Consider the following 72,089-nt stretch of genomic DNA (forward strand, 5'->3'; position numbering starts at 1 on the left):
CCATATATGTGTTAGCATACGGTATTTGTTTCTCTTTTTGACTTACTTCACTCTGTATGACAGTCTCTAGGTCCATCCACCTCACTACAAATAACTCAATTTTGTTTCTTTTTATGGATGAGTAATATTCCATTGTATATATGTGCCACATCTTCTTTATCTATTCATCTGTTGATGGACACTTTGGTTGCTTCCATGTCCTGCCTATTGTAAATAGAGCTGCAATGAACATTGTGGTACATGACTCTTTTTGAATTATGGTTTTCTCAGGGTATATGCCCAGTAGTGGGATTGCTGGGTCGTATGGTAGTTCTATTTTTAGTTTTTTAAGGAATCTCCATACCGTTCTCCATAGTGGCCGTATCAATTAACATTCCCACCAACAGTGCAAGAGGGTTCCCTTTTCTCCACACCCTCTCCAGCATTTACTGTTTGTAGATTCTTTGATGATGGCCATTCTGACTGGTGTGAGGTGATACCTCATTGTAGTTTTGATTTGCATTTCTCTAATGATGAGCAACCTTTCGTGTGTTTGAGCATCCTCTCATGTGTTTGTTGGCAATCTGTATATCTTCTTTGGAGAAATGTCTATTTAGGTCTTCTGCCCATTTCTGGATTGGGTTGTTTGTTTTTTTGATATTGAGCTGCATGAGCTGCGTGTACATTCTGGAGATTAACCCTTTGTCAGCTGCTTCGTTTGCAAATATTTTCTCCCATTTTGAGGGTTGTCTTTTCGGCTTGTTTATGGTTTCCTTTGCTGTGCAAAAGCTTTTAAGTTTCATTAGGTCCCACTTGTTTATTTTTGTTTTTATTTCCATTTCTCTAGGAGGTGGGTCACAAAGGATCTTGCTGTGATTTATGTCATAGAGTGTTCTGCCTATGTTTTCCTCGAAGAGTTTTATAGTGTCTGGCCTTACATTTAGGTCTTTAATCCATTTTGAGTTTATTTTTGTGTATGGTGTTAGGAAGTGTTCTAATTTCAATCTTTTACATGTAGCTATCCAGTTTTCCCAGCACCACTTATTGAAGAGGCTGTCTTTTCTCCATTGTATATTCTTGCCTCCTTTATCAAAGATAAGGTGACCATAGGGACTTCCCTGGTGGTGCAGTGGTTAAGAATCCACCTGCCAATGCAGGGGACAGGGGTTCGAGCCCCGGTCCAGGAAGATCCCACATGCTGCAGAGCAGCTAAGCCCATGCGCCACAACTACTGAGCCTGCGCTATAAAGCTTGCGAGCCACAACTACTGAGCTTGCATGCCACAGCCACTGAAGCCTGCGTGCCTAGAACCCGTGCTCCACAACAGGAGAATCCACCGCAATGAGAAGCTCCTGCACTGCAATGAAGAATAGCCCCCGCTCACCACAAGTAGAGAAAGCCTGTGCGCAGCAACGAAGACCCAACGCAGCCAAAGATAAATAAATATATATATATAAAAAAAAAGATAAGGTGACCATATGTGCCTGGGTTTACCTCTGGGCTTTCTATCCTGTTCCATACATCTATATTTCTGTGTTTGTGCCAGTACCATACTGTCTTGATTACTGTAGCTTTGTAGTAGAGTTTGAGGTCCAGGAGCCTGATTCCTCCAGCTCTGTTTTTCTTTCTCAAGATTGCTTTGGCTATTCGGGGTCTTTTATGTTTCCATACAAATTGTGAACTTTTTTGTTCTAGTTCCATGAAAAATGCCATTGGTAGTTTGATAGGGATTGCATTGAATCTGTAGATTGCTTTGGGTACTATAGTCATTTTCACAATGTTGATTATTCCAATCCAAGAACGTGGTATATCTCTCCATCTGTTTGTATCATCTTTAATTTCTTTCAGTAGTGTCTTATAGTTTTATGCATACAGGTCTTTTGTAGGTAGGTTATTCCTAGGTATTTTATTCTTTTTGTTGCAATGGTAAATGGGAGTGTTTCCTTAATTTCTCTTTCAGATTTTTCATCATTAGTGTATAGGAATGCAAGAGATTCTGAGCATTAATTTTGTATCCTGCTACTTTAAAGCTGGCTTGGTGGTGAGGAATTCTCTTAGCTTTTGCTTGTCTGTAAAGTTTTCAATTTCTCCATCAAATCTGAATGATATCCTTGCTGGGTAGAGTAATCTTGGTTGTAGGTTTTTCCCTTTCATCACTTTAAATATGTTCTGTCACACCCTTCTGGCTTGCAGAATTTCTGCTGAAACATCAGCTGTTAACCTTATGGGGATCCGTTGTATGTTATTTGTTGTTTTTCCCTTGCTGCTTTTAATATTTTTTCTTTGTATTTAATTTTTGATAGTTTGATAAATATGTGTCTAGGCATGTTTCTCCTTGGATTTTCCTGTGTGGGACTCTCTGTGCTTCCTGGACTTGATTATTTCCTTTCCCATATTAGGGAAGTTTTCAACTATAATCTCTTTAAATATTTTCTCAGACCCTTTCTTTTTCTCTTCTTCTTCTGGGACCCCTATAAGTTGAATATTGGTGCATTTAATGTTGTCCCAGAGGTCTCTGAGACTGCCTCAGTTCCTTTTATTCTTTTTTCTTTATTCTGCTCTGTGGTAGTTATTTCCACTATTTTATCTTCCAGGTCACTTATCCGTTCTTCTGCCTCAGTTATTCTGCTATTGATTCCTTCTAGAGAATATTTAATTTCATTTATGGTGTTGTTCATCATTGTTTGTTTGCTCTTTAGTTCTTCTAGGTCCTTGTTAAACGTTTCTTGTATTTTCTCCATTCTATTTCCAAGATTTTGGATCACCTTTACTATCATTACTCTGAATTCTTTTTCAGGGAGACTGCCTATTTCCTCTTCATTTGTTTGGTCTGGTGGGTTTTTACCTTGCTCCTTCATCTGCTGTGTATTTCTCTGTCTTCTCATTTTGCTTAACTTACTGTGTTTGGGGTCTCCTTTTTGCATAGAAAAGTGTTTGGCGGGGATCCCTCGTTGTCCAGTGGTTAGGACTCGGCAGTTTCACTTCCAGGGCCCAGGTTCAAGCCCTGGTCGGGGACCTCTGCAAACTGTGATGCTCTGGCAAGGGTGCAGCAAGTGTTGTGGAATAATTAAATATTTATTTCATCACATTATATTTTAAATTTTTGGTTGTGTCATGTGGCATGCAGTATATTAGTTCCCCAACGAGGGATCAAACCTGGGCCCACTGCAGTGGAAGCGCAGAGTTTTAACCACTGGACTCCTGGGGAAGTCCCTATTTCATCACATTTTAAAGTAAACAGTTTTGAATAGGCAACTTACGGTCCAAAATTTTAAAAGGGTAAAAAGGAGATATGGTGTTTAAATGAACAGATTTATACACTATGCAGGAATTGGTTAATATTTTTATTACTTTTCATGTTTTCTCTGCCAATCAAAAATATGAATGATCTCAGAATGGTGTGTTGAACACATGGATGAGAGCCTTTTTTGCATTTCTTGTCACAGTTAACTTCAAACGCCAGTGAGGCCAATTTTTAGAAGGATGGATAAATACATTCAGTGTAATATACACCTATGTATACCTACATGGACCCTCCCTTGATGACAGAAACGGAGTTTTGCATAGAAGAGTCCCAATATTGATGAGGGAGCACATGATGTGTTGGAATGAGTGGACCTTCAGTAAGTCATGGGCACATTGCTTGCTGCACAGCATAACATTTCAAGATATTGCATCCAGGAATTAGATTTGTGTCACTGGGAAGGCTTCTGAGATTACAGAAGTGAAACGCTAAGCCAAATGAGTGTGTGAGTTTTTCACATCTGTCCCTTATTTTCCGTATTTTTGCTTCATTATCTGCATTGTTGGATTGCTGTATCTGTCATATGCCAACAGATGGCAATATTATAAGATCATTTTTTTAAGATGGTTAAAATGAACGATATCCTCTGCTGCTCCCAGATTAGTCAGATGGAAGAAACAAGATCTTTATTGGTTGTCTCTTTGGTATTTACAAAATCTTGTCTTTCTAAATTTTTCATAAAATATTAGCAATAGTATTTTCACTTCACTGCTGCCTCTTCTCGACTAGTTAACTTTTTTCTTTTGCTTAACTTTTAACTCCATATCTAAATCCACCTTTGTGGTATTCTATGTGCAAATCTTGATATATCTGCTAGTAATGAAAGCAAAGTGTACAACCACTGGTAGAACTATTATTAATTAAGTAGTACTAGGCATATAACATATTTAATTCAAATGAAATTTCTTTGTTTTTTTTTTTGAGAACAAGGTACATAAACAAACCACACTCATATTGTATGTCTTTTGTTTTGAAAACCAACTTTTAGACTGGAAGAAGTGTTGACAATTTATAAACACCTCAAAAGAGTAAATGTTGTGTTTTGAATACTAGGCTTCTCTTCTCACTAGGTTAAGAATCCTGTAAAATCTTGTCCCTTTGGAGAACCTTGAAAGACACTTAAGGAGCTCTGAGTTCTGGTTGTTGGGGAGAGTTTTGAGTAGCGCTTAAGAGAGGAGAGAAATGAGGTTGAAGGCACTGGACCTGTACCTTCAGGTACCGGGAGGAGCCGTATTCTCCTGCTGCATCAGTCTCATCCAGACGGAAGCCCTATGATCCCACAGCTCCTCCTTATTTGTCACTTTCCCGTCCCTCTTCCCTCTGCCCCACTGCCCCCTGGGTCCTGGGAGCATCTCACCTGATATCTCTTCTTGGGGGATGTAATCAATGTCTACCCACAGAGTTCCAGGCCTCAACCATGTATCAGAGTTCAAAATATATTCCTAGGCCTAAAGGCTCTTGGAGCACCGTTCCTGCATTTCAGCTGCCTCCTGGACTCTTGGTACCTGCAGGATTCACTGGCATCTCAAATGCAGTATGCCCGGGAGACCATTTCCCTCACGAACCCGTTCCAGTGTCACACAATCCACTTCCCACATAGACAGGTTAGAGGGCTGGTCCACAGTGAGTTCCTTAATATCTGAGTCCTGAGAGATACTCCACAAGAAGAGATTGGAGAAAGTCTGGCTATTTATCACCGCTTTGGAGATTCACAATACTTACTGTTGCAGTAAAAGCTCAGAGAAGATTTGCAGAAGAAAATGCTTTTAACTCGATTTCCCTGCCTATCTGAACAGGGAATCCCTTTTCTAAGGGGTTCTGGTGGAAATCTTGAGAAACGCTGCCTAGGTGTCATCTGTGCTTTTTCCTTTCTTCCTCCTCCCTTGCTTTAAAAATTGAGATATAACTTGTGAACGCTGCAGCACACAAATATTAAATGTACAGTGTGATTTTATGTACACGCACACCTGTGTAACTACCACCAGATCAAATTATAGAGCTTGCTCTGTGATTCCACTCATGTGAAATTTAAGAATAGGCAAAACTAACCTGTGATGATGCAAGTTAGAATAACGGTTACCTCTGGGGGTGGGCATGGGAGTGGGGATGCAACATTCAGACTGGGGAAAGGGCCTGTAAGAAAGTTGCGGGGTTCTGGAAATATTCCCCACTGGTGTGTGCACTAACGGAATCTTTATGCTCCTGTGGTTTGAATGGCCCTTACTGCCTTCTTGCTGTGTGTGTCCAGGGAGCATCATTTCTCGCCTCTGGGATAGCAGCCCTTTTGTTCCTGGGCTATGCTCTTCCCTTTTCCTAGACCACCCCCCTACACTGCTGATACTTCTCATATTTTTGCCATCACGATAGATGTCACTTGCAATTAAAGTTGAGCTCAGAATCCTTTTTACACGCCCACCACATTCTGGGTTTTCTCCATCTATTATACTCATTACCCTGAGCTGCAGTCGCTTGCTTATGCATTTGCCTTCCCACTGGACTGTCATTTCCCTGAGGGCAAATATCTTGATCACGGTTGTAGCTCAAGCACACAGATGACATGTTTTTAAAAACCAATCCAAAGCATTCTAATAAATTGTCCTCCTTCCTATCTCATTCTCAACTGCTCGTCCACATGGAAATACAAGTCCTTTCTAAAATTCAGGTTTCATGATGTTTATCTTTCTTCCTATCAGTAATCTCTGGAGGGTCCTCTGAATTTTCAGGATGGAGGCCAGCACTCTCCACCGGTCATTCAAGAATCAGGCGAGCTGGCTCCACTCTAACGTTTCCCATCATTTTCTTTCAATCATCCACTGTCCAGGGAGCAGAGCCCCACCCCATCCTCAAACACGTGAGGAACTCTTATGCCTCCAGGCCCGTGTCCATGGCTTTTCTTCTGCTTTACATGCCTCCGCTTATGTTCTTCAAGGCCCAGTTCAAACATTCATTCATCCTTCAAATATATCTTACTTTCTACCGGTTTCCAGGGACAGTTATATGTACCCAGAAACAGAAGTGCGCAGGACATGTAAGATCCCCACTCTCATGGAGCTGATATTTTAATAAATGGAAACAAGAGTAATAATTAAATAAGCAAGGTAATGATTTCTGAAAAATGTTCTGAAGCAAATTATTTTATATGTTAAAGACTAACTTTGCAGAATGTTCATTAAAATAGTGCGATCATTGGCAGTTGTTTTAACTAAAAGAATTTTACTGGCTTTACTGAGCTTTTAATTTAAATTCTGCCACCTCCCACATCAGTATCCCTGTGTCTTTTACATGTTGATTCTTTCAATGGTTTAAAGAATATCCCACACACTTGCTCTTAATAAGACGTTTACAAACTTTTAAACATAGGAGAGCACAAATAAACCAGACTTCGGGTAAGAAAGGTTAGCTATACTTAATATTGCTATACAGCATTTTAGGACTTTTAATCATCCACGTTGCAGTAGGAAATCGAAGAAGGAATGTGATGTAGCGGAAAGAGCAGTAGGTCGGGAATCTTTGCTCTCATTCTGATTCCTAAGTCCTCAATTAGTTAACTATGTGACCTTAATAATTCACTTAGCTCACCGTGCTCATCGATGCAAGAGACATTTGAAGTTGAAAGTCGCTAAATTCTTTTTCAGTGTTAGAATTTTATGATCAACTGCGGCAGCAGGAATAGATAGAGCTATATCTGACTTAAAGGAAACCCCATCTGTGAAATTTTGGCTATCTTTATAAAAGAAGTTAAGTTTTTAAATATGTTTTTTGCCCTATTCTTTTTATAGTATCACTGTATTTTCTCAGCATTCAACTCCAGCGACACATTCTCAGCCCTCATCTCACTTGACTCATCAATAGCATTTACTGGTTGATCACTTCCCCCTCTTCACTGACCCCTTTGTCTTCCCGCCTCTTCATTCCCCTTCTGCTTCCCTGAGTGTCCTCCAACCCCTTGCACCTTCCTGACTTCTGAACAGTGGTGAGCCCAGGGCCAAACCCCAGTTCTCTCTTATGTATACATTCATTCTAATGAGCTTATATTTGTTATTTATTGCTGCATAACAAATTATCCCCAAATCAGCAGCTTAAAACAATACACATGTATTATCTTACAGTTTCTGTGGGTCAGGAATATGGGCACAGCATAGCTGGGTCCTGTAATTTAGGATTTTTCATGAGGCTACAAGAAAGGTGTCAGCAGAGACTAGGGTCTCATCTGAAGGCTTGACTGGTGAAGGATGTGTGTCCTGCACAGGCTTGTTGGCAGGATTCAGTTCCTTTGAACTGTTGGAATCAGGGCCTCAGTTCCTAGCTGGCTGTTGGCTGGAGGTCACCCCCAGTTTCTTGCCATGTGAGCCTCACTCACATGGGAAATTACTTTATCATTCTTTACATAAGATATACTTGTACCTATTGCTGCTCGCTGCGAGTTAATCATAAAATTAATTATGTTTAAACATAATTAATTAGGCATCTCAAATTTAACATGAATTCCTAATTTGTGACCCACGTCCCCACCCCAAATACGCTCCTCCTGCAGTTTTTTACCTTTTAAGTAAATGGCAATCACATTTTTATGGTTTCACATGCCCAAAACCTTGCAGGCATCCATGACTTTTCTCTCTCTCTTTCACACCCACATCAATCCATCAGCAAATTCTACTGACTTTACCTTCAAAAGAATTTATATCCAGAGTTCAACTATTTTTTGCTCTCTCCCCTACGACCATCCTGGTCCAGGGCACCAACACCTCTTGCCTAGTTTATTGTAAAAAATCCCCAAGTTATTTCCCTGCTTTTGCCATTGCTACCATTTAGTCTATTATCAACATAGCAGCCAGAATGATCATGTTGAAATTTAAGTCAAATCATGTCATTCTTCTGTTTCAAATCACTCACTGGCTCTATTTCACCCGGCAGAAGAGCTAACATTCTTATAACTGTATCTAAGGCTCTACATAACTTACTCCTTTGTTTCCTTCTCCCATTTTCTCTCCTCATCCTAATCCCCTTACTTTCTTTGCTCCAGCCACACTGGCCTTCTTGCTGCTCCTTGAACACACTAGGCATGTGTTTTAAAAGTCCTTAGATTTGTTTTAATCTGGCATGGCAAGACATGCAGACATGGAGATGACTGTCAGACTGTCATGAAGGAAGAAGTTTTTACTCACAGTTCCCTAGAAGCATCACAGGCCATGCAGGGCCACACAAGGAAGCACCGGAGCCATCCAGGAGGCAGAGGAGTGAGGGCAAAGCAGGGGTAAAAGCGTTTACTGGGGCTTCTGCAGGGAAAAGCACGGCAAGGCAGGGTAAGCATGCTTAGGATCGGCCAGTTTGAGTAATTTTAGTGGTCTCTGGGGTACAGAGGCTGTCTTTAGTTGTCAGATACCTGCTCTTGGCATGACTAGGAAAGGGGAACGTTGGCCCTGAGTAAAAGCCCATTCAAGGAGGTGGCTGGGGTGTCAGCTTTGGATTGGTTGGTTTGCATATGAAATGCATGTTCCAGGAGTGAGTGGTTCGCTATCTCTAGGAATTAGCTAACCCCACAGGGCGGGGCTGGGTGGTGGTGGGGTGTCAGTCTTTCCAGGATCAGCAGGCTCTAGATGCCAGAGCTTCAAGAATACAGAAAATAAGAAAATACAGTTAATGCAGCATATGCTTCCCACATATGTACAGCAGCACTCACATGCTCCCTGTGTGTAGATGGTCATTTCCACAGGGGTTTGCATGGACTGCTCACCCATACAGTCTTTACTCAATATTACCCTATCGCTCAGGCCTTCCCTGACCTCCACCCCATGTAGTCTGGTTCCTTCGCCTCAGCCCCATCGTCACCCTTCTGGTATCCTGCTTTTCCCTTTTCTGTTCTCTTCAGCACTTACACTTTTGACATGTAGTTACTTATTTATTTTTCTGTCTTCCTAATTAGAATGTAAACTTCATGAGTATAGAGACTTTAGCTGCTATATATGTGCCAATGGGCAGCCTCCTCTACTCTGAAGGTGAGGAACCAGTCTGCAGAAGGACCAACCCCCATCAGAGCTGGAGACCTGGTTGGCCCAGGTTTTCTGTTGGGATAATGCCCCGAGGCTCCTGCTATGTTTTCTAGAGAGGCCCTTGGCAGAAATTTAGCTCAGTCAATAATGGTCAGAGAGGGACCAATAACATCATCTCTGCCATCGCACACATCTGTCTCCAGAGGATGACTGTGTGTGATCTGAGAGTATCCTGCCCCCTCCAACCAGGGACAGGATAATAGAGGAGGTGAAAGGTCATGCCTTTTCATTTTTGTTTACTGCACATGAAATAGCCCTCTTTTTTATTAATAAGAGGTATAGTTAAGAACATTCAGTTTGGTGAGTACAAGGAGTTGGGTGATAGGTGATTAAAGTGGTGTATTTTTAGTTACTCTGGCTCATCCAGATGTCACTGTATAATACAATGCGCGCAGCTTTAGGCCATAAATCTGTCCCTTAGAAACTGTGTGAAAGTGTCAGAGTCCAAATGCGCTAAAAATTAAATGAAGAAATACTTAACATTTTAATAGTGCTTTACATCCTAGAAATTTTCCAAGCATTCTTACATGCTTGACTTCATTCATTTATTCTACACAAATTTATTAAACACACACCATATGCTAGGCTCTGTGCTAGGCATCGCGAATAAAATGAAGAACAAGAAAGACAAATACGAGGCTTATGATCTAGGGAGGGAGATGATAAGAGATGACCACGAACAGAAAGGAGTCAGATGACCTAGGAATGCAGTGGAGGAGAAGAAGCGCATGGGAGAAGGCTGGAGAGAGAGCCCAGGGCAGAGTCTTGAAGGTCACAGTGGAGCCTGAATCTCAGTACAGATCTTCTCTGACTTACAATGAGGTTACATCCCCATTAATCCATCCTAAGTTGAAAATATCATAAGTTGAACAGTCATTTAATATACCTAATGTACCAAATATCATAGACTTAGCCTAGCCTACCTTAAACGTGCTCAGAACACTTACATGAGCCTACGGTTGGGCAAAATCCTCTAACACAAAGCTTATTTTATAATAAAGTGTTGAATCTCTCATGTAACTGACTGAATACTGTACTGAAAGTGAAAATCAGAATGGTTGTCTGGGTCCAGGATGGTTGGAGGTGTACCGGTTGTTTACCTTCATGATTGCGTGGCTCACTGCCACTGCCCAGCGTCATGAGAGAGGACCGTAGGTGGTTGCTAGCCCTGGAAAAGATCAAAATTCAAAACTTGAAGGCAGTTTTTACTGAATGCTTATTGCTTTTGCACCATCGTAAAGTCAAAAAATCATTAAGTCGAACCATTGCAAGTCAAGGACCATCACTGAAATGTGTTAAGTAAGAAAGTGACATGATCCAGCTTGTGACTCTTAATCCTCCTTCCAGGCAAACATTCTTTTTTTTTTTTTTTTCTTGCGGTACGCGGGCCTCTCACTGTTGTGGCCTCTCCCGTTGCAGAGCACGGGCTCCGGACACGCAGGCTCAGCGGCCATGGCTCACGGGCCCAGCCGCTCCGCGGCATGTGGGATCTTCCCGGACTGGGGCACGAATCCGTGTCCCCTGCGTCGGCAGGCGGACTCTCAACCACTGCGCCACCAGGGAAGCCCCAGGCAAACATTCTTTAAAACATCTCCTACATAATACGTTTGTTTTAAAATTTCTTTTCTTGTTATTTAGCTGGACCATGGCTACCACAGCCAAAAGCAGTTGTTAGATTTAAGGAAAGTACATATTCACTCATCTGTACTTTTTACTCTCAAGCATAATAGCAAAAGGATCATTGAGTAAGAGATAACTAGGAGTTTGAAGCTTAACTCTACCAACTAATTATTTGTGAAAATTTAAAAAATCATGTACCTTCTCTTTCTGTCTCCTTGTCTGTAAAATAAAGAGTTCTCTGTTTCCTTGTCTGTAAAATAAAGAGTTGAAAGATTGAGAAGATGTAAAGGAGCTGTTCCGTTCTATTACATGATCAAGCTTCATGAGATCAATAGAATTGGCTGTCAGCCACGTCTTATAATTAATTGGCTTGTTGGCCATTAGGAGGAATACAACAACTTGTATTATTAAATGGTGTCATGTTAGGTTTCACGGCTGTGAGAGCAGGGCTACCTCTGAGATCATAGCAAAGGTCTGACTTGAGTGAGCCTCATCTCCCACCGTGTTGAGCTTGCCTTGGCCTTGAGGAAGAGCATCCCCTCCTTTCTCCTGGGTGCGATGCTCTCCGCGTAGTTTAGTTTGTGACATTCTGTTTGCTTTTCCTGATTCTCTCTCCCCAAATAGACGACGTGGGCCAATCTGGCTTGGTCATAAACCCGTTTTCCTTTAAAAAATTTTTGCAAAGGGTGCTTAGGCATGGCTAAAGCTGAAAATTGGCACTTGGGCACAGCAGGGGACACATTCGCTGTTTTGAATTTAGGCTTTCATTTTATCAAGTAACACACTCTCCCCTCTCCTCCAAAGCAGCTTGGAGGATGTTCCCTAGAGTCTGTATTTATTGCAAAAATCTAGAGCCACAGGCCAGACTTTAATTCTATTAACTTTCCTGTGCGATAGATGTTCAGAAGAGAAATGTTGATTAAATTTATATATAAAGGCTAGAAATTTGGAGGCAAATATTTTCTAAGATATAACAGGTTCTCTAGTGTCCTTTCTCTAGGGTTTTAACTATTAATTTAGATCCGAGGCCCACTTTGTATCTTCCACTTGCCCATGTGGTTTGTTTATAAACAGTTTGTTTATGGAAGCTAAATGTCTTGGTTTTAAATCAGAGTGTGATATTATTACTGCTCATGGCAATCTCCAGTCTAATTTAATAATTTGCCTGGTACAGTTTCTCTAATTGAATCGTGTTAGTTATAGACAATACTAGGGACTCAAATCTACCTGTTGACCCAGAGCTCTGCTCCCTCCCTCTAAGCAGGAGGCTGAAGTTTACAGAGGGATCGCTGGGTAAACAAGAATTTAAAGAAACACATGCTGAGACCAGCGGGGACTGTTAAAAGCTCGGATAATGTAATATAATGTCACCCAGAGCTCTGGGTGTACAAACTGCAGATTTATGCAAGTAATTAATAGTGTCTTGCCAAGACAGTCAGTAGGCTTTTCAAAAGGAATCTTTCTTTGTGTCTTTTGATATTTAAAGAGCTGTAATTGCAATGGCAGAGCTTTGAATTCTCTCCCCCCAATACACACTAATTTATGGACCAATCCGGTATCGCAGACAAGCTAATGAAAGGACCACATTTATGGACCAATCCGGTATCGCAGACAAGCTAATGAAAGGACCACATACTCCCTTCATAATTTTTTTTTACAGTTTCACTTGTGAGGATGAATGGAAAGTAGTTAACGCTATAAATAAGTATAATGATGTATCTCTTCTCTCAATTGCCAGTTGTTGACGCGGCAGCCTCACACAATAGAAGAATTGAATTTAAATCTCTACCCATCTTGTTTTCTTCTCCTAGCTTGTGCACCAGTTAAGAAATTCAAATGTTTCTGCCATTATGAGGTACTTCAAAAAAAGACTCAAATTGGATTTTCCCCTCTCCTCTTTAAGAGTTATGGAAGACTCAGGAAAAAAATTACATAACTTATGCAGTCCGCTTAAGGCTTTGCCAGGTTCAAGGTTTAGCATCTTGGCTTCTCAATAATAATCTCTCTCCCCCCTCAACAACTTTATTGAGGTATAACTGAAAAGTAAAAATTGTATATATTTAAGGTGTACAAGGTGATGGTTTGATATGTGTATACACTGTGAAATAATTACCACCAAGTTAATTAACACACCCATCACCTCACGTAGCTACCATTTTTTTCTGTGTATGTGTGGTGAGAATGCTTACTCTCTTAGCAAATTGCAAGTATATCATTCTGTATTATTAACTATAGTCACCATGCTGTACATTAAATCTCCAGAACTTATTCATCTCTTAGTTGCAAGTTTGTACCCTCTGACCAACGTCTCACCATTTCCCTCACCCCCCAGTCCCTGGGAACCACCATTCTACTGTTTGGTTCTATGAGTTTGACTCTGTTAGATTCCACATGTACGTGAGATCACACAGCATTTGTCTTTTTGTGCCAGGCTTGTTTCACTCATCATAATAGTCTCTTTCACTCTGGCCAGGGCTGGGAAGAAGCCTTCAGAATGCCGTGCCACGTGGTACTCTGACAGTGAAACTTCAAATGCTCACAAAAATTGTCCAGCTCCTTATGGGAGTGCCTTGACCAGAAAGCATGACTGTATTCTCTGAAATTTTTGAATTTTCCTTTTAAAAGTTTGAAATGATGTTTGCTTTTCTTTCAAACAAGCCATTTTTGTATGCAACTTAACTAAAGGCATAAAGCTTGTCAGACATTTTTACCTAAATAGCCTTTGAGTACAAGGCTAAGGCCAGGACTCAAGAATTCAAATACCTGGGGACCAAAATATGAGCCAGGATCATATTATATTTATAGAAGCACTAGAGTCAAGACGCTTCCCATCCTTTCTCCGTGCAGTGAGTCATATGAATCTGTCAAATGAAATACATGTTGTGCTGAACTCAGTTCTTGGGACTTAATGACACGTCTCATAATACCAACATCAGGGATGCTAATTCTCTCCATCCATTTATCGTATGTATTTCCTCCATGAACTGAGACTTTGAAAGGGCCTCTGCATCATCTAATCCAAATTTCATTTATTTCATGAATGATAAAACTGAGATCCTGAAAAAGGAAGTGGTGCACTAGGGTTCAACAGAGAGTTATGGCAGAGCCAGGATTTAGGTCTATGTGAGCCAGGACAGTACGTCCTTCTGTAGACTAATGATTTGTTTTAATGACATCCATCAGCTCAGTGTGAGAATAGTCACCTTGTTGATTTTTCTGTTTGTTGACCCTTTTAGACTGTAATTTCCTTAAGTACAAAGTCCTCGTGTGTTTACTTTGCTCCTAACGCTGCCTGGGAAGACTTTATAAAAACAATGAGAGTGGGGACTTCCCTGGTGGCATGGTGGTTAAGAATCCACCTGCCAATGCAGGGGACACAAGTTTGAGCCCTGGTCCGGGAAGATCCCACATGCCACAGAGCAACTAAGCCCGTGTGCCACAACTACTGAGCCTGAGCTCTAGAGCCCATGAGCCACAACTACTGAGCCCATGCACCACAACTACTGAAGCCCTCGCGCCTAGAGCCCGTGCTCTGCAACAAGGGAAGCCACCGCAATGAGAAGACTGCACACCGCAATGAAGAGTAGCCCCCGCTCACCGCAACTAGAGAAAGCCCACGCGCAGCAACGAAGACCCAATGCAGACAAAAATAAATAAATAAATAAATTTTATTAAAGCAAAAAAAAACAATGAGTGTAGACTGTGCACTGCACTCCAGCAGCAAGACAGCATTACTTTTTAAAACCAACTTTGGGTACCACAATCTTGATGCTGCAAATGTGGTGAATCATCTGGTTTCAGCTTAAGAATTCCAGAAGGCGGTCATTACATTTGAACCATATTAATGACGATGAGAAGACATCTTGAGAAAACCAGAACCCACACGACAGATACAAATTAATAAATATTCAAGCATAATTTTGTAGACAGCAAATTACAAGTAATATATAGTGGGGAGGCCAGGAGCATCAGCTTTGTGTTGGTTCCGTCAAGACCACACGTTTGGTTTTCTTCTGTGCAGTTGTTTACTGATCTGTCATGCTATTTCAAACCTGTGTTAATTGGCTTTGGAAAGTTCTTCCCTTATATCAAAACTTCTGTACTAATTGCAAGGAATTGCCAGATAGCTTGTCTATGTTTGTTTAAGGTTCACACTATAAGGACTGGGTGATTATTAACTATATTGCCATAGTAATACTCACTGTTATTTCTAATTTGCGGCCACACAGATCAACCCGGGGAGGAAGAAGACAGCCTGTGATCTAGTTCTTTCCCTTTATGGGGAGCAGAGGGTGGATGCTGTTGAAGAAGAAAAATTATTCATGACACTCGTTAAAGGCGGTACGGACGACTCTACTCAAGGGTGACCTACTACAACGGGGTTTTGTAGCAAGGCACAGAGATCAGGCTCAATCCCAGTGACAACAAGGAAGAACGGGAATTTACAACCAAGGAGCAGGGTGGAAAATTACTAAGAGGAAATAAATATCTGGAATAAGCGGATTCTGGCTAAACTGACCTAGCAGGATTCTTGCTGAAAGCAGGCCAGTGTGATCACATGTCACCTGGGGGACGGTAAAGGATAAGGAATTTGAATAGATATCAAAGGCGATCAAATATGGAGGATGGAAGGGGGAGGTTTTCTGGTTAAACTGACTTGGCAGGATTCTTGCTAAAATAGGACAATTCAGAGACAAACACAGAAGTCCAAAAGTCAAGGTCTAGTTGAGAAAGAGCTCAGAAGAGGCTGACTAGAGTTTGGTCACGGAGACAATCTTTGCTAATGCCCAAGAGAGAGAAGACAGGTGATGAGGTGTATATTCTGGTAAGAATGCTAAAAGCCAACTTAATAATTCATGGTGTTTTTCAGGAGGAGAGTCCTTAACTGTGGAATATTTTCGCAAGATGTCTGATTTAGAATGCTTATGGTAAACAAACCTGGAATCTAAAAATTTATGTGACACAGCTTCTTAGAAAATGTCACGGGTCTAACTTTCTGGATATTATTCAGAGATATTTCATAACCTGGAATGCTCCCTGCCAAGAGAGAAAACCATACTTTACCTGGAGAACTCACTCACTGCGCTGAGCCAGGGGATGCAACTGATCCAAAAGGTAAAGACCTGGAGGGCTGTACGTGGGATTCAGACCTCGCCTTGCTGCGTCTTGTGCATCTTAGCTACTTGTATTCTTGCAACTATTAGCAAAGCTTGACGCTGGGTAAGATCTTTGATTCACGTGAATGCCTTGGCCACCTGATCCTTTGCGTTAGCTCAGCTACGATACAGGAAAATAAGCTCTGCTTTCCTTCAACATTCTTTCTCAGTGATGCTCACTTGTAGAAGTGACGTCATTTTTTTTTTTTTTTTTTCCTGAGGATCATTCCTCTCTATGTCCTGTGGTGGAGAAGGCTAGACTATGCAAATCTCTTCTCTTTTTTTAGGGGTAGAAGAAACCAACTTCTAGACTGAACATTACCTGAAAAATTCCCTTCACCCCCAAAGAACACATCCATTCTTTGAGATTTCCACTTTGGAATTCTCCAAAAATTCTCCTCTTACTGCAGCCACCCGGATTTTTCTTGTCTTACAATTTTATGACCGCTGTGTTTGTGAGCTATGAGTGGATGGCAAGTAGTGGGAGCAGTGCTGACATCGTTTATTCTTTATATTGTTCTTGAAAGAACAGTGCTTTGCCTAGTCTTGGGCTGAGCACTAGACTGAAAGTCAGATAACGGTCCCATTCTGCTTCTAATTACCTTTCTGCATTTGAATGTGTAGTTCATTTCCCTGTCTTTACTCTCTTCAAAAACAGAATTAAATGCTTTCCTTTTGTAGTAAAAGTTCTCAAAATATTTGTGTCTGTGCCTGTGTGTACACACGTGTGTATGTGAGACAGACGGTAAAATCTTGTTGCCCTTGGTTCCATAATACCTGGCAGTCAATGTAATATGCAAATACTCTGTCAATTGATTTTTAGATAATTGCACAACACAGTTGATTTAAGCTCAAATATTCAATATACACTCTATAAAATCACAATAATTCTATTAAACTGATTGGCAGAGGATTTCTGGAACAAGTAAGTAAACCAAATCCACATTAACCGTATCAATCTTCACGACTGTCTTTTATTAAATAAAACCTTTAGAGCAAGTGACTTTACATTTCCATATATTTTTGTTCAATAGGAACTAAACTTTTTAAAGGTGGAAAAGGCTTGTAATTGATATATAAAATTCTGTCCAAGGTCAGAAAAAAACCAATTCATTGATCTCTGTAGAGGTACAAAATTGAACCAAAGGAAATTAAAAAAAAGGTATTCATCTTTCTAAGGTCTAGTCTTTATCTTATATCTATCTTTTCTTCATAGTGTGTAGCGGAAAGTCTTTAGAATATGCATAAGTAACAAAAATCAAGGATTACATTGTAAAAGCATCTAATTTTAAGAAAACAAAATTGCCCGAAGGTTATCTAATACCATGTTAGCTGTTTAAAGTCTGTATCTGAATTCACTACCACAATCATTTATTGAGCACTGCTAGGTATTGTGACTGTTACTAAAGATATCCAGTGAACAAAACAGATAATCCCTGCCATCATGAAGCTTGCATTCTAGTGGGCAAGAGGGAAAATAATAAACTCAATATGTAACATAAAATATATTTGAAACATAAGTGATAAGGAGGAAAAGAGAAAGCAGCAAGGAAGAAGGCTAGGGAGTTCTGGGAGTTGGAGGCTACTGCAACTTTCAATCGAGGGATCAGTAAAGACTCACGCTGTGAAATCTGAGCAAAGCATGTAAGAGTGTGGGTCTTGTCAATATGTGGGAAGAGCAGAAGGAACAGCCAGTGAAAGACTCCTGTAACAGGAGCATTTCTTGAATATTTGAGACTCAGCCAAGAGGCCAGTGTAGATAAGAGCAGAGAAGTAATGCTGTGTGTGTGTGTGTGTGTGTGTGTGTGTGTGTGTGTGTGTGTGTATGCTTGCACCCAGGTACAGGCAGATCGTGCGGGGCCTTAAGGACCATTGTGAGGCATGGCTTACTCTGAGTGAGTGCGCTGGGCAGTCCCTGGAGGGCTTTAAGCAGAGGTGTAATATAACCTGACTTAAGTAACTTTGAAGTATTCACTCTTGGAGCAGGATAGGAACTTCACAGGTAGACACCTGAGACACAGATTAGCAAGACTAGATAAGATGAAAAGGATAATTTTGGTTGCAGTGTTGAGAATAGGTAGAAGCAGAGAGACCAGTTTTGAAGCTATTGCAATAATCCAGGCAGAGTTGATGGTGGCTTGGACCAGGGTGGGAGTGATGGATATGATGAGATGGGGTTGGATTCTATTTTTATTGATAAGGTAAACAGAATTTGCTGACAGATTGGATACGAAGTATTAGAGAAAGAGAGTGTTAGAGACAATTCCAAGGTCTTTACTTTGCATGTGGAAGGATGGAATTGCCCACAACTGAGATGAGGATGATTCTAGAGGAAGGACGTTTTGAGGCTCCATGCTATGTATGTTAGATCTGAGATGTCTGTTAGATATCTGAATGGAGATATCAAGTTGGTAGTTAGCTATATGAGTCTGAAGTTCGGGGTAGTGTTTTGCTTTGGAGAGTTAAGTGCCCCAGCGAAGAGATGGCATTTAAAGTCATGAGCCTGGATCGGATCAATGAGGGAACAAGTGGAAAAGAGAAGTCCAGGAAAGAGTCCTGAGGAGTTTCAAAGTTAAGGAGTTGAGAGATGAGGAAGGATTGGTAACAGGTGTGAGAAGGGGCACCCCGAGGGGAGCCGGGACCAGGTGAGTGTGGTGTCGGAGGGCAAGTGAAGACTGTTTCAGAAGGAGAGTGATCAACTGTTTGCAGACTGCTGATGTTTGGAATATCATCTCTTGGGATTCTGTCTTGAACATTTAGAGATTGTTTTGTATTTGACATTTAAAATATCAATATTAAAAAGGTGAAGATTGCTATAACAAAAATATTATTTGAAACCAAGCATTTTTTTTCTCTACAAAGGGGGTAGGAAGTAAGATATTCTTTTCTTCTTCTTTATTCTTTGGGAAAATATCAGTGGACTCACATTAGTTTGTACCTTTCACATGATGGCCTATATAGTTTAGTTTGGTACAATTTGGTACTTATGTAATAAATACTGACTTATTTGACTAGGGTCACAATGCGGTGTTTTAAGTTAAATAATTGACTATGAACATATCCTTTGAACTTTGACAAAAATACAAGCGATTTCCCTCTACACACTAGATGTAGAAGATGCCTGCTATTTATGCATATCCAACCATGTACTTCTGGTTCTCTGTGGCTCTTTTTTATACCTTGTTGTACATTTTGAAAAAGAATCATTCATTTGCAAGTGTGTGAAATTCATGAAGCAAATGGAACCTTGTATTAGATGATCTCTAAAGCCTCACCCAGTTCAAAGATTCTAAGAATAATGCTTATACCAGTGGTCTGTGTTAAGCCAAGTTGCATGGGGGTTGGGAGTTAGTAGCCCTTCAAATAAGCTAGATTAACCCCACTGCCATTTCTCTTAGGGAAAAAGCAGCTCAGCTTTTTAAAGCATATAGGTCATCAGTAAAAGTTAGATTATAAAAGTCTTCAAGTCACAATCATTCCATAGAGTAATAGAATTGAATGTGATTTAGTCTTAAGAGTGAGGGAAATGAATTTTTAGTTAAGAGCCATGAAAATCAGCACTATTTCATATAGTTTAAATAGACTGCTCTTTTCGGTTCCATATAGGTGTTCATTCAGTTCAGTATCCTTGAGTTCAGAGGTAATAAAAAGATACACATTTTTCTTCAAATTCAATCAATTTTGAAAGGGCCTATAATTTTTAAAGCTATTTTTTTAGCTTAAATTGCATAACTACTAATTTTTCACCGCCAATTTCAAAGAGGGATACTACAACCCAAATTCTTCCGTGTCTGTTCTAAGACTCCACAGAGGAAGCATGGAGATGACACGATGCCAGAGAAGTCTTTCCACTCGTCAATTCTTTTCTAATGCTTCAAAGAGATTTTAAAATTGGGCAGAACCTCTCAGAATTTTAGATCAGAAGTTTCCTCCTCAACAACGACTCCTTTATCATTAGTATATTGTAAACTATGACTTTTGGGAACGTTCCAGAAGGAATTTCCTTCACAGTGGAAACCAGTGGTGGATTAAGTTTATCAAAATTGTCTGAGAATAAAAGCTGATTTTATGGTTACAATGGTGTAAAGTAAATGTGAAGTAATCACTGTTGGACTTGGATGGGAACTTCCCAAGTAGACACTTGAGACACAGATTGAGTGTGACCAGTTCAGTTACCATCTGAATTTCCAGAAGAGGATCCACAGGCTTATCTTCCTGCTTAGTTCTTGGAAGCAATGTGTCTGCTCTGCATGTGACCAGATGAACATAAGATGAGACAGCGGAAGAAAGGAAAAAGTTGTATTTGTTTTTTAACTGGAGTAGAGTTGCTTTACAATGTAGTGTTAGTTTCTGCTGTACGGCAAAGTGAATCATCTATACGTATACATATATCCCCTCTTTTTTAGATTTCCTTCCTATTTAGGTCACCACAGAGCACTGAGTAGAGTTCCCTGTGCTATACAGTAGGTTCTCATGAGTTATTATCTATTTTTTTCATTAGTTATTATCTATTTTATAAAAAAGTTGTATATTTTATGATGCTTAGGAGTCCTTTTTTCTGCTCTTTGAAGGAGGGGCCCCATGTTTTCATTTTGCACTTGGCCCTGCAAATGATGTAGCTGCTTTGATTACGACCACCATGAATTCACGGTTCCCGACCGCAGCTGGTTTGTCGGCATGGCTAGGCAGCCAGGCCTGAGTGTTTCTCCAGCCAGCTGTCTCCCACTGTTCACATGGCTAAACACTGTCTACTCTTCCCAAATGCATGCTCCTTCTGTCTCCACCTTCATCTCAGCAAACAGCGGTATCTCTTACTTTAGAGAAAAAGAAACAGAAGTTACCCCATGAACTGTGTTTCTCCCGTCCCTTCTGTGCCTCTTGTTAATAGGACAAGGTGTTCTCCTTGTCTAATGTTTATCCCTCGCCTGTACCCTGGCTTCCACTCTTCCTGCCCTCCCAGAACTGAACCTGACTACCCCCTCCTCTCAAGAGGTAGCACCAACCTGTGAGAGGAGCGTGGGCCCTGAAGACACTGCCCGGGACTGGATCCCAGTTTTGGCACTTAGTACTTGTGTGACTTTGGTAAGCCTCTTAACTGCCCCAGGCCTCAGTTTCCCTCTCTGAAAACTGGGGTAATAATAGCACTACTTATTTCACTGTCTTGCCATGAAGATTAAATAAGTTAATATTGGTAAAGTGGTAAGTATGTGCTATACAAATGTTTATTTAATAAAATCAAAGAATAAAAGTCCTCTCCTTCATCTTCAAACTTTTCTCCCCTTGATGCCTTTTAACATACTCAGTTCTCTCCTATCTTAAAAGTGACCCTTCCTGGACCTCCAAATTTCTTCCAGCTGTAGCTCCATTTCTTCCCTCCTTCCAGAGCTAAATCCCCTGGAGGTTATCTGCACACACGGTCTCCACTTCCTCACGGCCCACCCACTCCTCAACTCACAAGAAAAGGATGCCTGCCCACCATCAGCTGAAACTGATCTTACCCTGAAAATCCATGCTTCAGGTCACGGAACTCAATATACACATTAAAAAAAAAGAATCTTATTTGATTGTTCCTCTGTACTTGAGATTTTTGGCCACTTCTTGAAAATCTCTTTTCCCTTGTTTTCCAGGATGATGCTTCCCCTTACTTCCTTCTCTCCTCTAGAAGCTCCTTCTCAGTCTCCTTTGCAGAGTCCTTTCTCTCTGACCATCACTATAATTAGGTTTTCTTCAAGGTCCTCTCCCACCTTATTCTACCTGACACACTCCCTGAATGATTCCACCTACCCCCATGGCTTCTGTTACCATCTATGGGCTGATGATGTCCACGTATGTATTGACAACCCAGATTTCTCTCCCAAGTCCCAGATTAATGTATCCAACATTAATATCTGGGGATATTGCCACTTGTATGTCCCAGAGACATCTCCAAGTCAGCACGTCTACAACTGAACTTATTTCCTTTCCACCTACTCCAACTGGCTCAACATCTTGGGTCCTGTTCAATTATGTCTCTTGCGTGCTGGATAAAATCCTTTCTCTTTTATATCTTCCATGGTCACACTCTTGGCTGCGTTTCCAGTATTTGATCTTGACAGGCCCCATCTTGACCTTTGTACTACAGCCACAATGAGCTGACTGCACTGATCTAAATACATAAAGCTCATGCTTCCATGTCCTGTCCTCAGAGCCACTTCCCTTCCTGGCTTCAAAGTGAATACTTAGTTATTTTTAGATCCTCTGTGAAATTTTCGTAATGGTCCACAAACTCAGATGACTGAGTGTGGTCACTTAAATATTTTTCTACACCTCAAGCGTATTTCTGTCTCTATGTCCCTCTTCTATTGACACCATGCTCGTGGAAAACCTAATCACAGTCCCTGGAGCTCCCTTCCTTCTCTAGAGTTGAGTCACCATTTGGGGTATGACCTAGTTACTACAGGTTGCTGACAAGCAGCTGTGTCCCTTTCCTTTCAGCCCCAGCATCTCCAGCAGCTTTATGTTACTTCTACACCATCCTTGGGATGTAGAGGCTTTGGTTAAGTTCTCAGTGCTTGCTGACTGTAGATGCACAGCCGACCATTCCTCTCCGGGGGCTTCTCCTCGTTAGTGGCACATGGCCATGAAGTTGGGCTGCATCCCTGCTGCTCTCTGATCTGCAGATCGTTCTTCCCTTCTCCTCTCAGCCAGGCAACACCTCCTTCGAGGATGAGGTGGGAATGGGGAGAAAATCCCTAATCTTGCTCATGTTTGTCTACACTCTAGAATCTTCTTTTCCCATTTACCTCCTTTGAAAATCCTCTCAGTTATTCTAAGGCATCATTTGTAAACCTGAATGCCTGCAGGGTAAGGTAAGTAATGTAAATGAGTGGAGCAGGTGTGTGTAAGAGATAAGGCAGTTGGGGAAACAGGGACGGTTTAAAGGGGCAGCAGCTACTACTCAGCTCCAGTTCATATATGACTGACCTGTCCCGGATTTTTAGGGAGGCAAGTAAATCCAAAAGGGCATTGGTAGATCAAGGGAATAAGAAAACGTAAAGTGGCCTGAGCAGGTTTCTCCTGTCACTCAAGTTCGTGTCTTTCTTCCCCAGATACTCAGTAACTATTTAATGAAGGAAGGAATGAATCTGATCTTACTAGAGGTAAACAGATAGAAAGCTGGAGGGGAGAGGTATAAAATTTCAGATCTTACATCGAATGCTAGACCTTTGCTTTCTCTCATTTGCATACTAAATGCAGGGCTGCAGATGGCTTCCTGTTATTACAGCTGCTGAATCGACTTACACTGGCTGCAGAATTCTATTGCCCTTGCTGCAGAAAATGACCTTGAAGTATTGAAGAACTCTCTGGGCTTGTTTCAGAAGACAACAGCAAAAGCAGGATTAATTCAAATGATGGGTTATATATTTTAAGGTCCTTCAGGTAATTCCAAGGGCAACCGGAAATCTTTTACGAAGTCTGAATTTAGGTTTAGAAGCTCGGTAGAGCCCTTATTCTCACTCTCATGTTGTCGTTTTATTATTTAGGCATTCATTACCTGCTTCTTTTCTATTTTTGATAAGGTCGCTTAACATTTTGTGGTCTCTCTTCTTTCCTCCTCTGCTTTCCACACTTGCATTTTTAATAAAGAAAGATGAAAGAAAGAGTGCCTTTTCTACCTATTAAAATGATTTTACCTTTGCATCAGCATGTTTCTCACTTTTCATCACTTGTGAAAATGTAACTATTATAACAGACGTGCACAACAGCATGTCGTGAGATTACAGAATCCCTCTTCACATTTAGGAGATCCTGAAAGACCAGTGATGAGCGCTGAGTGAATCAATGAGGGCCCGTGAGGAAAGGTTAAATGGATAGGGATTACTCATCATGTATAATAAGGGAATTTGCTAAAAACAGTATTAATTTGTTTCAGATAATGTGATCTGTTAAAAAGAGAAACTTATAACATCTTCAAAAAAATTTCCTTCTCTGTGAAACTTAGAGACATATCTGTCTTTAGCTGAGCTGAGGGAAGTTCTCTTGGAGGTGTCTGATTTCAGGGCTATATCAGGGTCCCAGCAGAAGAGGGAAACCACATGGAAATTTGAACAAGGAAATCTTAATGTAAAGAATTATTAATTATAATTATATAGTTATTTATAATTATATATAATTATTATTTATAATTATATAAATAACAGTGAATTGGAGTTACAAAAGATTGGCTGGTAAGAAGTAAAGAGAATGTCACAGGACGCAGGAATAGCGGTTGTAAGCCACAGCCACTGCTCCTGAGGCTGAGTGCGGGTACCCAAGGAGGAGGACCTCGCCCTGACCCCCAGCTGGAAATCCAGTCCTTGTTGGAGAAGGCATGGCTATATAGTTCAGTGATTGGCAGAGAAGTCACTGAGGTGTGACTTCCGGTAGAAGTGGCTGGAAACACCCCCTCTGGAACTTATTGGACAGCAGGAAATCTGTTGATTGGGAGGTACCTCACGGGAGGTACCTCCCAAGCAGCAGGTTACAAAAGCTGCTGGAGAGGGATGCCACGGGAGCTGCTGGCTGCTGGTACTGCCTGGGCTGGCAGTGCCACATGAACTGTGTCCTGAAGAGGCTGCAGGTATCGCGGGGGCTGAGTGCCAGAGAGGCCACCTAAAGACGGCATCTTTAGGAGAGTTCTAGAAAGCACACCTGAATGGGCAAGAAAGCCCCTCCCTCCTGTAATATGTCTCCAGTGCCGTCTACTGGCAAAGCTTAATATCATGACACTTGGCCGAGAAAAACTAAAGGATCCAGAACAATTTTTGCTGAGCAGGCAATGAAGGGTGATTTTGCAGATGAGGCAGGCAATACATTGATAAATGGCACAGGGATATTTTTGAGATAGTGAAAGTTAATTTGTAAGGTGAGCTAAGGGAAGAATTCTGGCTTTGGTGCTGTGTGACCTCTCAGGATGCAGTGAGGAGGCTGGGCTGTATAACAGATCCCATGCAATTCCTAACAGTCTATTTCTGTTTTGTTCTGTTATTCTTTATTGAGCTTACATTGCCTTTGAAATTGTGTATTAGCCTGTTGGTCGAGATATTCTTTTTAATTTGGGGGGAGGGTGTTGAAAAGTCTATTACTGTTATTGTCGACAGTCTGAGAAAAAAATGTTCCTTATTGTAGGTTAACATAGATTTTGTGATTAAGCCACTTCTGAATCTTTTCTTGGTACTCATTATGTAATAAAAGCAGCCTTGCCCTTTGTTCTGTTGAGGTGGGTTTTTGGTTATTTGGGGGGACCATTCTAAACTCTGGAATTTGAGTACTTAATTTAAAAATATTGTTTACATAGTATGACACAGCTGGGGAACAAAACATTTCTTTTCCCCCCAAGCTTGTTTGTGTCAAAAACATTATTTCCATTATCTTCATAAGTGAAAGAGTAATAAGCATGGTAAAGTCACTCAATAAGTCTTGTAAATACTTTTTGGTGTAAGTCCCAGAAACGGAGAATAAGGATGATTGGGTAAAGAATCCTACTGCAAGTCAGATGGCTTTTAATTCTTTGCTTTCTACAGAATTAAAGGGGACTTTCAGTGGCTTTTTAGTTGACAGATCGTTTTAAAAAAAAAGATTTCTGAAGATATATTACTTCGTGATATTTTTGGAGGATAATTTAGGAGGGGTTTAAAGACATCTGACATCTCCGTAACAAAACTTCTGTTCCCACTTGCTTATTTATGTGGACAAAATTTCTCAACACTTGCGTATCTGAAAATGAAACATAGAAATATAATTGATGTTGAACATATCTCATCCTATCTCATCCTGTGAGTAATATCCATCCACAAACACATGATTTCTTTGAAAAAATAAAATGGCCTCATGTATCTCACTAGATGTTTTTTTTTTTTTTTTTGCGGTGCGCGGGCCTCTCACTGCTGTGGCCTCTCCCATTGCGGAGCACAGGCTCCGGACGCGCAGGCTCAGCGGCCATGGCTCACGGGCCTAGCCGCTCTGCAGCATGTGGGATCTTCCTGGACCGGGGCACGAACCCGTGTCCCCTGCATCGGCAGGCAGACTCTCAACCACTGCGCCACCAGGGAAGCCCCTCACTAGATGTTTTTTTGATGAGAAGTCACTGTGATAGGCAGCATTCCTGAGATGTCCCCCCAAGGTCCCTGACCCCGGGTTAATCAACAAGCACGAATCCAGGTATTGCTCTGAAGAGACTTTGCAGAATTAAATTTACTAATAAGTTGACCTTGAAGTAGGGAGATTGTCCTGGATTACCTGGTAGACCCAATAATCACATAAACCCTTAGAAGCAGCAGCAGAAGGCAGAAGCCTCATTCAGAGAGACGCAGCAGAAGAAGGGAAGCAGAAGAGATGTGGAGGGTGAGAACGACACATTGCACAGTGGCTGGTTCGAGATGCAGGGGGCTCCCTGCAAGGATCAGAGAGAAGCCTGCGGGAGCTAAGAGTGATTCCCAGCTGACAGTCAGCAAGGAAATACGAGTTCAGCTCTACAGCTGCCTGGACCCGAATTCTGCCAACAACCTGAATGACCCTGGAAACGGATTCTCCGCTAGAGCCTCCAGAAGGGAACGCAGCCCTGCCAAGTCCTTGAGGGTCTGAACAGAGGAACTGGCCCAGCCCCACTATACCTGGACTCCTGACCCACAGTGAGAAAACAGATGTGATGCTTTAAGCTGCTACAGTTCTGGTCATGCATTATGGCAGCAATAGGAAACGGATAGGAGCTTGTAATGTTTAACGACATTTAATCCACCTATTTAATGTATTTTATGTTGTTTTGATCAATTGTAATCAATGGTAATATTTACATTGATAACATTCTGAAAGAAAAATATCTTTAACACTTAGAACTATGTAGTCACAGAAAATGATAAAGTTTAATTTCAGTATACATACGGTTTTTTAGTAGAATACGATGATAAAATAATAAAAAATCATTACAGATAAAATATATTACATTAGGATAGAATTCTGTAAATGCAGTGGAATGGCAATAAGTATATGAGGAGGAAAGGAATAATATAAGAAATTTCACAGTTAAAGAAGAGCTTGTTAGTGTCCATTTTGCAGATGGATAAGGAAGGGTATCCAAATCATACAGTATTACGTTCCACTGGCTATATTTGAAAGGGAGATCTCATAGTTTTATTTTAAAAAATCATTATTTACACTATGCTGGAAACGATACATTTTGCAACTACTTAAACTGATAATGAAAAAATTTTGATATCAACTTAAAAAATATGCAAGGGGCATATAAACTTTCAAAATTCCTGCAAGGAATAGGCAAACAAGGAAGTTCAAAGACCACTGGCTGGTAGGACTCCATTTTCTCGGTTCCCACACAGCACGACCTTCCGGTTGGGGCGAATCTGGGGAAGCACATGAAACTTAGAAGGTTTAATCACGTACTAACTAGTTTATTAAAGACCAACTGAACCTCTATAGAGGACTCACATCATATGTTTAACTTATGTGAGTCCAACTATTCTCACTCAGCAAATTAAATGGGGAGAAACAGGGGAGGGAAATAACAACTTGAGTTGACTAGACAGGTCTGTCTGGTTTCAACTCAACAGAGGTGTGTCCTGAGGGGGAGTGACACGCATCTCACATCCCGGTAGCTCTTGGAGGGTGAGCGCCTTTTCACGCTGACTTTTAGTTTAGTGTTTAAACATACACAAGGTTCTCATGTCATGGCCCTCAACACAAGCCAACTAGCTCATGTGATGCTCAAATGAAGAAAAAGCACCTATTTGAGAACCTAACTCCCACCCATGCTGTGGGGGTCCAGGCACCGTGCCCAGGTACGAGGGGACGGGAGCCCTGCTGAGGAAATGGTGCGGAGTCAGGCTGTTTGCGCACAAGCACAGGAAGATGACTGTCTACCCGGGGTTTGATCTTTCATCCTATAGGACTCAGCCGTCTGCTATCTGCCCTCTAAGCGCTTTACGTTTGTTGATAAATTTCTTCATTTTCTGCCGCATCTCTAACACTTGGTCTTCCTTCTGGCGGTCTGGTCTGGAGGTCTGTTCGTGGCTGGTCCATCTGCTCGGTCGCCTCGCTGGACACACAGGCTCCCGCCTCCTCTCTCTCCAGCCCACTCAGACTACAGTCAAATGCTGTCAGGTCTGCCCCCCAGCCCGGGCTGGAAGTTGCATCCCATCTTGCTGTTTGTCTGCAAGTCCAGCCGCAATGCAGATGTTCACCGTGGACTGGGTCCTGGTCTTCCTTATGCCTCTGTTGTCTCCTCTGATTCAACCCTTGCAGCTCGATGCAACATTTAAAAATGCAAATCTGCCTGTGTCTCTCTTCCACTTAAAACTCGTTGTTCACAGCATCCCAATCTTTCCCGCCCCCTCTCCTTCAGCCATGCTGCTCAAGCACATCCGTTCCATGCCTCCCCAGGCCATACCTTCTGTAAGAACGGCCTCTCTCCCACCTTCCTCTTGTCCGTCTGGGCAACTCATCTTATGCGTGAAGAATCACTGCATTCACGGTGGAAATACCGACGCTATCCACAGCCTCGCCTGGTACCCCCTACGTCCAGCACACTGTGTGCCAGGGAGTACGCAAGGCACTTTCCATACACAGACTTTGTTTAAATTATACAACAAGCCGATGAGATAGTTATTATTACTTCCCATTTCCAAATTAGAAAGCTAAACTCAGAGACAGTAAATACCTTGCCTCAGCTGGGAAGAGGGTGGGCCAGGATTCAGAGCTGCGGGGCTCCGCCCCCAGAGTGCATTCGCCATCAGTTCAGCCGCAGTCCTGCACCGCGGCTGCGATGCACAGGGACTGGGCAGTTACGCAACCTCTCCACAGCGTCTCTCCTGTAAAATGAGAATAATAGTACCTATTAGTAGGATTCTTGGGAAAATTAGCAAAAGTGTTGAAAGCAAACTGCCGAGTCCTCAATAAAAAAAGGCCCAGCTCCTCCAAACTTGCCTTGGAGGTAGAAGAACCTTAACCTGGGGGAAGGGTGCCTGGATCCTGAAACTCCGACTCTCGTCTCCTGCATCCCTTCCCTGGGGGACCCTTGCTGGCCTCCAGCAGGGGCACCACCCGCCCGGTTTTACACTAGGGCTCAAGCATAAGCGAGTGATTTTCCTGTAAATATGGCCTAATACAGTTAATGTAAGGCTGGGAACCTTCACTGAAAGCTAGGAAACAATGAAAATAAAACTGACATGAAGGGTAACACAAAACTAGGTAATCTGGGCTGGGAAATGTAGATTGCTTGGCGTTTCACAGACATGTCCCAGGACTACGAACTAGTATGTGAACCCGGCTGACTTCTGAGGTTTGGTCAGTAAGGCTACTCATCTGCGGACCTAGAGACAATGACGTCTACTTGGTAGAACTATTGTGAGAAATGGATTTATTCATGTATATTTACTGAGCCCCAAGGGAGGCATTCAGTGATAACGCAACCTTAACAGCTTCCGCTAAGTGGCACGTGGTCTTCCAGTGATGATTGCATTAGTTCACTTAAATCCTCACAGCAAAGGGGGCTACTTCTACTTCCATTTTACAAACGGCAAGAGTAAAGCCCGAAGAGTTTAAGAAACTTGTGGAGGGCACAGAGCTGGTGATGAACATGTCCAGGACAGAACCCAGGCAGCCTGGTCTCAGGGCCCGTGCGTGGGCTTAGCTTCTCTGCTGCATTGCCTTGTGGTGTGAGCGGAGCTAACAATTTAGTGTAGTACACGTGCCAGGAAACAAAGAAATGCATATATAAAACTAAAGTAAGTGCTATGAAGGAAATGAATAGGGTGTGTGGCAGAGAACAAGGGGAAAGGGGTGTTGGAGATCATTCAGAGAGGGTGGTGAGGGGTGTTTTCCTTGAGAAAAGTGACATTTAAGCTCACATTAAATGAGATAATGTGTTTGTCAAAGGGAAGTCTGAGCATCGTGCCAATAAACGTTCCCCTTCCTTTTCTTTTACGCATTGAAATAAAATTTTGCAAACATTTTCTGGACCCTGCGTCACCTCCCACTGCTTCTGGCCACCCCAAGAGGTAGACTCCCAGGGTGTGTGCCCAGACCTCATCTTGCTGTTTAGTCGAAAGCTATGGAAAGTCACGAGCACTCCAGGGCTTGAACAATTGGCAAAAAGATGCTTAAACATGACTTTGTTTGCACATAAGCTCTTTTATTAGATAATTGAGAAAATCTAGCTATTTACAGGTGTGGTCACTTTTGTGCCTTTAACAATTCGTTACATTTCAAAAGCATCAACTTAGTTCTGTTGTTCACAATGGCTTTGAAAAGGTGTTAAGACTTCTGGAAATTCATTGAGAGTGGGCAGTACCTTTGCCTATGCTTTTTATTCCGAAATAATAGCTGCTTTCTTTGGCAAACCCATCATTTCTAATTTAATGGGTAGTACTTCAGTAACTGAACTAGCTTTTTGAAAGCTACTATGGCAGCCAAGGAGATCATAATAGAGGACAGAAATAGGATAAATGGAGAAAGAGACACATTACCTCTTTTTGCTCCTTTGGTTGTTATTATTGTTAATAATAATAATAATAAAATTCAAGAAATTGATATAACTGTCTTTTTAAAAATACCCTTGGGGATGTCATATAAATAGCATTTGTGGCAGTGCACCCTAAATTACAGTACACTAAAAAAAAAAAATTGGCAGTGGTGGGTTCCGCCTGACAACTGCTGCCTGATATTTTGAAAGCAAAATAGTCACTTAAACATTTTTACGCCATTTCATGAAAAAAAAAAAAGAATCATACTTTCAGCCCCCGGTTATGATTTATTTATATGGAGCGAATGATGGTTTGGCGCGGCAGGCAGACAGGTGGCCCCAGTGATCTCCGCCTTCCGGTGTTCATGCCCCGTGTAATCCTCTCCTCCTGAGTGTGGGCTAGATTTAGTGATGCACTTCTAACGAACAGGGTGCGGCAGGAATAGTGGGATGCCTCTTCTGAGACTGGACGGTGAAGGACTGTGACTCTTTCTTGCTCTCTCTTCGATCCCTCAGCTGGGGGTGACCAGCTGCCATGCTGTGGGCAGCCCTGTGGAAGGTCCCACAGGAGGAGGGACTGAGGCTTGCAGACATCGACACGAATGAACCTGGAAGCACATTTCTCTCCACCAGCTGGGCTTCCAGATGAGACCACAGCCCTGGCTGGTAGCTTGATTGTCCCCTCATGAGCAACCTTGAGCCAGAGGCACTCAGCCACGTGACACTCAGATTTCTGACTCACAGAAACTACAAGATAATAAATGTTTGTTGATTTAAACTGTGCAACTCTGGGGTTATTTGTTATGTAGCACTAGGTAACTAATACAGATGGGGAGTACAATGGGAATGATGGATTCTAGACCAGGCCCCAGGTCTCTGAAAACAGGGCGCATAATGACATGACCCGTAGGCTCCACTGTGTGGGGTTCTGAGAGCACACGTCAGGGGTTATCCAACCTCTTGAGCTTAGATTTTTCATTTCCCTACGCTGAGGCTAACCCTGTCTTCAAGGTTCTACACTGAAAGCAATGGAAGTGGAATCTAGCCAACTAAAGCAAAAGGAAATTTACTGGAAAGGTATTAGGATATGGTAGGTATGGAAAAGGATGCTGTAGAATCAACAGAAGGCTTTGAGGCCAGGTTTGGGGACAGGGAGGGGCACACAGAGTCCCAGGATTTAGGAGAAAGTATGGCAACGTTCTCCTAAGAGTAACTTGGGTCAGCACACAGCCACTACAATATATGGCCCCCAATTAACTTTCTATCCTTGCCTCACTAACTCAAGATTCAAAACCCTGAGAGAGATCATTCAATTGGCCATTCTTAGTTACGTGCCCAACTCCTGGCTGCTGTGATGCTGGTAAATGAAGAATGGGGCCCTTTGAATTTCTGAATGGAGGGCAGGAACCGGGGATTTTCCTTTTGTGGCAGAGACTGTAACTGTTTCCCCACTGTCTGCTTTCCTCTTCTTTTTTAGTAATAAAAGTTTTAGCCGGGCTAAAGACTGCATTTTTCCCAGCCTCTCTCATACAAAAGTATGTATCCTAATTCTAGTCAATGAGATCATATGAGCAGAAATGGTTTGTGCAACTTCTGGGCTGTACCCTTAAAAGGAAAGGAAGGTACTCATGTTCCCTTTTTCTCATTCCTTCTTTTTATAGCTGAATGTAAAGATTGTGGAAAGTCATCTTTGACCTCGTGGACAAGGGCCATATGCTTGGGATGGCAAAGCGAAAACATGGAAGGAGCTTGTGTGCTCAAAACCATTGAGCCACCACTCAGGCCTGGACCACCATCTCGAATGTTATAAGTGAGAAATAACTTATGTGTTATATAAGAAATAAGTTCTATGTCATATAACTTCCATGTTATACAAGAAATAATTTAAATGTCATAAGACAGAAATAAGCCTCCTTCAACCTTAAACAAGTCCTCGTTGAAGCAGCCTAGTCTGTGTCCTGAGGCTACAGCCACTGGGGGAAAGGTAAGGCCTTAAAAAGAAATCAGGTGCCACCAGGATGGGGAAACACCTGCTTGTACCTGGTGGCCTAACGGCAAATGTCCTCTACCGCTAGTGGCATCGCACTGCTTATGAGGTACAGACCATTTTGTGAATTATTTTGACGATAGCGCTGATATATCGGCAAATTACAACAGAATTCCGATGTTGGACCTGTACCCTGTAGGGAACCTCACGGTTATCAATTTCCCATCAGTCCATGTGCTCTGCACTAGTCTTCTCATCCTTTATCCTTTCCCCATCCATGGACACCTTTATATGCCAAAGAGCTCGCTGGATCATGGAATTTTTGAGCTGTAGGGGACTTTAGTGAACAAATGGATAGTCCAAGGGATCCCAAACCAGTCCGAGTGGCACAATCTCCAGGGAAGCTTGTTGAAAATAGGGACGCCAGCCCTTCCCCCAGCCCCACCCCTGCCCACTCACTAAATGCCAGGGGAGGTTCAGGATGAGTTGCTCTCATGGGCACTCTCCAGTTCTGCAGGAGTGTAAAGAAGCCCTCAATGCTCCAAAAGGCCTTGGGAAGGAGTCTCTTGGAGAACATGCCATTTTCTCCACAGCCCAGGGCACTGCCTTTAGGTATTGATCATTGATCACTGTGTCCTCACGTGGATGGCTATGGCTTGCCATCCCACTTGCCTGGGCCCGTCTGGTTCCTCTAGTACGAGCAGCTTCTGAGGAGGACACCAACCCCAGACACTGTCAAGGCTTGTCAGTTCCTGAGGCTTAGTACCGAGTCCTTCCCTGATCCCCTCAGGAGGTTCTGGTATTTTGGACGCGCTCCCCCAAAGCTGTCTGGGTCTCATGGCCCCGTGGAAGCTGCAGTCTCCAGGGTCCAGTGTTCTGCACCTAACCACCGCCCAGGGTGGGTTGCCACGCCTCCCTGTCTGACCCCCAGTGCACAAATGTTTCTATACCCTCCAGTCTGAGGAGATCCATGTTGCTCCCCCTCAAAGCCTAAAGCACAGAAGCTGGTAACTTACTGCTGGAGGTAAGGAGATCAGAAAGTGCAAAATGAAATGCCCTCAGGGGCCAGTTAGGTGGGAACATGGAGGTGAGCAGAGAGCGGGGAGTTTCTGTGGTGAACTGCAAGCACGTGCTCGGCCTAAAGGGGCAGCTGCTACTCCTTGTGGCTGATCTTGTTTGGAAATAAATGTTCAGTGTTGCACAATCTCCTGATTTTCCAAGAGAGGATGAAAATTTGAATTTTTTTAAAAAAGTGAAACATCCCTATTTTAAAATATTGGCAACTAACATATTTTAAAAAAATCACACTGTGGGTTTTACATTTGAAAGCCAGATTTGCACCGTGGGTCACTGGTTTATAACCTCTGGGTAGGATTTGGCAACACAGGTCCTGCTAACTCTTCTGATGGAAAAAGGGTGAAAAAAACCCTTTAGATTTTGTTCCAAGGAGTATATAACAAGGTAAGGAAACAAATAACAAGACACCCATGACTTTCTCAATAAATCACCCTCTTACATCAATTATCATGTTGCAGGGACTAAGTGATAAGTTGAATAATGATAATAAGCAAAGTGCAGTATCTGGCACATGTGCAGTGATTAAACAACGTTTAGCTTTTAGCTTATATCTTTGACTCTATTTCTGTGCTTTCTGTTCTGCTCTGCTTACCTATTTCTGCACTAGCAGCAAACTCTTTACTATCATGGCTTTATAGGGTATTTCATAAGACAAATCTTAGAAATGGAACAGGATATTTTTGAAGTGACTGTAATTTACTCACATACATACACATGTGTAGACAGATGAAATCAGAATCATCCAGTGTTTTCACTGGAAAAAATCTTAGAGTTTATCTAGCTGTTCACAAATGAGGAAACTGAGGCCTGGAAAGATTAAGTGGCTTGCTTAAAGTCTTCCAGCTAGTTGGTGGTTGTGTCAGATTAGAAGTGATGTATTTGGACCTCTTGTTTAGGTCTGTTGCCTCCACTGAGCTTCAGCGACTCCCTGCATTCTTTTGGTGCACTTGACATTTCCACCCTCATGATTAAGGCACTAGGCACAGGGGACCCTGCATGCATGTCACCTTGGCAGAGTGTTCTAACACCTTAGCCCATATTAGATTCCTCAAGTTACACCGGGGTGTGGGGAGTGGGTACCAGGGTGCTGGGAGATGTGCTATTGGGAGGACTTGAAGACAAACTTCACTAATTTCTTGAGTCTGATCTGCTGTGCCAGCATAGTAAAAAGCAGGTAGACAAGGAGAAAAGGATGGATGTTAGAGGCAACCTGCTGGACGCTTAAACTAAGGCAGCAACATGAACATAGTTAAATATCAGTAGTAAGCAGAGACGGATTTCTAGTTAAATAAATCCAAGACATATTCAAACTTGATTTAAAACAAAGTGTTGTTCTCCTTCCATCAAGTCAGGAAAAATTCTAAGTGTTTGTGCGGTTTAGTCTTCCAGGGTGAGTTTAATTTACCTTTCTTCATTGGAGCTAGAAACTCATGGCCACATCTGGGACTAGATGTAATAATGTAACCTATTAGGTGTTTTAAAGAGGAGTTGGGTTACTGTAAATACTGCGTAGACTTTCAAGTCCACTCTCACTGGGTACTTTTGGGGGAATATATATTACACATAATCTATATAACATATATGATATATATACACAACAATAATAATATTATCATAATATAACAGTTCACAAACTTAGGTGAGGAATAAATGTCAACTCATTTTTCTATAGATAAAACTAAATTTTAATTTTGTGTGCTAATCTGTTGGGGTTTGTTAAAACCTAATTTCAACCGATTTGGACTTCTCCTTTTCCCTCTGGTTCCATCATATCTCTGGGGGATTTAAATGATGCCACGGAACTGGACAGAGGCGAGACATCTGGCAGCTGTCATCTGTCCACATTTGTTTCCAATGTGGCAACTGCTGACCAACCTGCTCCTGGCAGATGGTCTATGAAGGTCACTGCTGAGCCATCCTTTGTTCCTGCCCCACAGGCCTCTTCAGGTCCAAGACTGTTGTTGCTGCACCACTGTTGAGGGCACACAACCATCAACTTCCAAGACAGTCCGGGGCCTATGCCACCCGGACAGACCCCACAAAATCATATGGGGTTCAGGCACCTCCTTACCTGGAACAGGCACAGGAAAAGCGATGTGCAGTCATGGGTATGATGTTGACTTCTCTCTGCCTTCTTCAACTCTGCTAAGTTCTTCTTTCTACCATGAGAGATGCTCCCGGGAGAACTAGGAAGTGACACGTGAGAGGGGCCAGAATGTTGTCCCAGCACTGAGGCTAATCAAGTCAACCTTACACGGCACATAACAGCCTTTGGCCCGGATTCGAGTCCCTTTTATTTTGCTGGGATTCAAAGCCCGAAGCCGCGGACTACCCCGGAAAGCTGGCGCGGGAACACTCCCCCGACCTCTGACTTCTCCCCGACGCGACGACAGGAGGCGGGCACGGCGCACGCGCGGTCCACGCATGCTCAGTCTTTCCGGGCGTCTCGCGAGCTTGCCGGGCTGTAGACGTGAGAACTGTCTCCACTTCCGGTATCCAGCCAAGTGCGAGGCAGCTCCGCGGAGGGAAGGGGCGCCGGAGCTCGACCGTATATTTCCCATGTCCGTCTCCCGCGAAATCCCCGCAGAAAGCGCCACGTGTCGTGTTCCCGGGACCCTTCCCAACGCAGTGGCCCGTGTCCAGGCGTCCCAGGCCCGGTGAGTCTGTGGTGGAGCGACCCCACTCCCCAAACTTCTGCTCTAGAGCCCTTCTGGACCCAAGCCATTTACCTTTTTTTTTAAAAAACCTCCCATTCTTTTTATTTTTAACCCACATTACAAATTAAAGAATTATATGTATGTGTTATACACTCTTTTTGCAAAAACTTATTTTCTGAAAAGAATTCATATGAAGACTGCAATTATCAGAGTTTTAGAATTTGTGATGACAGCCAGGATATCCACGTTTACCCTCAGTAATTCTTTTTTTTTTTACATGTATTTGTCTTTGGCCGCGTTGGGCTTGTTGCGGCAAGCGGGGGCTACTCTTCGTTGCGGTGCGTGGGCTTCTCATTGCGGTGGCTTCTCTTGTTGCCGAGCACAGGCTCTAGGCGCCTGGGCTTCAGTAGTTGCAGCACGTGGGCTCTAGAGCGCAGGCTCAGTAGTTGTGGTGCACGGGCTTAGTTGCCCCGTGGCATGTGGGATCTTCTCGGACCAGGGCTTGGACCTGTGTCCCTTGCATTGGCAGGCGGATTCTTAACCACTGTGCCACCAGGGAAGTCCCTTTTTTTTTTTAAAACATCTTTATTGGAGTATAATTGCTTTACAATGGTGTGTTAGTTTCTGCTTTATAACAAAGTGAATCAGTTATACATATACGTATGTCCCCATATCTCTTCCCTCTTGCGTCTCCCTCCCTCCCACCCTCCCTATCCCACCCCTCTAGGTGGACACAAAGCAACGAGCTGATCTCTCTGTGCTATGCGGCTGCTTCCCACTAGCCATCTGTTTTACATTTGGTAGTGTATATATGTCCATGCCACTCTCTCACTTTGTCCCAGCTTACCCTTCTCCCTCCCCGTATCCTCAAGTCCATTCTCTAGTAGGTCTGTGTCTTTATTCCCATCTTGCCCCTAGGTTCTTCATGACCTTATTTTTTTAAGATTCCATATATACGTGTTAGCATACGTATTTGTTTTTCTCTTTCTGACTTCACTCTGTATGACAGACTCTAGGTCCATCCACCTCACTACAAATAACTAAATTTCATTTCTTTTTATGGTTGAGTAATATTCCAGTGTATATCTGTGCCACATCTTCTTTATCCATTCATCTGTCGATGGACACTTAGATTGCTTCCATGTCCTGGCTATTGTAAATACAGCTGCAATGAACATTGTGGTACATGACTCTTTTTGAGCTGTGGTTTTCTCAGGGTATATGCCCAATAGTGGGATTGCTGGGTTGTATGGTAGTTCTATTTTTAGTTTTTTAAGGAACCTCCATACTGTTCTCCATAGTGGCTATATCAATTTACATTCCCACCAACAGTGCAGGAGGGTTCCCTTTTTTCCATACCCTCCCCAGCATTTATTGTTTGTAGATTTTTTGATGATGGCCATTCTGACTGGTGTGAGGTGATACCTCATTGTAGTTTTGATTTGCATTTCTCTAATGATGAATGATGTTGAGCATTCTTTCATGTGTTTGCTGGCAATCTGTATATCTTCTTTGGAGAAATGTCTATTTAGGTCTTCTGCCCATTTTTGGATTGGGTTGTTTGTTTTTTTTGATATTGAGCTGCATGAGCTGCCTGTAAATTTTGGAGATTAATCCTTTGTCAGTTGCTTCATTTGCAAATATTTTCTCCCACTCTGAGGGTTGTCTTTTCGTCTTGTTTATGGTTTCCTTTGCTGTGCAAAAGCTTTTAAGTTTCATTAGGTCCCACTTGTTTATTTTTGTTTTTATTTCCATATCTCTAGGAGCTGGGTCACAAAGGATCTTGCTGTGATTTATGTCATAGAGTGTTCTGCCTATGTTTTCCTCTGAGAGTTTTATAGTGTCTGGCCTTACATTTAGGTCTTTAATCCATTTTGAGTTTATTTTTGTGTATGGTGTTAGGGAGTGTTCTAATTTCATTCTTTTACATGTAGCTGTCCAGTTTTCCCAGCACCACTTATTGAAGAGGCTGTCTTTTCTCCACTGTATATTTTATTTTTGCCTCCTTTATCAAAGATAAGGTGACCATATGTGGGTGGGTTTATCTCTGGGCTTTCTATCCTGTTCCATTGATCTCTATTTCTGTTTTTGTGCCAGTACCATACTGTCTCGATTACTGTAGCTTGTAGTGTAGTCTGAAGTCAGAGAGCCTGATTCCTCCAGCTCCGTTTTTCGTTCTCGAGATTGCTTTGGCTATTCGGGATATTTTGTGTTTCCATACAAACTGTGAAATTTTTTGTTCTAGTTCTGTGAAAAATGCCATTGGTAGTTTGATAGGGATTGCACTGAATCTGTAGATTGCTTTGGGTAGTATAGTCATTTTCACAATGTTACTACTTCCAATCCAAGGACATGGTATATCTCTCCATCTATTTGTATCATCTTTAATTTCTATGTTTCTTTGCAAAGTTTTTACTCCTTGCTAAAGCAAAGTCACGGTTTTTTAAGTGAGTTTGAGCTTATAAATTTTAATGTTATGCAGTCGTTAAAGAATACATATTCGGAAATGGATCCACTGAAAGGCTGGCTGAAAAGGATAGAGAATTATGTACAGTATACGTAAAAAGAATTAAGTACAAAATTATGTATGGTATTTTAAAAAAAAAAGAAGATACTTTTTGGGTGCTTGTAAGGGCCAGGCACTGTGCTAGATCTTAAATTTGTAGATCAATAAAACACAGTCCCGGGGCTTCCCTGGTGGCGCAGTGGTTGAGAGTCTGCCTGCCGATGCAGGGGACACGAGTTTGTGCCCAGGTCTGGGAAGATCCCACATGCCGCGGAGCAGCTGGGCCCGTGAGCCATGGCCGCTGAGCCTGCGCGTCCGGAGCCTGTGCTCCGCAATGGGAGAGGCCACAACAGTGAGAGGCCCGCGTACCACCAAAAAAAAAAAAAAAAAAAAACACAGTCCCTGCCCTTAAGGAGAGGTGCCAGTGGGCCAAAATAGTAACATGTTTATTTCTAGAAGACAAAAGTGTAAGTGACTTTTATTTTCTTTAGACTTTTCTTTGTGAAGTGTGTTCACAATCTTGAAAAACATTTTATGTTTAACTGTAGATGCATCCAATTGAGTTATTTTGCCATAAAATGATCCTTAAAGGTCCTTTGTGTTTTCAGAAGCTGTTGGCTGTAGCCATCCTAGGATAGTGGTTCTCATAGTAGGTGTGGAGAGCCCCACCTACCCATTTAGAGAGTACAGAAGGCCAAAGCTGTTTTTACAATGTTTTATTTGTCTTTTTTACTCTTAATCATGCAGGACTATACGGTGGGGTTTTCCACTGTACAGTTGGGACGGTCGTATAACTTAGTGAATCAATATTTTCCAATTGACCAATATACGATGTTTCAAAATCACACATGGGTAAAAGATCAATTCAAACTGCAAGATAAACCAATAAATTTTAAGGTTAACAGTACAGAAGGTATGGTTTCAGATTTCTCATTGCAACTGATCTTTAAGAAACTACCATTTGTTAAGCTATGTAATATCAAAAAAGAATGTCCGTATTATCTGAAATGACTATTAAAATGCTTCATTTTCCGGGCTTCCCTGGTGGCGCAGTGGTTAAGAATCCGCCTGCCAATGCAGGGGACAAGGGTTCGAGCCCTGGTCTGGGAAGATCCCACATGCCGTGGAGCAACAAAGCCCATGCCCCACAACTACTGAGCCTGTGCTCTGGAGCCCGCGAGCCACAACTAATGAAGCGTGTGCATCTGGAGCCCGAGAAGAAGCCCGCGCACCGCAACAAAGAGTAGCCCCTGCTCACTGCAACTAGAGAAAGCCTGCGTGCAGCAACGAAGACCCAACGCAGCCAAAAATAAATAAAAATTAAATAAATTTTTAAAAAAAGGACTTCCCTGATGGCGCAGTGGTTGAGAGTCCGCCTGCCGATGCAGAGGACACGGGTTCGTGCCCCAGTCCAGGAGGATCCCACATGCCGTGGAGCGGCTGGGCCTGTGAGCCATGGCCGCTGAGCCTGCGCATCTGGAGCCTGTGCTCCACAACGGGAGAGGCCACAACAGTGAGAGGCCTGCGTACCACAAAAAACAACAACAACAAACAAACAAACAAAAAAACCTTCGTTTCCCAACCTCAAAAAAAAAAAAAAAAAGGCGGGGGGGAATCAGAAGTAATCAGGAGCAAAAATAAAAGGAAATCAGTTCTTTGTTTTTGAGTATCAAGAGCTAAACCTGTCCTTTTGGTAGCCCCTAGTTCATGGCCATGTAGCTATTTAAATTTAAATGAATTAAAATTAAACACATGAAAAGTCAGTTCCTCGTTTGCACATTTCAGATGCCCAATAGCCAGACTTGGCTAGGGAAGCTACTGTATATATAGCTCAGAATTACAGATCATTTCTACCATGACTGGAATTAGACAACTCTGAGCTAGACCATAATACATAACAAATAAAAGCAAGCTTTCATCCTCTGGGACTTGAAAGGATTTCCCTAGATGGGGGAAGGTAAAGGGTTGGAGGAGGCCTTAGAAAGGAAAGAGAAAGATGGGTCATCTGACAGAGGTGGAGTTCACTTCTAGAGGTACTCAGTACCCATTGGAGAATGCTGTCCACTGCTGGCATTTGGGAGCAGTGTGGGAGCAGAGTCTGTGTCCAGAATCCATCTGGTCTCCATTCAAGGTTTCACCATGCAAAGCCTGCCTTGAGGAGTTGTGTCAGGTGTTCTGCCCGGTGGCATGAGTCATAGGAGGATTGTTGGTCCGTGCTGAGCTTCAAGGCACTCACAGGATTAATTTGAACTGTGATGCTCAGGGTGTTACATATGATGCAACGGGTAATAGTGTAAATTAAGAGGATGGTAAGCGAGTTGCTTAGTGCTGCTTTTTTTTTTTTTTTTAATAAGAGCTAAACAAAGCCATGCTCAACTCTAGAAGATTCAGCAAGGTCACCATTAGGAATTCTCCTTCAGGTGTTCCCAGAGGGTCTCACTTGTACCTGAGGGTTGTGGGAGTAGAAAGTGACGATGCTGCGTGGTGGATGGATGTATCACTGGGACGGTGTTGTTCTGAAGCTCTGCTCCAGTCGAGTCTCTTGAGGTGAAATGGTCCTGGATTTCAATGTGGGGATCAATATTGATCTCAGATATTTCTTTCCCACTTCCCCCTGGCTTTTCGGCTGCTTCCTGGGAGCAAGTACTTTCCTCCACAACCATAGCTCTCACTAGACAGCTCCAAATCCACAGACCCACTGGCAAAATCATGTCCCCTTTAACAACTTCCTAAAGCTGCTGTGTTCTGGGTGCCTCAATACCTCTTATATGCTCCTTACTCCTGCCCACATTTTCATAAGTAACTGTTTTCCTGAAGTCTTATTTAAACCATCTGAGTGAATTCTAGTTTATTCCAGAAACCTAACACAGAAAGCCCAACTAAGCCATAACAAAAGAGAGGTATGTGCTTAGCTGACACTCTAGTGACCTTAATAGAATTGTAGAGTTTTGGTGTGAGAACATTAACCCCATTAAGGAAAATGTATAAGAAACAACCTTATTAAATAAATACTTAACTGTTTTTCTAGAAGTATGTTGTTGGGATGTATAGGAGACACGACTTAGCCTGGCCAGTATCCCTTAAAGGATCCACTCATCTCCGATCTGAGTCCATGTGGATTGGATGGCAGTGATCCACCCCAACCCCACGAGACATGAGGACCTTACCTTGGCCACTGTGATTGGTTCAGATGGAGGCATGTGACCAAAGCTGGGACCACCAGAACCGGTCCCAGGACTTCTGTTGTATCAACTGGGAAAGGGCTCTCTGTTCCTTTTAGAGGTACTAATCTGGTAGAATGTGTATCTGGAATTGCTGGTGCCCATTGTTGCCTTTAAGTGGGGAGAGTCCTCTTGAAAATAAAGCCACACACAGGAAGGCAGAACTGAGGTATAGGAAGAGAGCCCTCACAGCAGTACTTGAGCACCTGAATCTGGCGATGCCTGAAACCATAGATTAACCCTTCGGATTTTCAGTACACCAGTCAGTCAATTATCTTTTCTGCTTCAGCCAGTTTGAGTCAGACTTTCTATCATTTGCAATGGAAAGAGTTCCGACCAATACAAAATATTAATAGTTGTTACTTCTTTTTTAAGAATCCACAAGAGAAATTTTTTGGGGTTCTTACATCTAAACATGGCTTTGTCTCTTCTGAGTAAATGCTTTGTTTTATGAACACTGTGTTATCATGAAAACAATTCTGTTTTGGGCATAAAGTTCAGAACTAAATTTTGGATTCACTTCCAGCCAGTGGATAGAGCTTTATCACATTAAAAAAAAAGTGTCAGCATTACTCTTGGCTCTATTTTATTTTTTCTACTTGTATTATTCTTCTGACCTGATTTCATCACCTATTTTTACTTTATCTTGTTTTACCTCTCTAAGCTTGTCTAATGTGTTTTTTTAGCAAAGGTGGTGTATAAATAAATAAATAAGTCAAATGAGAAAATTCCATAAGGTTCTGTTTACATTTCCATTGTAAGCTAAGAACATCTGTTTCTTTTGAGAAGATATCTCCTTAGTGTATTACAGACATCACTGCCTGCCTGTAAGAGATAATGTGTGTAGTCTTGCATTTCTTTGTAGGGTTGTGGCTTTACCTAATCTCTTTGCCAAAAAATTACTGTCTTGAGGGAAGAGTACAGGGTCTTATGTAGGTAGTAATATAATTTCCTCTCACAACAAAAATGTAAACAGGACACGAATACATGGATTTACTAGAAGTGTGCCACCATGTAGGGGATGTTAGGCTACATTATTGGTTTGGGCATTTATTCTTAAAGTTTTTTTTGTATGTTGTTTCATGAATGTAAGATTCTTTTGTCAAGGGCTGTTTCACTCTCTCTTTGTAAGGTTTCTCCTGCACCGCCATTCAGTCTCTCATCTTCTTGTTCCTCAGTCTCTGTCAGGGTCCACTGAATTGACCACTGTCAGTCATCTCTACCTTCTGCAGGGTGCTTTACATATTGTCACCAGGGCAGTATTTCTTCAGCACTTGGACAGGCATGTGATGGCCAGGTCAAGTCCCTACTGTGGTTCTCTAACATCATTTAGAGATGATGTCTTCAGAATCACCAGCAATGAGGCCTCATGCTCTATCTCCCCACTTCTCCTGTTCCCAGTACTGGCTCTCCTCAGTCACACCTGTCTCCTTGCTGTTCAGAATGGAGTTTTGCTCATGCTTTCTTGCCACCTCAGTATCATCTCTCCAAGTCCTCTCTCTTTCCCTATTCATCCACATCCTACAGTTTTCAAGTTGAAATTCAGTGAAATTCTTCCTGGGAGTTATTCTCTGCACAATTCCTTCTTGTCTACAAACTGTCCTGGAGTCCCTATTCTGATTCCAGCATCACATTATGTGCAATTGCATGCATTTCTCCAAATAATACTTATGTATATATGTGTTTCCTTTATGTAAATATATTATTTCTTAAAAATAAATAAAAGCTCATTGAAGGGAAGTGTTAGGCCTTTCTTTCTTTCTTATTCCCTAAATATTTAGCACAGTGCTACATACACAGTATGTATTTAATAAAAGTCAACTAAATGGACTATGAATGAGAAGATCTAAAATTTAGTTACAAGTGTGCTTTGGGTTAGCTATCAGACTACAGTTTATTCAAGATTTTACCTTTTGAGTCCTCTAATTTCTTACTTAAAACGGAAAAATAAAAGACTTCAAGGACTCTCTGAAAAGAAGAATCCCATAGGGGCAGCCAAAGAAATGCATGTGAACAAGTACGGGTGCACTTTTCTTCTTTGTCTTAGTAATGACTGAAAGGGAGCTTGTGTAAGATTGGACGAGTAATCCCAGTGCCTGTGTTCTACCCGTGGACACTAGATCCTGAAAGTTTGAACGATATTCAAACTTTCAGGATCTCGTTTGGTTAAATGTGGCCACAAGACTGAGTTCTGACAATGGAATTTGAGTGGGTCATGTGTTTCACTGCCAGCCAAGCTGAGAAAAATTCTTGTATACTTTTTTTGCTCTCTTTCCAGTGCACTGGTGGAATGGAGAGAACTTCGTGGGTTGACGTGGGTGGGGAGAGGGAGAGATGCTCTCGTCTTCTTGAGCACCAGCTGGACTGTATTTCCTAGAGTCTGGTGGGGTTAAGTGTGACTTTGAGATTGAGTTCCGGCCACTGGAATGTGGACAGAAGTCATGTGCCCAAGTTCCAGGCCTGGTCTATCAAATCGTCCCACTCTCTTTACTTACAGAATAAAAACTCCAAGGACCTAGAGGAGGGTGGAACCACAAGGTGGTAGTAGCCTAGCTGCCGGGGAACAGCATGGAACAGAGCACCCTCACCCCTCCCCATGACGAGGTAAATGAGGAGCTGAGATTTCAGGGTTTCTTTCTTTCTTTAACAGCAGCATTACTTACCCTAAGCAATGCATGTTTTATGGGTTAACTAGAAGGATAACTACCTTAGATAATTTTCAGCCCCAGCTAGCAGAGGCAACTTTTTCTACGCACATGGTTACTTGACTGAACTTTGTCCCGCAATCAGCAGATTTGGGTCACCCATAGTATGGAATACCCTAGGCTGGAAACTCCCTGAAGACAGGAGTTAGGCCTTTCTTACTTCCACTCTATCCTTAGCACTCGACATAGTGCACGGCACATTGTAGGTGCTCAGTAAATACTTTGAGGATGAAGCAGTCACCTCAAGTGACCATGATGTAGGTGTGAATTTTCCTGGTCCCCTTCGTATCTGTGTCAGGTCATATGTACTCAGGGACTAAGAACTGATTTAAAGACTTGATTATGACAAACTGGGAACTCTATTTTTGTTGATTTAAAGTGAGAAATTTTAATGTAAATTCGTTTTAAAAATGTTAAATAATTGTGCAGATAATAGTACTCATAGAACTGAAGTAAGAATCCATGTGATTACTTGTCTTTTTCGAACAAAGTAGCATATAAAGGCTGGATATAGTCACACAGAAGACTATAGCTATTACGTCTTTAGCTGTTGTAAAGCCCTTGCTCTGGCAGTTATAAGCAGCTGTCCTTCAGTAGGGAAAGGGAGGCTTTGGGCCACCTTCACACCAGTTTAATTTTATAAAATCTTCACCTGGGTCTTGGTCGCTATGGAGGATATTAGGTTTTAAGTAACCACATGACCCTCATTTTGTCCATCAGAGATTGAACTCGCAGTACAGTTAGCTGAGAGGCTTCATACCTGGTTCTTGGTTCACTAAGCTACGTTTTTAGTGGTTTCCATGGAAATAACAGTAGAAATGGCTCTATGCGTCTGAGTAGGAGCTGCCAGCTGAGCTCTGAGAAGAGTTGCATTTTCCCTTGATACCCAGAGCCAGTCATCAGTGTGGAAAGCATTGCAGGATGCCACAACCTCTGGCCAGGTCCCCAAAGCTACAGTTATTCGGAGGAAATCTGATATTTTGGCTAACAGTTATGGTAATTAATTGAAAAACTTTACAGAAACAAAATTACTTAGATTGAATATCTTCTTAGACCTCCAGTTAATTGGATCAGATATTAATACTTTGATTTAATTTAGACTCATATATCTGATGTAGCAATTGGTGCATGACTTTTATAAACATGAATTTGTCTAGATTGTTAAAAATTCTCCAATCTTTTATTTAGGGAGAAAGAAAACCTGAGTATTTTGTATCTCAAGAGTTATCAATGGGAACTATATTCTCACATATTTCATGATAAATTAGGAGTATGTGTAAGAATTTTTATTAAACTCTGTAACCATGTCTAGACTCTGCTAATAACTTGCTGAGAGAATTGGCCAAACTACCTAATCTCTTGACACCGTTGTTTCCTAATTTATTACATAAAGTTTCAATGAAGTGGACATAATGAAGACTGAGCTCTATTCTGACACAAATGGTTATAAAGTTCATGACAGAGTGGATGTTTACTAAAGTATATTAACATGTGAATGTAACTAACGTTTATTGAACAACTACTGTGAATGGTCATAAATTGGACTGTTCTTCACAAATGAATATTCTGCTTTATTCATTGTAGACATATAGCCCATATATGGCTTATCAATTTTCAAACAAGTTGATGCAGTGTGGTAGATTCTAAAGTTATCTACACATTTTGATGGTTTAGAAGTCACTGTTTGTGTAATGTACATAGTATATTATGACAATCAATTTACAGAGTGTAGCACAATGAACACACAGAATGGTAGAGATTGGATAGACCTTTCCTAACTCTTATTATTTTAATTTAATTTAAAAAATTATTTTTATTTACCACAGAAATAGAGCTCAGGAAAATCATGCTGGTTATTTGACTGTTCCCCTGGCTTACATCATGACTAAAAGAGAAATTAATGAACTATAAAAATAAATATAATTATATATAGGTAAATCTGATTGGTGAGAAAAAGACTAAAGATTTACCAATATACTTGGAGGGAAAAAAACCCTGTTCTGACCTAATGGTTAAAATATGTATATGTGAATCAGAACTGAAAAGTATACATTCACAGAGGAGTAAATGTGTGTTAATTGAAGCTGGGGAAATCACCAAAGGCAGAAGATGATCATATTATCATCTATAAAAACAGGAAATAAGGTAGTGTGAGTAGCTTTAAGGTTTATTATAGAATATGGAAATTCACACCCGGAACCCAGTAAAGTTCACTGATATTTTCCACGTCATTTGATTATCTTACCCTTCGTGTGATGCCAGTTTGCTTTTTTTAATTTCCATGTTAGCAATTATTTTTTTATATTTAAGTCACAGTACTCAGGATATTACAGCTTTTGATATTTGAATTTAATATCCTTACAGGACAACTGCTGAATCCATTAGTTAGCCATCTGGTTTAGGGTAGCTAGCCTGCTATTTCTCTAGGCTTTCAAATTCTTGAAATGTTTTGTACATATGATCATTTGCATTTTAAATGTGTGCATGCATGTTCATGTATATACTGACATCCTGCTATAATATTTCACTCTTTTAGAGCTAAATGAAATGAAAGAATGACTTCTAAGAAGATTTAGTAAATGAAATGCCAAAGCCATCACATTACAAAGTTTTGTCCCCAACTGTATCAGTTTCTTACGGATGCTGTAACAAATTGCTGCAAACCCAGCGGCTTACAATTCTGGACAGAAGTCTGAAATCGGTTTCGTTGGACTGAAAGCATGGCAGGGCCATGCTCCCTCTGCCGGCTCCAGGGGAGACTTCCTTTCCTTGCCTCTTCTCGTTGCACTCTTTGCATTTCTTGGCTTGTGGCCCCTTTCTCCATCTCCAAAGCCAGCACCTCAGCATCTTGCTTCAGGCATATTGCCCTCTGTCTCACTGTAGTAAAATTTGCCTCTGCCTCTATCTTATAGAGATGCTTGTGGTTACATTTAAGATCCACTCAGGTAATCTAGGATATTCTTTCCATCTCAAGATTCTCAACTTAATCTTATCCGCAAAGTCCTTTGTGCCATATCAGATAACATGTACAGGTTCTAGGAATGAGGGCCAAGATATCTTTGGGAATTATTATTCAGCTGTACAGGAAAGGATGAACTCAGCAGGTCTGGGTTGCTCAAACCCTATACATTCCCAGCGTCTTCAGAACTGACCCTAGGCTTGGCCTCTGGAAGATGACCTCTGAGTCCTTGGCGTATCCTACCTGATAAGTTTCTTTGTATACCTGAGATCTTGGGCCACAGGAGATAGTTTGTGCTAACCATATGATTTATGGTGAGCACCTGTTTTGGCATGCCTGAGGCTGTGGACCGTACCATGCGTTTGACCTCTTGGAGGAGGGGGGCTGCAGACTGAGTAGCTAAGGCCAGTCATACAGGTGCCGCATGCTATGTGGTAGACTCCCAATAAAATCCCTGGACACCAACACTCAGGTGAGATGATCGAGTTGGCAATACTTAGCATGGGTTGTCACACATTGTTAAGGGGAGAATCATGTACTGTCTGTGCATGACTTCATAGGGAGAGGACAGCTGGCAGCTTGTGCTTGGTTTCTCCTGGACTCTGCTCTGTGAGCCTTTTCTTCCTGCTGATGTTAATCTGTACCTCTTCACTGCAGTAAACTGTAACAGTGTGTACAGATTTTCTGAGTCCTGTGAGTCCCTCCAGCAAATCATGGAGCATAAGGCCGATCTTCAGGGCCCTCAGCACATCAGCCTGCCATACCAAATGAGTCCAATGATAGAATTCAGGTTGATGTTAGAATGGCAGGGGGTGTCTGTGTGTATAGAATACATTGTTCAAACGTTATATGTGTAATACAGAAAATACCATCTCTGGTACAATATTAGTTTTAATTAAAAATGGAAACATTTCCAGCATATATGAACAAATTACTGAGAGCCATGGAAATCAGATGCTATATCATTGTTGCTTTGGAAAGAGTGGAAAAGTAGTGAAGATATTATAGCTCTGTACACAAATTTATAAGCCCAAACTTCATATAAATTCACATAAATACCATGCATGTCTCATAAGCTTAAAAATAAAATATATTCCTATAAGCTTTTGGGAAATGGCAGATAATTGGGATCCCGTTCCAGAAATTGGAGACATTTTGGAGACTTAGGTGCCTCAGGTAGTAGAGGGTAATTTGAGTTGTTGTTAAAACATGCCACTGAAATGATATAGCATGAGAGGCCTTGGAGGTGGAGAAGCAGCTGCAGTTAAAGTGTGTTGGGCCTGATATTACATGGTTTCATGTCTGCCAGGGTCTGTTTCTATGGCAGAATGTCTGCTATTCAGTGTATTCAGTATTTGGTAAACTAGAAGTTTCTGGGATATTCTTTCAGTCAATTCCTGACCACAGACTAGGAGAAAAGATTTCATACATGTGCACATTTAAGATGTTTTTGCAGCAAACTGTACCAGAAATTACTGTAGAATGTCATTTGGAAAAAATCAGGCTCTGCTAGAACTTGGGGCTATGGGTATGAAAAGTTCACAGAAACATTTACCAGTGAAGAAGCTCCAATACATTTATGGGAAACCTTAAATTTTTGCTGTTAGTGAAACTAATAATAAGAGGGCAAAAAAGAGGCAACCAAGCTCTTGGGGAATAAGACAGAGCAAACTTGATTCCCTGAACTAGACCCGGGGAACTGAAGGTGCATCTCAGGGTGAGGTCTGAGCAGTGTTCCTCTGAGCAGGGACCTGGTTGGAGATCGGAACCTTCAATTAGCTTCCACTGAGGGGAGAATGGTCACAAAAATAAGAGCTGGAACCACTTGCAAACCCACCCCTGGTAGCTGGGGTTGGGGCGGGGGGTTGCAGCATATACAGGATAGATTGAGGGGCAAAAAAATGCCAAGAGGAAGGGATTTGGCTTGAGGCTACCTTTGGTAGACCAGTCGACTGTTACTACTAAGCTTGCGTGATTATTGGAGGGACTTCTAACTGGACGCTGGAACTTCGGAAGTTTGGGATGTTGTGCCTCTTCTCTCCCCACACCATCCCTGGGCACAGCCTGTGCTTAGCAGCCAGTGGATTTTAACGTGGAAATCTAGAAGAAGGGCGAAGTATTGGTTGTACTTCATGCCCAGATTGATGGGGGTGAGAAGCATGAGAAAGAATCCTAGAGCAATCATGGGAGGACTTCTCTAATTTGCACAGCTAGGGAGCTGGGTTTGGGTCTAGGATAAGCAGATTCCCAACAGATAGGAATCCCACAGCCAATACTTAAAATCCAATAACAACGGCAAATAAAATAGCTTACAACTTAAAAAATCATATTCTGTGTATTTGAGATTAATTCTATGTTGTCTGATTTAATCCTCACAACAAGGGAATGAAAAAGTATTATTATTTCCAGTTTATGAATGCTGAACCTGAGATTCTAGATGGCAGAGCCTGAGTTCACACCACCAGAGCAGGACAAATTTGAATTCTGTGTCCTTCTCAGCATGACAAACTACTCAAAAAGCGTGGATTTTCAGTCAGTGCTGACTTAATGCTAAGTCACTGCACAGAATTTTCCGCAAATTACTGTACTCACTGCCTCCGAGGGAGCACTGCATTTTATTGGTGCATCCTTTTGGCATCTAGTCATGGGTTTGCCCCATGGCTCCTCTTACACTGCTGCCTGGAGATTTATGTCTTTAAGTCTTTCTCTTTAATAAAATAGTGCTTTTCTTGAGGGTGGGAACCATGTCCTATACATTTCTGTAAGTCAGACAGTGCCTGGCCTAGTGCCGTCTGCATGGTGTTCTTACTAAATATTTGGTTATTTTTTTTCTATCATAGTGTGAGATGAAACTATCTCTGATGTTATCTTGTAAATTACATGTAAATTACACACTTAAAATATGTGCCTTGCATGTGATTTTTCTGCAATTTCTTGGATAATATTAGCATGTGGTAAATACTTATCTAATAAAAAGACAGTATATATACACAAATATGAAATCCGTGACGTTGGAATTCCCATATCTCTCTTGGTGATACATTGTTTGGTAAAAGGAGGTAAGTAAAAGATAGCAGTGGTTGGTTACTGTCAAGGGAAAAAGTTATCTGAGTGGCCTTTGTATTTCTAGTTTGTTAGATATTGACAGCCTCAGGGTACAAGTGGAGGATTTCTGAAGAGAATTCAAGAATGCTTACCCTGTGCTTGAGACATTATAATAAAATCATTTGCTAACAGGATTCAGTGCCATTGAGTGGGAATTCACAGACTAAATTGAGAGACTTTCAGTCTTAGCTATTCTCTTAGTCTTCCTCATTTCTCAGGTAGTAGTATTTATTTTCTCTCTTCTGTTGGAAGTGCTATAGTTAACTCTCTCCATAGTAAATAAGTTAGAAGAAATTCCCTCCCTCCCTCCTTCCCTCCCTCCCTTCCTCCCTCCCTTCCTTCCTCCCTTCCTTCCTCCCTTCCTTCCTCCCTTCCTTCCTCCTTCCCTCCCTCCCTCCCTCCCTCCCTCCCTCCCTTCCTTCCTTCCTTCCTCCCTTTCTTCCTTTTATTAGGTCAGAGAAAGATGACAGAAAGAATAATTGTACATATATACAACATAATTTTTTTTAAAAACAAAAATTGTTTACTTGAAAACATGTACAGAAATAAATGATTTTCTCCCTAACATCAAATATTGATCATTTCCACCATGACAAATGGATAACTAGAAAATTCTGCCTTTGAAAATATGCTTTTATGTATTTGACATGAAGGAAAATATTGATTTTGTTTAAACTTTCAGAAGAGTGTTTCACTTGAGAACATTAGTGAAAGGCTGTGGTAGAAAGGGAGAAGCAGAAAAGCTGTGATATCTTTTTTTCTTCTTACCCATCATATTCTTAACAATTTTATTTTTTTTTCCACACAGCTCTCCACATTCTCACTTTCTCTCATATGGCCCCTCCAGACTTCTTAACACTTACAGATCACTTGCAAGACTAAAAATGTTCCTATCTAAACCATGCATTAAAAAAAATTTTTTTCACAGGTAAGAATAAAAGCATTCTCATTAATTTTAGTGAGTATTTAATGTATCATAGAGTTTCAGGGAATTTGTTTTTAAAACAAAGACTCTTAATAATTGCTAAATGTCAGCCTTAGTATTTTCTCTCAATTTCTTAGAACTGTTTTAGAGAGTGAGAGAAGTGAAACATGTTCTTTTTTGCTCCTTCATTTTCTAAAAGTAGGATGACCAAGTGATCAATTAAAAAGGAAATAAAAATGGAAAATGGTCTGTGAACTACCATGCTAAAAAGAAACCTATCCAAAATAAATAAAACACCAAAAAAATCTTTTAACAAATATTGCACCAAAAAAAAAAAAAAAGAAAGAAAGGAAAAAAGAATAAGGGAGTCTGAGCCAGTAAGAAATTGTTCATTCTGTGAAAATAGCACCGCTGATCTTACTACTGGTTTTCTCTTTGTTCCTGAGACTTTATTTTTCAAGGCAGTGAAAGTAGCCTCAAGAGAGATTGCAGTTTAGTCTTAGCCAGGGTTGTAAACTTATGCCAGAGAGCCACTATATGTGGTAGTGGCTACATTTGATGGGAAAGAAATCTTTTTTAAGATTAAAAAAAAATTTCCTGATGTTCACCATCATGATGTTCCCATCATGTCAACATCTTCCTTAAAAATATTTCTGCAAAGAAAATTTGCAAAATACAGAGAAAGAGAAAGAAGAATGTAATGCCTCATATATCCATCGTACAGATTTAACAATTTATTAACATTTACTATACTTATTCCATGTTTTAGATTTATACAACTTTATTAATCCTAAGGTTTTTCATTAAGGTGTAATTTACATACAATAAAAATTTCAACGTTAGGTGAATAATTTTATGAGATTTGACAAATATATACAGTCACGTGACAGCCAGCAGACTCATGATATGGAACATTCTACACCCTAAAATTTTCTTATGGCCATTTCCAGCCAATTCCTTTCCTCCACCAAAACCCCAGTAAACCACTGAATTCTTTTCTTCCTCTATAGTTTTATCTTTTCTAGAATTTCACAAAAATTGAATCATAAGGTAGATAGTATTTTATGTCTGGCTTCTTTCACTTTGTGTAATGCTTTAGAGATTCATCCATGTTGTTGAACTTACCAATAGTTTTTTCTTTTTATTCCTGATTAGTGTTGCATTGTATGGATATACTGAAGTTTCCCATTCTGTAGCTGATGGACATTTTGGTTATTTCCAGGTTTTTTTTTCCCCCTATTCTGCATAAAGTTGCTATAAGCATTTGGGTACACATCTTTGTGTAGATTTTTTTTTCATGTCTCTTGGCTAATCACCTAGAAGTAGAATTTTGGTCATACTGTGTGTATTTAATTTTATAGAAAATTGTGAAACTGTTTCCAAGTGGCTATACCATTTTGCATTCCCATCAGTCATGAATGAGAGTTCCAGGTGCTCCACATCCTCACCAGTACTTGATTATGTTAATCTTTTAAATTTTAGCCATTTTGGTGAGTGTGTAGTGGTATCTTAATTTGCATTACTCTAATGACTAATTATATTGAACATCTTTTTACATGATTATTTGCCCCTTGTATACCGTATTTTAGGCAGTGTCTTTCTGAGTCTTTGCCCATTTAAGAAATTTAGTTGTTTGTAATACTATTATTGAGTTTTAAGTGTTGTTTATATAATTCTGGCAGTGTGTCCTTTATTGGATATGGATTTTGAAAATATTTTCTCCCAGTCTGTGGCTTGTATTTTCATTTTCTTAACTGTCAGTTTTGAAGAGAAGTTTTTAATTATGATAAATTCCAAATTATCAAATTTTTTTGTAGTTGATGCTTTCTGATAGTAAAGAAAGTTTTTTAAAAAATATTTATTTATTTTTGGTTGCATCAGGTCTTAACTGTGGCACGTGGCACCTTTCATTGCAGCACGTGGGCTGATAGTAAAGAAATTTTGGCTAAGCCAAGATCAGCAAGATTTTTCTCCTGTGTTTTCTTTATGAAGTTTCATAATTTTCCATTTCAAGTTATGTAAATTATATTAGATGAATGTCCAATATCTTTTAAAATTTGCATCTGATAATAAAGTTGTTGTAGCACTGTTTGTTGGACAAAACTATCATTTCCCCATAATTTTTTAAAAAAATATTTATTTATTTTTGGCTGCTTTGGGTCTTTGTTGCTGCTTGCGGGCTTCAGTAGTTGTGACTCGTGGGCTTGAGAGCGCAGGCTCAGTAGTTGTGGCGTTCGGGCTTAGTTGCTCCACAGCATGTGGGATCTTCCTGGACCAGGGCTTGAATCCGCATCCCCAGCATTGACAGGTGGATTCCTAACTACTGCGCCACCGGGGAAGCCCCCCATAAATTATTTTGGTATCTTTTTCAAAATCAATTTACTTGTAGGACTATTTATGGACTTTCTAGTCTGTTCCATTGTTTATGACTATCCTTTATGGCAATACTACAACTGTTGTGATTACTATAGTTCTATAATATGTCTTGAAATAATGTAGTGTAAGTCCTCAATGTCGTTCTTCAAAATCACTTGGCTACTCTAGGTCCTTTGCATTTGCATATAAATTTTTACAATCAGCTTGTCAATTTCTAAAAAAAAGTCTGCTGGGATTTTGATTGGTATTGTGGTGATCAATTTGGATAGGTTTGACATTTTAACATACTGAGTCTTGTGATTCTTGAAAAGGTATTTTTCTGCATTTACATGGGCTTCCTTAATCTTGCCAGCAATGTTTTGTAGTATTCAGTGGAGAAGTATAGCACATATTTTGCTAAATTTATACTTTACTATATCATAATTTTTTATTCAATGTAAATAGTACTATTTTTACTTTAATTTCCAATTTTTTATTGCTAGTGTATTGAAATACAAGTAATGTTTGTATATTGTATCTTCTGACATTGCTAAATGCACTTATTGGTTTTAGTAGTAGATTACTTAAGACTTTTCACAGAGTCTGTGCACAGAGAAATTAATTTATTTAATAGGTACAGACTTTTAAAGTTGTCTACTTTTTCTTGAGAGAGCTTTGATAATTTATTATTTTTAAGGAATGTATTCATTTAATCTGTTTGGATAAATTTGTTGGCATAAAGTTATACATACTATTTCCTTATTATCCTTTTAATGTCTGTAAGATCTGAAGTGATATTTCCCCTCTCTGTTGGTAATTTGTTTCTTCTCTTCTTGATCAGTTCAGCTAGATTATCAACTTTATTGATATTTGAAAAGAACCACTTTTGGCTTCATTGATGTTTCTCTATTGTTTTTTCTATATTCTATTTCACTGATTTATGTTCTTATCTTTTTTTTCTTCTACTTAGTCTAGATATGATTTGTTCTTCTTTTGCTAGTTTTTTGAAGATTAAAGTTTAGATTATTGATTTGAGAACTTTGTGCCTTTCTAATATTAGCATGTAATGTTTTCCCTCTAAATAATCATTTTTCTACACATCACAGCAAATTCTCATTCAGTTAAATTTTTTCTAATTTTTTTTGTGTGTGTTTGTTTCTGACCCATTGGTTTTTTGGAATAGAGTTGCTTAATTTTCAGACATTTGAAGTTTTTCTAAAAATTTTATTTTTGCTAATTTTAATTTAATTCTTTTGTGTTCTGAAGACATACTCTGTAAGTTTTCAATCTTTTGAAATCTGTCGAGACCTGTTTTAAGGCCCATCATATGCTCCATCTTGGTGAATGCTTTATGTGCATTTCAAAAAGGTGTGTGTTCTGCAGTTTCTGGGTTTAGTTTTCTAAAAATGTCAATTAGGTGAAGATAGTGGTTAGTATCATTCAGGCCTTCTATCAGAAATACTGATATTCTTGTCTAGTTTTTTTTTTTTTTTTTTTTGCGGTACGCGGGCCTCTCACTGTTGTGACCTCTCCTGTTGTGGAGCACAGGCTCCGGACGCGCAGGCTCAGCGGCCATGGCTCACGGGCCCAGCCGCTCCGCGGCATGTGGGATCTTCCCGGACCGGGGCACGAACCCGTGTCCCCTGCATCGGCAGGCGGACTCTCAACCACTGTGCCACCAGGGAAGCCCTCTTGTCTAGTTTTTAAAAATAAATTACAGAAAAGATGTGTGTTAAAGTCTTAATGATGGTTGTGGATTTGTCTGTTTTTTCCCCTTAGGTCCATTACTTCATATATATTGAAGTTCTTTTGTAAGGCACATACATATTTATAATTGTTATCTTTTCCTGATATATTGAACCTTTTATCATTGTCCACAGTGGTACTCTTTGTTTTGGTGTCTATTTTGTTTGATTTTATATAGCCACTCCAGCTTTCTTTTTGCATTATATATCTTTTTCTAGTTTTTCACTTTCTTTTATTGAATGAAAGATTCTTTAAATTCTGTAATGCTTTATAATTTTCAAAAGTTTCACACACATGATTTCATATAATCCCATAATAATCCGTTTTTTAAAAAAAGTTTTTCAGTTTTTCACTTTTAATGTGTTTATATTTCAAGTGCATATTTTATAGAGAACATATAGTTGGGTTTTACTTTTATATCTGGTTGGGCAATCTCTGCCTTTTAAAAAATATATATTTATTTATTTATTTGCCATGCTTCATACTGGTATGCAGAATTCCCAACCAGGGATTGAACCTGTGCCCCCTGCAGTGGAAGCATGGAATCTTAACCACTGGACCACCAGGGAAGTCCCAATTTCTCCCTTTTGATTGGAGTATCTGGTCTGTTCCCATTGAAAGTAATTATTGACGTGGTAGCTTTAGGTCTAACGTTTTTGCTATTTGTTTTTTATTGGTCTTACTTGTATCAACATTTTGTTCTCTATTCTTTCTTTTCTGTTTTCTTCTGTGGTAATCAGGTGTTTCCTAGTTTTCCATTTTAATTTTTTGATTGACTTTTTGCTTTGTCTTTCTGTATTACTTTTTATTAGTGGCTGCTCTAAGGTTTACAACATACATCTTAAAATTAGCCCCGATCAATTCAGAATTAATATTTGAATTACTTCAGGTAAAATATAGCAACTTTGAAACAGTGTATTTTTGTTTGCCAACTCCCAGTGCTATTTTTATCATATATGACTCATGTATGTATGTCATATATTTATGCATAAATATAAAATGTAACTATATGTATGAAGTATATATATATTTGTATTTACCACATATTTACTTCTGGGGGTCTTCATCCTGTTGATATGAGTAGTTGCAATTTAATAGCATTCTCCTTCAGACTTCTAGTGACTCTTTTCTCTTAGGGATAAATCCATTTCATTTTTGTTTATTTGAAAATGTTTTTATTTTCTTTCAGTTTGAAGAATAGCTTTGCTGGATATAGAATTCTTGATTAACATTTTTTTTCTTCTGCACTTTGAACATTTTATTTCAATTTTTTCTGACTCCTATAGTTTCTGGTAAGAAGTTAGTCCTTAGTTATATTGTGGCTTTCCTGTGTGTAATGTATTTTTTTCTGGCTGCTTTGAAGAATTGTAGTTTTTCTTTGACTGATGGCAGTTTGACTATGATGTACCTAGGGATGATTTTCTCTTCATTTATTCTGACTGAGATTCATTGAGATTTTTAGTTCTATAAATTAATGTTTCCCACAAATTTGGAAAGTTCTCAGACATTTCCTAAAAAAAATTTTCTTTCCCTCTCTCTCTCTCCTTCTGGCACTCCCATTACACCTGCTTAGATCACTTCATAATGTTACCAGAGTCTTCTGAGGTATTGCTACTTTTTAATTTAATGTTTTTTTGCATCTTTTTCAGCTAGGACAGTTTCTATGGATCTATCTTCAAGTCCACTGATTATATCCTCTCATTTCCTGTCTGCTTTTCAGCCCATTTAGCCCTTTGTAATTTTAGTTATTTACATTTCAGCTCTATGATATCCTTTTGAAAAAATAATTTCCACTTTTCTCTTGAGATATCTTATCAATTATTGCTAGCAAACTTTCTTATAATTCTTCCAACATATTTTCTGTTAATTCTTTGAATATATTTGTAATAACTTTTTTGATGTCTTTACCTGCTAAATTCAACATCTGGCCCAAATTAGAGTCAGATTCTGACTACCTTTTTTCCTGAAAATAGGTCACAGTTTTCATTCTTTGCATGAGTACTAATTTCTCACTGAAACTAGATATTATAGAAAATGTAATGAACTCTGGCTTCTGTCATGTTCTCCTGTGTATTATTGGGTTTTTGTTCTAGTAGGTGATCACCTTGTCTGGATTCAAACTGTAGACTTACTTGGTCTCTTCTGTAAACAGCTGTTATTTGTTTGTTTGTTTTTTTTGCGGTACGCGGGCCCCTCACCACCGTGGCCTCTCCCGTTGCGGAGCACAGGCTCCGGATGCGCAGGCTCAGCGGCCATGGCTCACGGGCCCAGCTGCTCCGTGGCATGTGGGATCCTCCCTGACCGGGGCACGAACCCGTGTCCCCTGCATCGGCAGGCGGACTCTCAACCACTGCGCCACCAGGGAAGCCCTGTTATTTGTTTTTAAGGCTTCCAAACGCAGCCTTTTTACCTGTCCCTTGTATTTATCCCCATAGCTATAAACTGTGGCAGCCAGCCAAGAAAATCCTTTGTGAGGTGCAACTCACCCTCTCTGTGCTGCCTTTTGCTTCTGTGATTTTTTCCTATGACCCCTGTCTCCCCAGTTTCTACCTGATTCAGGCTCTATTGTCTCATTCTTCTGACTGATGCGGATTCAGCTTTCTTTAGCTGAACCACTCGTAGTTGGGGAATGCCCTCAGTAAGATAAGCACCAAATTTAGAGTTCTGGTTCTGTTTAAATTTCAAAAATATTTTTTTCTCTAGTCTCTGAATACTTACCCCACCAGGGTCTTATGCATAGTTTAGTTGCCAGCCAGGGATTTGTACAGTTTGCTCTGAATTTTGGTCTCGCTCCTTCTGAGGCTCTGTTGCTGCTAAAATTTCCCCTTTAAAATTCCAGTTGCTTTCCAAGCCTGAACTCAGTCTGTGGCACCTTTAGCTAAAATAGGCTATTGTGTTTCCCACGGCAGTTCAACAGCCATAGCTGTGGAGGTTGGCTAGAGCCATGGATCGAATAGCCACAGACTCAAAATTCTTAACTTTTCCAGCTGCAGTTTTTTCACAGTCAAACTTTCCTATTGCTTTTGCTTGTGTTTAGATGCTTTCTAAGATTTTTTTAATCATCCGAATTTAAAGTTTAGCCAGGATTTTGTAGTCGCTATCTGTGGGGGTCACATTATCATCTCACCTCTCCACCATTACTGGAAGTTGAGCCCCGTCTTTATAAAGCTATTTTAAAATAAGTTACAGACATGTCATTTTACATCTAAATATTTCATGTGCAGCCTGCAAAAATAAAGACGTTTCTTCAAGTACTCACCGTAACATTATTGTATTTAACAAAATTAACATGAGTCCTTATTATCTTTTAATACTGGTTTACATTTCTCCATTTGTCCCCAAAATGGCTTTTATGGTTGGTAAACCAGAATTCAAAAAGACCCACAGATTCTAGTCGTTGTATCTTTTAAGTGTCTTATTTGGAATTTTCTTCTCCATAATTCTTTTTTTTTTTTTAATTTTTGTTTTTGGCCATGCCATGTGTTATGTGTTATGCCATGTATTATCTTAGTTCCCTGACCAGGGATCGAACCTGCACCCCCTGCAGTGGGTGTGTGGAGTCTTAACCACTGGACCTCCAGGGAAGTCCCCCTTCTCCCTAATTCTTAAATGACATTGAGTCATTGAAAAAATAAAACAGGTTATTTTGTGGAGTGTCCCATATTCTGGATTTGTCTGATGTTAACTTGTTCTATCTCTTGTATTTCCTATAAACTTAAAGTTAGAACTAATGTCTTGGTTAGAGTTAAATTAAACATTCTTGGTAAAATATATCCCAGGTGATGATGTATCTTTCATGATTCATACTGTTAGGATTTATATAGTGCCTGCTTATTCTGCTATTAGATGGATTATTGGGTTCAGGTGGTCTTCAGTCTCCTTTCTTCCAGATCATTTCTTCAGATTACTTGATTAGCCAACTTGGAAATCACTATACCACCTAGAATCACTTAGTGATTCTAAATATTCATATTAGGATATTCTATATTCTAATATTCTAAATATTCTAATACTCTAAATATTCATATTAGAATATTTCTACCCTCCAACTCTTAATTCATGTCATAATCAAAATGAAATTATCCATAAATTCTTCCTAGCTCAGAGTGAATCCGCAAAATTAAAAGACATCTAAATTGAAATAAATTATCCCAATGAGTCATCTAAGGTGTATACATACTGCCAAGTATCCTCCGCTTTCTATATATCTATCTCCTCTGTAGCTATGCTTCATGAGTCTCTGGCTTCTAAGATAGCCATTGTTTTGCTGATAACTTACCATTCATTTGTTTATTTGATTAATGTAAAAAGCTACAGTGAAAAACTTTTTTTTTTTTTTTTCGGTACACGGGCCTCTCACTGTTGTGGCCTCTCCCGTTGCAGAGCACAGGCTCCGGACGCGCAGGCTCAGTGGCCATGGCTCACGGGCCCAGCCGCTCCGTGGCATGTGGGATCTTCCCGGACCGGGGCACAAACCCGTGTCCCCTGCCTCGGCAGGCGGACTCTCAACTACTGTGCCACCAGGGAAGCCCCAGTGAAAAATTTTAGGACAATTAAAAATACCCATATAGGTGATTAACAGATATACACTACTATATATAACACAGGTAGACAACAAGGACTTAATGCATAGCCCAGGGAACTGTATTCAATATCTTGTAATAGCCTGTAATGGAAAAGAATCTGAGAAATATTATATGTATATAAAACTGAATCACTTTGCTATACATCTGAAACTTACACAGTATTGTAAATCAACTATACTTCAATAAAAATAAAATTCCCATATAGGACTGGAGTTACTGATATTGATTCTGTTGACCTGGTATTCATAATGTGTTGAATGCCTGAATCAGAGAAAACTTTTTTATGTTATGAAGCTCAAGTCAGTTCCTATATATTAGATTATATCAACTTGATTACATTTCCTTTCATGTATCTCAACTGGCAGTCATTTCCATGGGCAAAATGAAGACCTTTGAATTATCTTCTTATTTGATTAGGACATGCTGTATTTTTTTAACCTCTTTCTATCTCTTTTCTAAATCAAGATTTAGTTATGTTAATTAGAATTGGTAGGCCCTACAGCCAAATTTTAAATCAAGCCAGTGGTCTCATTTTTTGAAATAGCGTGGACGTTTGTATGGGGAAATCTTCCTTTATTACCATTCACTGTGGTAGAAAGAAGCAGAGCAATTACTACTGCAGAGTAATTTAATACTGTTTTATTAACACGGCCTTTCATCTTGGTAAGGAGTTCTGGGATTCATGAGGATGTCCATCTTCTGTGAAATACTATCCCATTTAAATAGATTAATCCACAATCTATGGTTATAAAAACATTAAAAAAAATAAAGAACTAAAATCTGAGTAGAGAATAAAATGTAAGAATCAATTAACTTGCATCCTTTTAAAAAATTATTATACTATTATCTTTAATAATTAGATACACTTTTCCTATTTCTTACCTGAGCTATTGTTCTTTTTTATGCCAGGTACTTGACACATTAGACTAGAGAAGAATTAAATTTGGAATTAAAACTTGACTAATGGTCCAAAATAATTTAGAGTTTAAATCATTCCGATAAAATAAATCGTAGAAATGGTTGTTTGTTTTTATGTGGTGGATGGCTCTTTTAGCAGACATTATTTGGTGTTTCAGTTACAGTTTACTTTCTCTGCCCAGTAAGTTTCCTGGAGAAATGGTGTTGTAGGCATTTTAGAGAACTTATATGAAAGAAAATTGTTTATGTAATACTTCCTGTGCAGAAGCAACATTTAAATATAAACTTTTCTCGTAATACTTCTTTCTTTTAATAACAACTATTACTTTTCCCAAGGAGAAGTGAGAAATTAAATCACAGAGAAATGAAAGGATTGTTTAAGACCAGATAGTCTTTAATTCAATTGAGTATTCATTTTATTCTTCATATCTGAGTACTCCTTCATTCCTCCAGATCAGAGGATTTGTGTTACGTTGTTTTCTGTATGTATTCTGCATGCCTGTATTGCCATAAGTATGGAATAAATTTGCTCTGTGACATTAAAGACATTTAAAAAAGCCACATCTTTTTTTCTTTTTTTTTGATTTTCAAATAAAACTTAGCTCAGGATCCAGTTAACTAACCATAATGTTTTCCGGGCGCAGGATCATATTCTTCTTCTCAGCCTCTGATTTCCCCACATTAGGAGGAAGTAGATGTCAGCTTCAATCTGGGAGTCCCACTTTAATCCTTTTCCTGCTACCTGCAGTGGATTGTCAGGAAGTAGGGTGGAGCCAATCCCACCTTGACCTGCTGAACATTACTGAATGGGCATTTAGGCTTTTTTTCATTCCCTTCACCCAGGAGTCCTAGCCTACTGGTGGTAACAGTGGAGATGAGGGTCAGGAAACCTTTTTTGGTTGGATCAGGAGAGCCTCACTTGTTTTTTCAAGACCCCCAAACTATACTTTAAATTTCACGTTGAAATTGAGTCCCCCCAACACTGAGTTCCCCTGCTGAGTTTATGATTAACCTCTCTATCCAAAACTTTATTCCCATTCTTGTCATGCCCCTGTTCCCCTCAGGATTGAGTGGTATCAAAGAAAAGGGAGGGCTGAAACCCAGCAGGACCCTGTAGGGCCCTCCCAGGTACAGAAGCCCCTTTGTGCCCCCCATTTCTTGTTTGTAAAGAAAAAGGCTTTAGTCTCCTAGGCTTTCGTCTCTTCCTGCCTGCCTGCCATTGTCTGAAAGCTTGTGCTTCCTCTTCTGTTTTTGCTCAGTCATGAGCATCTTTGCCAAGGCTGCCAAACTCTAGTACTTGTTGTCTAGACTCCTTAGGTACACACACAGGGATCCTTCTTAGATTACAAGCCCCAGAAGGGCTGTGTACACAGGTCAGAGTCCTCCTTGGGAGGCCCTGTCCTCCACTGTTTGGGGAGTACAGATTGTCTCTACTTCCTTCATTTCTGCAGCTCTACTCAGAGTAGAGCGTGTATTAAACCTTGTGTGATGCTGTTATGAAATTAGTTTTGAGAACAATTCTTTTCTTTTTTTGGCTGCACCACGCGGCTTGTGGGATCTTAGTTTCTCGGCCAGGGATCGAACTCCGGTCCATGGCGGTGAAAGCCTGAGTCTTAACTGCTGGACCGCCAGGGAATTCTTGAGAACAATTCTTAATTATCTGGGAAACCAACACTTCCAGGACACAAAACCCAGGTTTTCTTGTCAGTGCCCGTATGGGGAAAATGTAATCTACCTATCCTCTTTCTCTTGCTTATTTTTTATTGATGTTACTGTTCTGTAATGCTTTTCCCTTCCTGTATCCTTTCTCATTTTCTTCTCAACTCATTTTCTTTCTTCTGTCTTCCCTTTCTGTTTTTTCTCCAAAGAAAGCAGTTATGGGCACAGCAAATCTAAATCAGTGAAAGGAATGGGAACGTTATCTATCTGACATCTCTCTTGATTCAAGTGGGAGTTATGCCCATTTTCCAGGGAGAAAAAAAGTTGTATGTGTTCAGATGGGACCCCAAAACCACTTATTGAAAAGTACAAATTATAATAGTTGAAAAATTTATAATGCCAGTACAATGGTATGTTTCTTTCCTTTTGGCAAATTCATTTTGTTTCTGTTTTTCAGCTTATAACAAAACATTGCCTGAACCTTGAAGTAAAGATAAGCTTTGTCTTATCTCCCTGGGTGAAGGAGACAGCTAGGGAGAGCAATACATATCTTAGTGGAAATATTTTGCCATGGGAGGAGTGGCTACCCTCATTTCTCAGAACATTTTAAAAAAAAAGAAAAAACCTTTCGGATCACAGTGAAGGAGCAGGATTGAGATTCCTCCATAAAAATAGGATGGAAAAATCCCTGGCACAGCTTCCAAAGCTGGAAAATCACAAATTTACATTTTCCTTATCCACAAAAGGCCAGGAAGTTTGTTTATTCCCTGGATAACTGGTGCCCATCCTCTCAGACATTTCCCAAACCTGCCTATCTTTTAGGCTGCCCTTCCTGTGCTAGTCTTCAACCCCCCAAACATCCACCTCCCTCCCCATGCCCCCAGGCCTCTGGGGAGTGTTGCTGAGGTCATGAAGGCTTGCCTTCCGTCCTCTCCTTTCCCTCCTTTCCACTGGCACTCAGGGGGTCCTACTTGCTGTAAGTGTGGACTGATTTTCCCAAGGGCATGCCGTGGGGGTGAAGTCAGTTCTCCAGGTTTCGTGAAAAAGGTCATGGGCTCTGAGCCAAGCTCTACCCCAAACTTGGCAAATGGTCAGCCGATCAGTGGCCCGCATCGGGCGACATGCCTCCCCACACTGTGTGTGGGTAGAGCTCTGTTATGATCTCTGCACAAATGATTTACATGCCTCTTAGAATCAGATATTTCATGTCTTTTGTCTCATAATAATAGGTTTAAACGATTGAGGGACAGGGGAGAAGTCAAGGTGACCGTTTCAGATGGTCATTACCTTGTCCATAAAAGAACCCTATACATTTGCCAGTATTACAGGCTAGTTAGTTTAAGCCATCGCCGCCCCTCCGCGGTGCCTGGGGTGAAGGACAATGTTCCCTCCCTCTCTGACCCTTGTACAGCTGCTTTCACAGAACACTGATGAATTAGTTCAGGAGAGGTAAATAAGAAGGACATTCGAAGTATCCCACAGCTGAAGCAGTTTCCCTAGAAGAGAGCAAAGAGCTTATTTAGGAAGCTGTTTGGTTTTTGTGAAAATCCTCTTTTTATATATTCATTACGAAAAGAGGAGTTAGAATTGAATGTTCTGGAATGAAGGAGTCTAGTTGCTTGCAGAAAGGGCTCAGGAAAATTAAAGATGCAACATTTTCACCCCTGAGTGCAGGATAATATTAGCTAACCAAGTGGCAATGTCATAGACAGGGCTTAAAGATTCGATGGGGTTTACCAGTTATGAGATGACAGAAGAGGGAAAATAAAGTTGGCTGGGAAGGAAGAAGACAGAGACTAACTCTGGAAGACATTTTCACTCATCTACTCTCTAATTAGCTTGCATGAATTTCTAGAAATGGTCAGACGCTGGTAAGAGTCTTATCGGAAGCTTACATATATATGTAAATATGTATAATACAGAGATATAGCCAAACATAATGTTCAAATAATTTTAAAAGGGCAGGAAAAGGAAGAAAAAAAATCATTGAGAAGAAAAAGCAACATAACCTAACAGTAGATCTAAATCCAAACATCACACACATACACACACAACACACACACAACACACACACACACACACACGGTATTGTCTCCTGCATTAATTTGGCAGGTAGTTTTGGCTGTGTTTCTTTACCTGATGGTGTTCCATTTCCCTATTTATAAAGCCAAGTTCATACTGCTGGCTCTTTACCTCACTGAGGGGCTAGGAGGGTTAATGAGATCTTACATCGGTCCTGAATATCAACCTTACAAAGTGCAGAACCATACTCTATTTTCCATCCTGGACCATAAAATTCTACGGAAGAGTGGGCAAGGGATGCTGTGTTTTCCTTCTCCAGCCCTCACACCTCACCCGGGACGTTTAGCTCTAACACTGCAGTTCCTGTCTTTAGCCTTAACTCTCTTCTGATTCTAAGAATTAATTTGGACTTTGGAATTGCGACCGAGGTGTAGTCTGTTAGTTGATGTGTGACAGATTTCTGTTACACTGAGACCAGAGAATTTAGTAGCAAGTCTGTGAGAGGGCAGGCAAGAAAGAAAAAAGAATGTACTGAAGACCAGAAGACAGTAATATATCCCCCGGAATACACAATGTGCAGAAGCGAGATAGGACCCAGGAGAAATATTGTACAGAATAACGCAAGCCTCCAGTGAGGAATCAGAATCTCTGTGATTAGCATCAGTAGGAGTAAGAAAAATGACCTTTAAACAGGAAAGGTGGCCTGCAATTTCCCACTGTTTTGCTGTGAGTCTCCTGCTGCTGCTTTATCAGTACTCTTTTCCTGGGTCTGGAAGGCTCAGGGCTGGACAGCTCTCCTCTCCAGTTCTGCTCCCTGCAGTGGTACTAAAGGGTTAGAGTTATGAGCAGCAGACTCTTTCTGGGGAAGAGCTACATCATTTTCAAGGGGACCTCAAATAATTTAGTTCAGCAAAACACCATTCTGATCGGCCAGCCCAATAAAGTGCCGCTGAGCTGGCAATAATTCATCCGCCTCCTTCAGCAGCTACCATTGGAACTGCGTCTGAACACTGAAAACAAATATGCTTTCACTGTATGTCTGAAATCTTTAATTCAGCCTCAGAGTTCCAGAGGAAATACTGCATTGCAGCTGTCCTGTTTTTGCAGAGAATCTCTGTTGGCCGGTGGCTGGGAGAGGAGGGGCTACAGCAAAGGCAGCCTGTTTTTAGCTCCACTCAGCAGATCCCTCAGCTCCAGGACATAATGAGAAAAGCGTCCTCAGCTAGCTTGGTGGACAGAGTTGGCTGGGGAGAGAAGGCTAGATACATAGGTACTAATGAAATCGGGTTTGATTATCTTCATTTATTCGTTTAAAAAATCACTGGGTGTTTATCAAGCAATACATTTTCTTCAAAGAGTAGACACTTTTTAATGCTCTGGAGAATTTATAAAATAGATTCAAGATGCCAGATACACTCTCACCATTCCCACAGGCTTTCTTTACCGCAGCGTGGACATTCCCCGTCTTGGCCACTAGCACACTGGCTGGAGACATTTATGACAGTAGTGTTCCCGCATTCATACATTCGCACATACATTCTCCATGCATTTATTGAATATTTCTACCATATTCTGGACACTGGAAATGCAGGTAAACAAGACTCAAATCATCAATTTCACAGTTGCTTCTTCATCCTCACCAAACTGCAGTTCTCACGTGTGTCTGGACGTCTCTGCCATCACTCTCCTTCCTGTGCTCCTCGGGGGCCCAGGCTGGCTCCAATGCAAGTGTCCGTGTTCTAGTCGGCCAGTGCTGTTTCACATCACTTTTCTATAAATTTTTGCTGCCAAATTCCATTTGCTAAGGAGTGGAGCACACACGACATACAAGCATCTCTCTTGCTAAAACTGACTTGTGAGTTTGGTACTACCATTATTCCCATTTTGCAGGTGGGAACCATGCGGTAAAGTGAGTCGCCAAGGTCATTTGGCTAGTGAGAGGCAGAGCTGAGATTCTGAATCAGGTCTTCGATTCTTGCCAGAGCCCTCAACCACTTCGCCTCTTGTCCCCAGCTGGTCTAATGATGAGCTGTCTCGGGCTTGGGGAGAGCAGAACCCAACCAGCAACTGCTGGGCTCCTTAAATATGCATCGAAGGCTCCTCAGAGGCGGCTTATTTTACATTTTGACCTCCCTTATGAACAGATCCCTTCAGTCTTTCCATGGCAGCAGTTTGGGTTCACAGGGTGTGTATCTCTACTAAAGAACAGTCTTCCAAAGGCTTGCCTTCTCCTCTTTCCTTCCTTCAGTGAATTGTGTTATCTAATGCCCGTATTAGGGTGTTGTCTACTTAAGGCAGTTATGATGGTTTCCTCCTGAAACACATCCAGCTGAAATTCTGCTTTAGCAACCTGGTGCATTTTCCCTTTAATGGTGTAAAGAGAATCACACACACACGAAATCTACCATATGATACTGGTGTATTTTCACAACAAAACATGGCTTCTAAAAATGATGCCTTGAGTTTAAACAGAGAAGCCTTGGCTATTACTCCAAAAGGAGGTTTGTCTGGGAAAAAAAAGTGTTTTGCAGCTGAGAGCAGTTTGAAAGAGGCTTTTGGTGAGCTTTTGTTCTTGCCTGTTTAACAGTTTAAGGTTTAGAGAAGCCTAAGTGAATTCACCTATTGCATTTGAGTCCAAAAACTGAATCCATTACAGATCTGTCTTGAGCCTGCCGTGAATTTCAGGGCTCCTAGGAGAATGCTCCAGGCTCACTTAACTGGTTTGAAATTGCATGGCCTCAGGCTCCACCGTCTTTATTTGGAGCAGGATGGGAGCGGGGGAATTAGTTCAAAAGCCGCAACCACTTTTTCCCTTTCCTCTCTAATTTCTGTTGTTCCGCTTTGGTTCCACACCATTTGCAAAATTTTAAGAACCATTCCAGAGGACCTAGGTCATAGCAGTTATAATGAATATGATTCTATCACTTTTTCTATTATTTTTCATGTTTGTACCCACGCAATCCGTATGTATGTGGTTTGGGCCTTGGAAATTTGGAGGATTGAAAAAATACTGCAGACCTTCTCTCCAGCCCCAGATGGAATTTTTATTTGTTTTTGTTTGTGGTTTTGGTGTGTGCGTGTGCAAGTGTGTGTGTGTGTGTATTGGTGGGGGAAAAGGGGGAAGGGAGAGAGGGAGAAAGAATATAGAAAACAGAGAAAAGGAGGACTTTGATCTGTGACAGCCAGACGTGCAGAGAATGTAAGTGTTCTCTGCAGAAGGGGATTCAAGAGGTAGAAAAGAGGATAACTGCTCAGAAAATTAAATCACAGGTTGTGTATATATCATACCTGCCCCATGAAGCAGAGCAGGACCCACTGGGCTTAGGCTCCCCTCCGAGCGGGTTCAGAGGTGGGCTGCTCATTCTAAAAAAGCTGTTACTGTACTGTTGTGGCCTCTCCCGTTGCGAAGCACAGGCGCCGGACGCGCAGGCTCAGCGGCCATGGCTCACGGGCCCAGCTGCTCCGCGGCATGTGGGATCTTCCTGGCCCGGGGCATGAACCCGCGTCCCCTGCATCGGCAGGCGGACTCTCAACCACTGCACCACCAGGGAAGTCCTGTTGCTGTCTTTTGATGTGAAACAAGGACTAGTCCGTTCTGCTGAATTCGTCAGGGAGAGCAGGTAGAAGGGGTGGCGTAGGCAGCGACTGACCCTGGAGTCACGGGGCTGGAGTGCGGACCCCGTAGAGGATGACAGGGCGGCAACTGGAGACATGGCCGTCTGGACCGTGGATGTAGAATATGACTCCAGGAACAGTGTGCCTGGGCTCCAATCCCAGTCCTGCGCTATGGATGACAGTGTGACTCTGATTGAATGACAGAACTCCTCAGCCTCAGAATCCTCATTTATAAGCTAGTAATAGTAAGAATGAGACTTAGTTCTAGGTTTCTGAGAGGATTAATGAAGTAATGAATTTCAAGTACTTGGCACAGTGACTGGTACGGAGTATGTACTCAAAAATATTGGATTATTATTCCTCTTCAGCAATTAGATGTGCCAGAGGCTGGCTAGTTTTCTTCAGTCCCATTTTCCTTTCCCCCTGGACAAATAGCTGCTACATGCCCCCACCTCCATTGTATCAGGTGAGGCCATTTACTAGGCTGCAGGAAATGGCTCTTGGGCAGAAGCAAGTATACCCCTTCCAGATCTGGCCCATCAAGCCTCACGTGCAACTTCCGTGCCTTCTCTCTTTCTCCATCTGCCCTCATCTGCTGGATGCCGAGATCCATCAGAGGACCCCTAAGCATCAAGGGATAATGGGCCGACAAGTGAGAAGAGGCCTGAGTCCTTGGATGCCAAGCACCTGGCAGACAAGCACCTCTCTCACCAGTTGTACTTGAGTTAGAAAATGACTTTGACTGTGTGAAGCCACTGAGATTTCTGAGTTAACATGTTTAGTGACTAATGAGTTTCACTTTATGACAGGACCTCATGTGATTGTCAGAGCACGCAGTAATAATCTGAGAATCCATGTATGAAAAATTTCTTTAATTTTGAGACAAAGTTGGTTATGAATTAATAAATAAACTACCACGTGGTAAAGTGGATGGAAGATATAGTATCAAATGGAAATAATCAGAATCTTTACTCGTCTAGGACTAAGATGAAGGCACTGACATGGTCACCTCAGGAGTTTTTTAAAAAAAATCAGTCCTTCAGTGAGCCACGCTGGTTCATGGTGGTGGTACAAGCACGGGTTATGCAGCTAATGCTCTAAGGGGGCTGTTTCTTCTGGAGCGTGTGAGTCAATCCTTTACCAGCACAAAGAGCAAAAGTAAAAGATACGGGTTCCCTTTCATATGACTTGTGGATGTAATTCGTCCTGTGAACTGGATCCAACAGAACAAAATAACCCTACCCCACCTCAAATTCTTCACAACACTGGAGCTAATATTTTGCCTGATTAGCCTAAAATCACGAGTGGGTTATCAAAAAAAAAAAAAAAGAAAAAATCAAGGGGCTGGAAGCGAACCAAGTAGGTGGAAGGCTTGGCCTCCAGGAGTGCTTGAGGAGCAGGTTGCTGTCCATGGTCACAGGAATTGTTCTGCTCTATTCTCCTTGACCTTCAGAGCTTGATACACCCAGTAAAATGGAATTCAGAGCACCAACACTTCCAGGCAAGAAATGGGACAGAGGAAAGACAAGGGTCTGAAAGTAGAGAGAGAAGGAGTCTAATCCCTCAAACAGAGCTTGAACATGTGAAGAGTGAATAAGGGGCTGGGGAAGGGAGCAGCCCACCATCTCCATCCTCAGAGCCCCTGGGTGAGGGGCTTGAACAAGGCCCCCTGAGGCTTCTCTTCCCAGAACTCTCAGGTCACTTACGTAACTCGAGAGTCTTCAGATTCCAAAGAGCCTGGTTTCTTTATTGTCGCCAGCACGACTCAAGCTCTGCTGAGTTTAATGGGCACTTTAAGCACCTTAATTTATTTCCAACCATCAAAATTGTTTTCAAACCTCTTTTGTTCAGAGATTACTCTCCCACTTCAAGTTTGCTTCAGATTGAAGGACAGAGAAGTAACATTGGTTAACTTGAGTCTGAGGCTCTGAGGGAATGAGTCTGAGCCGTGGTGATGAAGAACCTGCTTGTGGCTGTGATGAGAATACTTCTGGAATCTGGAAAGGCAGTAAGGGCTCTAGTTAGTGGTCAAACTGAACAGTTACTTCTGAAACCAAGTGAATGGAGCCTTGAAAGTGCAAAGTAGACCTGATGCACACAATTCAGGCTTAAAGAGGTGGTTTTCCAACTGACTGTGCTGAGCTCTGTAAGTTAATTCAGCTTTCTGTACTCAGGTTCCTCTTGTATTTTCTTGCCTAAATTTCTCGACTGCTTCATCTCGTCACTCACTCAGTCATCCTTCCATCCATCCATCCATCCATCCATCCATCCACTCAGTGACTTGATTGCACTCCTGTAATGAGCCACTCACCACATCCATGCAGGGAATGTTGGGTGAACTGCATGGAGCTGGCAGAGCCTTGCCGGCACCTTGAGTTTGTGCTTCCTCCATCATTTTCATTCAAGTACCAGCCTCTTTGTTGGCTGACTCCCGTACTGTCCGCGGTTAAACTCTTCTCCCTGTATCAGGTTAGCAATTCTTTCTTATTCCCACAACCACCTTGACATTTATAATTGTCATAAGCCGTTTCGCCAAGCACCAAATTTTTAACATGGTGACAGAGTAGAGCTCAACTCCTGGAGATGGGGGGGGGGGCACTGGGATAATCGCAGGTGAGAGAACATAGTTTCATACTTGAGGTGGGTACCAGGGGACCTGAAGATGAGTGATAACGTATCGCTATAACTCCTCATTGAAAATCACAGTTGGAAAGATCCTAACAGGTTATCTCGTCCAATTTCCTGGGAGTCAAAAATCTTCTCTACTACGTCTGTATCAGATCAAGAGCCAGCGTTTCCTTTAATGCTTCTAGGGATAGAAAGCGCATTCAGCAACACACTTACGGATTCCTCTGAACTATTCTAAAGTTCTCCGATATATTCTCACTGATGTCTGCCTTTTTGTAACCTCAGTACTTTGGTCCTTGTTTAATCTCTCTATGGAAACAATAAGAATGTCCAATTTCTTTTCCATGTCACAACTGTATTAATGTGGACTTTTTCATTTGTAAGTAACCAAACCCTACCTTAACTAGCCTAAGCATAAAGGGGAATTTAATAAGAAAGATGCAGAGTTTTCCTATGGGACCCAAGGACAGAAATGCACAAATGCATTAGGCTTGAGGAATGGTCTGGAATCAGAGACTCAAAAGCACCAAGATTCCTTCCATGTCTTTCATCTCTCTCTCTCTCTCTCTCTCTCTCTCTCTCTCTCCCTCCCTCCCTCTCTCTCTCTCTTCCATAATTCCTGGAGAGACCGGTTACTGCTCTAGTTGAATCAAGTTCCACCTCTGAACAAATCTGTGTTTGTCATATATGAACATGGCCATTCCTGCTGCAGTCATGTGGAAAAAGGGGAAAAAGAGGGCCAGTTTCTAGAGAAAGAGTATAAGGCAGGTAATTCTGTATATTCTACGAATACCGTGTCTCAGTGTCATTCAAATAAC

The sequence above is a fragment of the Phocoena phocoena genome, chromosome 17 (genome assembly GCF_963924675.1).
Source record: "Phocoena phocoena chromosome 17, mPhoPho1.1, whole genome shotgun sequence".
Taxonomy (NCBI): domain Eukaryota; kingdom Metazoa; phylum Chordata; class Mammalia; order Artiodactyla; family Phocoenidae; genus Phocoena; species Phocoena phocoena.